Source organism: Mugil cephalus, chromosome 16 (genome assembly GCF_022458985.1).
Source record: "Mugil cephalus isolate CIBA_MC_2020 chromosome 16, CIBA_Mcephalus_1.1, whole genome shotgun sequence".
In the NCBI taxonomy this organism is placed as follows: domain Eukaryota; kingdom Metazoa; phylum Chordata; class Actinopteri; order Mugiliformes; family Mugilidae; genus Mugil; species Mugil cephalus.
The window spans coordinates 10311607-10368577 of NC_061785.1; the positions used below are offsets into that span (position 1 = coordinate 10311607).

The window sequence follows — 56971 nt, forward strand, 5'->3', positions numbered from 1 at the left end:
TTTTTTCACTTGTTTTAAGCAGGCAGGGCGGAGTGAATAGAATACAATCTGATGACTCCGGTTGTCTGTAAATGTTTTCAGTCATCCAGGTCATGGTAATCCAAGAGGCTCTTAAACTACGCAAACAAGACCAATCGGACTCACATAAAAGGCGTTTAAAAAAAAAAGGCAACTGGACTTTTGCCTTTCTGTCTTGATGTGACCGGATGTTTAACATTAATTCAGTGTCTCTAATTTGAGCCGATAGATAAATATTTAAAGTGAGGTAACAGTAGTGATTCAGCCAATGAAAGTCATGCAGTGTTTATCCAAGTGTATTATTATAAACTGGGTGTCTGTAGCAACATTTCAGCAATAAAATCCTAATTGAGGTTATTCAATCAATCAATCAATCAATCAATCAAATGTTATTTATACCGCACCGCTCAAAATGCCATTCAAACTGCTTGTATTTTTGAATTTGCAAAGTGTTATACAGTTTGATTGGCAAAAATATATATATATATATAAAAAAAGTGGAACAAACAGCAAAAACAACTACAAAAAGGACATTGAAAATGCACATTGTAAGAAGTATAAGTTAAATAAAAATGATGTAATGAAATATAGAAATAATAAAATATCAATAAATTAAAAAAAATAATAAAAATATAAAATTGATAAAATATAAAAAACATGGTGAGATATAAGAACATTAAAAACTAAGTAAAATGCAGGATAAAAACACAACATAGCAATAAAAAAATAAGTAAAAAATAAGTAAATAAATAAGTAAATACAAATGGGAGAAAATAAAGCTGTAAAATAGAATAAAATAACTATAAGGCTATGACATAAAAACCAGATTGTGTTTTTAGCCTACATTTAAGTGTCAGTGTTTCTAACTCCTCCCGGATGAGGCTGTTTCACAGTTTCCGAGCGAGCAGCATTCAAGCAACACCACCAAATGTTTTTGTTCTACTCTGTGGAACAATTAAAAAGAGAGGAGCTTTTCTGGTTCATACAATAAAAACATAGCTGGTGCAAGTCCATGGGATGCGTTAAAAACTAATAAAAGAACTTAAAAACTTACAGGCAGCCAATGTAAGGATTTTAAAATAGGCGTAACGTGTGCTCAATTGTATTCTTGAGGGGACCAGAAAGGAGACTATTACAGTAGTCCAGCCTGCTAGTTGTACAAAATACTAAAAGTCACTGGAACATGGCCGACAGGTTTAGAGATTTCTGCCAAAGAAAACTGAACACTCTTCAGTTTTCATTGCTGCTCCTTTGCAATGAAATCATATAACTGGCAAAATACAAGTTGACTATCATTATGAAGACGTCATGGACAAGGTGTTTTGTCCGTGAGGTGTTTAAGTACAAGAAAGCTGCAGGGAGTAATCGGACAAGAAAGGGCAGCCACAGTGAGCTGTTAGATGAAGAGCTGCAACTCCAACTTCTGACTCCTCTCACTGAATCAGATTACATGGACAAATTGATGGATTAGCCCGTGAATTCTTTATTCGTATTCCTTAAACCACATTTGCTGTTCCCAGCAGTAACTACAGGTGTGTGAAAAGTTCACGTTTTAATCCCGTGTGGAGCATTTACTTCACTCCCTTGACGCTGAGCTCAAAGTCACGGCTTTATTATTCTACTGCCGACAAGTGCATCCAGAGATTAATTTGGAGAAGTGTTCTCCCGAGTTGCAGCGCAACGTAGCCCGCCATATGTGCAATTAACCTTTCTGTACCCACACCAGCTTGCCTTTAAACCTGATTACTGGCCTACAGAGATGAACGGGGGCCGCGCAACCTCCCAACACTGACAGGACCTCCCTCCCCACCCTGCCAGCCTCTCTCTCTCTCTCTCTCTCTCTCTCGCGTCATCCTGCTGCCTCACCGAGGAAGGAATGCGACAGAAAACGCAACACGCCACACACAACAAAGCGCTCTGTGGCACATTTTTACGTTCGACAGCTTCGCCATGAAACAAACCGTGCAGCGAGGTAGTTTAGTCTGGAACACATCACCTCCGCGTAGCCTCAAATTAAAACTGCCTTTGTTTTGAGGAGTAACCGCCGGCGTCATAAATTTAAAATTGGGTTTTTTGAGGCAGTGTAATTCCCCTGAAAACCAGGAAACGTACATTAATCATCACCATGCGCTACCCGCTCACAGAAAGACAAAAAAACGCCTCATTACGGTGGATGCGTGCTGACATTTTGGGACTGTTCGGAGAAACGAAGCCCACTTCAGAAGAGCATTAATCTGATTAAGAGGGAAATTTATTTGGGTTTCCGTGCTCGATAGAAACCCTTTCCTGTTCAGCGCGCGGCCTGCCAGTGGAGCAGAAGAGCCTCGACGAATGGCCGACAGCTGTGTATATAGAACCAGTACATTTCTTTTCACACAGAGGAAAAAACAAAAACGGCCCAGTTAAACACTGAGTCACCGCTCACACAATATATACATAAGCGCAAGTAAAGTATGAAATTTGGGTTCCAAATGGGGGCTTTTCTATGTAACAGTTGCAGTCTATATATATATATTTATTAATTATCAGGATGCTGTTAAGGAGGTATATCTTAAGGCTTTTTAAGCTCCTACTAATGTCGCTAATTGAGCTATTAAGTGGGTATTGCCATTTCAATTTTAGCTCAAAATGAGACAGCTTTAGGAGACGAGCGTTTCGGAGCCAAGGCGCTCGGGCTCGTGTGGAAATCTGGGACGCCGATCGCAACTCAGACATGGAACATGCCATAAATTACATCCATACAATTTCCAAGCGTAAAACATTTTTACTCACTGCATCTGTTTCTAACCATGTTTGCCCCACGGAGCATTATTCTCCTTTTGACAATATTTCAAGAGCCAGTGTAAAGAATTTTAGCAACTTATCCAATTTATTTGCCATTAAAATAGACTCAAAATCTAGGGGAAAAAAAAAAAAGAGAGAGAGAGAGCAGAATTTTATCACCGTGGATTTCAGGTCGAGAAACGCAAAGCCATAATATTGGCAGTAAAGATGTCTCCTCTAAACTGACAGCTCCCAAACCTCAGTTCATAAACCTGTCTAGAGATTATGTGCATGGCTGAGACGCGCAGTCTAACTACTTGGCCGGCTCCGCAATGGAAACTGTTTCTGCATAACTATATTCTCACTGTTGATGGTGCATTTGAGAGGGAGCTAACGCACAAGTCTAGGTATGATTTATACATTTCTGCGTGACAACAATCGGGCGCAGACAATTCAGCCGCTCCCCCGTCCGGCTTCGCCTTGGCCCACGCCTGCTTTCCCATGACATTCCTTGAGAATTTATCCAATATGCAAACGCAAAACGCGCGAAATATATTGAAAAGGGCAATAAAGTGTTTGTGTTTGTACTCCCTTCAAAACCTAAAACCCCAACTCCGCATCCAAGATTCCAAAACGGCTGCGTCAGTGTAACCATAGTGCTGCAATTTGGATAAACGGCGAAGATGAAAGCCGAATTACGTTTTTACATGCCTTCTAGACTGCTTGCACATTTTTCTAAAGGCACCAATGTCTGGGTGTGTAATTACACACTAAATGCCTTTTTTTTTTTTTAAAGGAAGTATGTGTCGCTGCACAAACATTAAGCTTGACTCAAAATGGGCACGTTGCACAAGGCGCGGCGCACATTTAGAGTCCCTGCTCAGACGCCACTGACGACAACGAGCCATTAGCATTAGGCTAATCAATGGCGTCTATCAAGGGGATTTTGGTTTAATGACACAATGTGCGACCCCCCCCCTTCCTCGCTGCAGATTTAATGTGTTTGTGATTTTCCCGTCTGAAGCTGTCTCACTTGAAACCAGGGAAAGTCACCAAGTTCCTCCTGTGCCATGTTTAAGTAAAATTTAAGGGTAAAAAAATAAATATATAATTATTAATATATGTACATAAAGCTACTTCAAACCAGCTGCAACATCAAAAAGTTATTAATGCAGTATTTAAAAAACTTTTTATGAACATATTTTACTTAAATTTTATGTTAATTTTGTTAATTAATATACAACTTCATCTCACATGAGTACTTTTATACTGCAGTATTTAAAGTTTTACTCATATACTGAGTTTAATGTAAAGTTTTTGGTTGTAATTGGGTTAAAAAAACAAAGCATTGAAACTAAATTTTCTATTTAACTAAAAGATCTGAGGGCGAAACTAAATTTGGCCATTTGACAAAAAAAAAAAAAAGAAGAAAAAAGTAAGTCTACGGACGTCAGGAAGAAAAATAAATCACCACTCGCGTTTTCGTCTTTCCCATTAATCACGTCTGACCCCCGAGGTTTATCTTGTGACCTCTGGCTCTCGACCGGCAGTTTGGAGACGAGCTACGCGGCCAGAATGGCCCTTTAATATCAGCGTAAATATGTGAAACGAATAACTGGTGAACTCAGAGCAATAAGCGCGCGACATTCACAGTCGGAGAGCATCGGCGTTTTACCAGAAAGGCAGGGATGTGACGCCATGTGACCTCTGTGAGGGAATGCCGGGTGTCATCACGGTCGGTTTGAGGGGGGATGAACGTCTCACCCAGTGTCAGGGAGACAGAGAAAAGACACTGGGTGTGATTTGTTAAATGCGGGACACCCCCCCCCCCTCCTGCATTGTTTCGACAACACGAGGGGACATCTGGCGCCGGCGGTGCGGCCCAGTGTCGAGGTCTCCATCCTCTTTCTCGGGCAGTGAGCTGTGCAGCATTGAAGCACTGGCCGCACATTCACATGCTAATGCCCCCGAAAAAGGCAGGAGCAGATGTGAAACATTTGGTTCTGTTCTTGTTCACTTGTAAAGACATAATGCGGCCCCGTTATCATTATTTCACTTTTTTTTGTTCTTCTATGTGTCATAAAAAAAGGGAGTTCATGGCGGAGGCCACCTTCTTTGGTGGGCTCATTTGAGCTGCGTGTCGGTAGCCCACTCAGGGGGCAGAGAAAGCGAGTGAGCGCTCGGAGGGTCTGAGGAATGATTTAGCGTCTCAAATGATGCCCCTGCAGTACATTTTGGAGATTATGCACTAAATAAACATTATTCCTGGGGGCACGACAGCAGCCTCGACGTGAGTTCGGTTTCCTGTGTGAGTTAAACGTTCGGTTTTTGTTATAAATGATGAATTAAATTATGTAATGGTTAATGTAGTTCGTGTGTTGCTGTGGATTCTGGCATGTCTTCTGTACTGCTGTACGTTTTGGGGCAAAGGTCTTGACTGATATTGATTAAATAAATAATAAATAAATATGTATGTTCAAAAATTGCAGATGTTTTATGCATTTAGAGGTGTCCTGCCATGTTTCTTTCTACATTACTTTTACGTTTTTTTTTTTTTTTCCATTTCTAATGAAGCTGCCCTCTAATTTGGCTGAGACGCGTCGTTGTGCCCGCCCACCGGGGGCTATCATTGGCTCCTGTCTGCTCTTCGCCTCATCTCATTGGCCGGAGAGGCGCCTGTCAAGAAGCCTGACGCGCGAGACAAGTTTACAACTCTACTGCACACGTGCGGCCGGTGGAGGCGTCGGAGCAAAGGAGAAGAGCGGCGGAGGCTTCATCATCACCTGCGCGCGTGAATGTTTGTCCACTGTCCACAAACACTTGTGAATGCTTGGTCATTTTTCGGGTCCCTCTTCACCTGTCCGCCGCAGGTAGCAGCCTACTCTTACCTGTCATTTGGCATTTTAGGAGGAGAGAAGGGTGTTATCCACAGAACACTGTGGATGGAGACAGTTTATTAATGGAAAGAGGACTCAATGATGTGGCTCCTGGACCGACCACCCAGGGTCCGGTATGGCTTTTAGCCGCCTCAGTAAACTGGACCCCCCGTCCCGAGGCATCTCCAGGAGAGCGGTGGTCATGCCGTGCTGCCTCCTCGCCTCCCTCTTCCTCCTGCACCTCCTCACCGACCGCTGCACCTCCACCTCCCCGGTGAAAACCTCCTCCAGTCGAGCTGCGGGGCTTTTCCGGGACTTGAGCTCGCTGAGGACCAAGAGGCTGGTGTACGAGTGGTCGGAGCCTCCCGCGGGCTACGGCGCCTCCAGGCGAGCCTCGCGGGCGCTCGCGGACGAGCCCTCGGCTTCGGAGGAGCCCGAGGAGTCGCTCGCGCTGCCCCCTCCGGATCTAGGAGTCGCCTCCAGGAAAGTGTCGCCCAGGTTTGCAGGTAAACTCAGCCCGCTCGGGGAGGGGAGCAAGAAGCTGCCCCAGGCTCTCATCATCGGGGTGAAGAAAGGAGGGACCCGGGCGCTGCTGGAGTTCCTCCGGGTTCACCCGGACATCAGAGCCGTGGGAGCGGAGCCGCACTTCTTCGACCGCAACTATGACAACGGGCTGGAGTGGTACAGGTAATCAATTCATTGCATAATAAAAGAAAGGAAAAAAATAGAATAAACACTCTCTAAAACAGCGTAAAAAATTCACATAGATCATATCAAGCTGATGTAAGTTACTGTAAAGACAGGATATTAAAAAAGCAAGAATTAATGTCCCCCCTTAAAACCTTATGTGTTTTCAGTCATTAAATTGTCACCATGATAGATTGTGTTTTTCCAACTTTTTTTTTTTTTTTCTTTTTTCAAATCCCGTTTCCAACTACTTCATCACTGATAAAGCTTTGTCCGCATAACCCAGAAATCTTTAGTTAACATCTCAGCTTTTATAGAGGTAGCCTAACTGCTGCCCGGATAAGTGCTGCGGACAGCCTGTTGATTTATTAAAGCTACAACATTAGGCCTGCTTTCATTAGATGCTATCAGGCTGCTCACTTTGTTGCACATTTTGGGGTTGACTGCCTTTAAGTTGCTCCGATCAGGGCCCGGAGTGGAATCAGCTTGATTGGGCTGGGAAATAAGACAAAGATAAATGTTAAGTATTTAAAATAAATAAATAAATAAATAAATAAATAAATAAAACAAGCTGCAATTTGCTTCTTCTGCTATAGTGGAGTTTATGCACAATTTTCTTAAAATCCGCTTTGTTTGTTTCACAGTTAAGTGTGTTAACTTTGCGATGTGTTCTTGAAAGTGCTTTCTGAGTAAATGCAACCTGCCTTATCTTTTTTTTTTTTTTTTTTAGCTTTTTAAAAAACTTTCATTGCACATGTTTTGACCCATTTGTTCGGTCGAATTGAGACCTTCATCACACATGCGGTTACAAATTGAATTGTTTTAGCATGCAAATGTATTCCAGCTTCACTGTCGTGCATTAATTGCCCCATAATGACTCCTATAATGTATAGTTCATGTTAAAGCGGTGTCAGACAGTTCGTAACTTAACTGTATGATGATTTATTGAATTAAACACAAACGTGTTTCTGTTAATTCAGCCTAGCCCGCTGACCGAAATGAAGATAAGATGAGATAATACTTTACTGATTCAAATGCTGATCAAGCCAAATCAAGCTGTTAAAATAATAGAAACACGTGTGCGTACACCGGAGTTTAATTAAACAGCGTCACAAATAACTAACAGCGAAGTTATTTTAAGCAAACGCCAAACCCCAAAACTTCAGAAAGCTTAAATTGATCGCAGGACTGTGCACCTCATGAATGAAGTTGACTTAACCCAGACTTAACTGTTAAATGTGCTGAGTATATAAATATAAAGCACAAAACACTAACAACAACGAAACCAAGAAAAGTCTTCTGAAGATAAACTGATAAATTGCTTCAGTGTCAATTTTTGTGGAACCGAGATTAAATGTGCGTTTTTTTTTTATTATTATTATTTTTTTATAAACTTTAAAAGTAAACAAAAAAAATACAAGTCCCCTTCGTTCTTTAATTGCAATTTTCTTTTCAATCTGAGTTTGGGAATCCATTTCAGTCCGAGCCTGAGAAAAGTGAAACACTGAACAAACTCTGATCCCGCATGAACACACGCACACACACACACACACACACACACACACACACACACACACACACACACACACACACACACGCTCCTCCACCGTCTCCATTCCTTGCTGCGGGAGTATGCCGTGTTTTCCTCGCTCAAGTCGGACTTGTGATTGATTTCATCTGTCACGGCGAGTGTGTGTTGGGTGTTCACATTTGCGCAGGCCCGCGGGGAATAATGGCTCTTCCTCTCAGTGGTTCTCTGTCTAATGGGGCATTGCCAACATTGCAGCTCTGTTATTAAGAAGGATTAGGGCCATAATGAAAGGTTACCTGAGTGTCTCGGGAGGTATAATTCACCTTTTGATTGAGTTAACACTACACGCAGTGCCCTCTCCTCTCCCCACCCCCCCCTCTTCTCTAAAAGCCCGGAGACAAAACTTTTACTCTCGCTCACCAACAGCTCCCTCCAGACTCCTTCCACCCTCCCCACCTTCCTCACCCCAAACACTCTGGCTTTCTCCCATCTCCCACTCACACACCTCCCTCTTTGTGCCTCTCTGAGAGTGAACATTCTCTTTTTGCCATCACTCTTTCACACCCTTCTGTTTACCTATTCATCCATTGTGGGGTTTTATATCCATGAGGGTCCCATCTATCCCGAGGAGTTGCCAAGATTCTCTGGAATTTGGACCGTGCCTCCAAGGACGGACCTCAGTGCCGGTTTTTTCGCCTTAAAGCCGTCCATTTGAAACAGAAGGGCCCTTGAATTGAGAAGAGGAATAAATAACTGTTACGGCCCACTGTGCGGGAGTTCATCTTGTCAGCGCTGCCCCTGCAACAACGTCCGAGAGTCTTCCTGTTGTTTGGGATTTTTTCGGGAAGCGTTTGATCGAGTTGCGTTCATTTTGAAGCCGTTGGTGTGACGGCGAACGGACGGGGGACGTGAGAAGCGCTCGTCAGAACCGCGAAATCAACCGTATTGCGGCGCTCGGGTCGCTCCGGAAAGTTGCCACAGTCTCTGCCCTTAAGAGATCAGAGCACCCTAACCCTAACCCTTATGAGACGGTACGTCAAGGTGTAGGAACAAACTAAAATACTAAGAAGCAGATCTGCGCACAAACGTAAACAATAATAAAAAAATATATTGGTCTTTATATATATCAAAAAAAAAAAAAAAAAAAAAAGACGGACAACAAAAACACCAGATTTCCTGTGACTAACAGCTGTGTCCAATTTAAATTATGTGATTCCTTTCATTAGCAACACTTAAAAAAAAAAAAACAGAGGCTTCCGTTTCGGGAGACTTTTTGTTTATTGTCAAGGACGTTGTGTGTTTTCAACACTCGTCTTTGTCCCCGGTGGAATGTGTGGAACATGCTTTCACCACATCTAATGGGACACGGAAACATCTCCGAGCTCCTTTTCCAACTTTCCCAGAATTATACTCGTCTAGCTCGTTTATGTGAATTTACACAAACATCCTTAAAAAGGTCCATATAACACCCAAAGTTACACTACGATCTTATAGTGTCATCTTTAAGTTTTTGTTTTTCAAAATGTATTTTCTAAAAACTAGTGAAAATAGTTGTGCAGAATTCACCATCTTGCAGGTATGTAGTTGGTTTTCCCTCAACAAAAGCGAAATAAAACACACTTTCGGATAATTCAATTTCCCGCTTTTCCCCCGCTTTGTGTCCGAAGTTGCGCGTCCGACGTCCCGCTTGTGTACCGGTGGTAAATCTGAGGCCTTTTGTCACACAGGAAACCAACACCGGGCCCATTTGCGCAGTCAGTCAGTGTTACATTTCACTACACATTACTTTGTATAACCACGCACAACCTGTTAGGCTTTTGTTGTGGAAATGGACACTCGGAGCGAACAAGGAGGTCAAGCACGAGCACTGTGAAGTAAGGCAGAGGTTGCGCTACGGAGTAGTCACTATTATGTTTTTGGCCGACTTAGGTTACCGAACACCCAGGCTTTCACCTGTCTAGACCACGCTGTTTGATGCCGTTCCTGTTTGATGTCCACTGAGCGGATTAAGCTTCACCAGATCCCTTAATGGGTTAATTGCCCTTCACGAAAATACGTGTGTCCCGTCAAACACGAGCGCGATGCACCGCCGGCTCCGCCACGCATGCATTGTAATTTTAAAAAAATAATAAAATGGTATTTGAAATGTACATAATCTTTCCTTTAGGCGAACGTACATTCACAGGTACATGGCGCCTTGTGTGGAGTTTCTCTTCACTATTTTTCCTCATGCATATTAAAGTCCTCCACTTAAAATCACGAGAACGCAAATGAAACCGTAGAAAAGCTGTAATACTGCATTAAATTAAATTAAATTGGGGGTTTCCCTGGCCTCATTTGAAAGAAAACTCTGTCATGGTAATAAAAAAGAGGTTTTAATAATAAAAGCAGTGACCCTGTGGGGACTCGTATTAGAACCCGGTCGGTCGTCTGTTGCAGCGTGATGATAATTTTAGATTTTAGCTGACTTTTTCGAATACGGTTTAAGACTCTGCGAGTGGCAATCATACGTGCCATGTCTGTGTTTAAATTCCACGAATGCCAGTTTTTTTTTTTTTTTCCTCCCCCTACATTAGGCCACTCAGTTTGGCTTCTTGTCACAACGCCATTAAAAACAAAAAGTAAATAAAGTCGCATTTGTCTAGTGCCGTTGATGAAAAGCTGGCAAATTCCAAGTGTTTTTTTTTTTTTTTTTTTTTTTATTTGAAACCCGGCCGACTTCCAAGTTTCTCATGCGTTGGCCGTGTTTACAGTGCCTGTCAGTTAATTGGGTGGCAGAGTTTAAACTCTGGTCTTGTTTGCGTCTGCCTGATATTTTCCTCGTCATCCCGAGTGCGGAGAGATCTGGAGGACCGGTGGAAAGAATGACACGCAGCTCCAAAACGGGTGAGGTTTTTATGTTAGCGGTGAAGACCTGTTGAGTTGAAGAGAAGAGAGAGGGTTCGAAGAGATTATATACCTCTACACCACGAGTTCCTGTAATTTAACGTATCGGAAATGGTACAAAAAAAAAAATGCACAAGTTCTGACACGCGTGTTTGTTCATCGCGAGGCTGCTTCAGGTAGTCGCCCACCGGCTACAGCGAGAAGCCAGACCTAACAAAGACACGAGTGTGTGCGTGTCTCTTTGCACTTTGTGACCGTATTTACTGTTCGCAACGTGCGTTCTTTTAGCACTTGGTCCCTGCCCTCGCACGTAACCCGGCCTAGATACAGGAAGGAGTTTTAAATAGAGCGATTGAGTTGAGAATAGTTGCGGTCCACGCCGCTCCGCTTCTTTTACACCACTCGAAAAATGCCTCACTTGCCTGTGCAGATTTACTGCAGATAGCCCTATCGGCCAAAAACACAGGACGCACGCTGGGCTCTTTGAACAACCGTTGCAAATGTACCTCTACGGTCTCTTTATGGAGGCTTTGAGAGGGGCAATTTGTTGTATAATTCCTCCAAGGCACAGTCAAGATTTTAAACACATATTTTCCCATAATTGATCCCTGGTTTGATTTATCCTTGTTTTGACAGTGCATTGGAAAATACTAAGCAGTAGTGAAATATTCTCATAGGTTCCCAGAAATGGCTCTGGATGATCGTTTTCTAATTTAGTTTGACACGTTTTGCAGAAATGACACTAATTTTAGTAGAGCGGTAGTTTTTTTATGCAGAAATCCCTAGTATATAATACTTAAAAGGTTTACATTGGAGTTGGCGGCGTAACTCCAAAAAACCTAATGTGTACCTAGCTCCTCAAGAGAAGGCTGCGATTTCAGCTTAAAACGTCTGCTGAAATATATTTACCGTATAGAATAACACCTCCGGTTTTAAATTGGCACACTTTTACTTCTGCCACCACTGCTGTAACGCGGAGGCAGGTTTGCGAAAGGCAGGTGGAGCGCAGTGGACGGGCGGAGGTCACAGTTCTGGTCGTGTAGGGCGCGCACACCGCGGCTGTAACGTGATCCCCGGAGACCTCCTGAGCATGAGCTCCGGGCCGCCTTCGGATTGTGAAAGTGATTATCGTTGGGGTGTAATTGTAAAACCGGGACGCTCACCTCCTGCCCGAGGCACGCAACTCACAAACGACAGTCAGCCCCCCCCCCCTCTCGCCAACTCCTTGACCTGCGCCACCCCCGCCGACATCTTTGCGTGCCCTCAGCAGCTGACCCCAGGAGGCCCCGTGCAGGGGGAGGTAGATGGAAGCAAGGGAAATATCCAAAGTACTGCCTGTCAGCAGCTGCCCTGCGGCATCCGGGGAATCTGCCCTCGGACGGGCGGGCGAGGACAGGCAGCAGGTGCAGGGTGCAGCGCAGACACCACCTGGATCTCCACCAGGCGCTCGCACCTGATGCGTTCACCTGACACGCCTAAAAATAAGAACCGTTTGTCGTGTTCTTGAGTCCCGGCGAGAAGAAAGAAAGCTCCGGTGGTTGCTCCGGTGCAAATATTTGAGGTGTCAGGGATCGGCCGCCTCCTGGAGCTTTGATGAGCATGTGCGGAAAAGGGAGCGTGATTGATCGCGGTCAGGAGGGGTCGTCCCGCGGGGGCCACGCCGCGCGACGTGCCACCCTCGGAGTTCGCCACGCCAACAGATGGTACTGTAACATTGGGATCGAGTTACATTGTTTCAAGGATTCTGTTGTTTATTCACTTTTGGGGTTTATGTGTACACTAGTCGGCAACCTGTTTGACCCCGTTCTCTCCATTCAGCTCAGCAGCTGTCGGCCTTTTTTTACGAGGTATTAGACCGTATATTATGAGACATTTATTCTAGGATTCAGAATTCACTAGAGCCTCTTGAGGTCACTATTCTTCTTCATAAAAAACAAAAGAAAATGTGATGCCCCATAACTGCTCCTATCGCATTAATGCCGAAGTTGAGACGTTTGACCTTTTAAAAGAATCCGTTTCACGTCTCAAGCTCAGTGTTCTATTTTCAACCGATACACCTACAGCCCTTCACTAGTTTAACGCTTTTCAAGCATCACCCATGAATGTCAGTGATGTTTATTTTCCTCCATGGAAACCTGCCAGTTAATGTTTCCCAACATCACAGCGGCTTTTGCCTCCGGGCGCTTCATGAACTGTATGACTGAAATGAAAAGAAAGAAAGAAAAAAAAATCATGTTTGCAATTTTCTTCCTGTACAATATTTCAGTTTTTTTTTTTTCACCCTCTTGGCAGTTCAAGGTTGATGGAAGTTAAGTGTTATCCTTGCTCAAACAAAGAGAAAGTGTAACCCTATCATTTTGGCACAGGCTAGTCGAGCGGCTTCAGACTAGACTGTTCCTTCGTAGAGGCGAACCAAACAAACCGCAAAACAACCTCCAGAATTCATGCATATTAAGACTTTGGGGAGGATTTGCCAGAGTGCCTTTGGATTTCATCAGCGCGCGGCCAAGCCCGCGTTATTTGGGACACAGAAGGGTTCGGTAAATGATGCATGGACGGAGCGTGTATATGTAACAGCCCTCAGTGGTGCGGATTGGCAAGGTAAACCAACGCCTCGGCGTGATGGATCTCTCTTTCCCATCTCGCGAGCTACAGCTTTATCACAGGACGGGGAGCCTTCCATTTTTTTTTCCACGACAGAGAGAAAGACAGAAAAGGGAGAAGGCGAGGGAAAGGCCATTGCCGTGGAAAGCCTGGGAACCGATAAAAAGGAGGAAGCCCTTTCCTCTTGGGTCCACCATTTTCTGCTCCAGTGTTTTCTTTAAAATACCTTCGCTGCATATTATTCTATCCTGACGTACGCGTCAGCGTGGTATACGGAGTCCATGTAAAATCAGAAAATAGTTCACTGTATCCTGATCGAGGAAGTTGGGTGTTCAAGGGTCTTTTTTTTTGTAAAACTTGCCGGCTTATGTGGAACTGTTTCCCGTTCTGCCTCCATGCTTAAAGGCACGGACTCGGTCACACTTGCCATGTGTGCTATCTGCAGCCGCCTGTGTGGTCGATAGGATGGCACCAAACAACCTCTCCCTCTTCCTCCATCGGGGGCACGGCCGGTGCCAGTCGCCTTGGCAGAGTCCGCTCCGCAGACACGGACAGAGCCCACGCCAGACGGCACCTCAGGCAGGCACAACCTCAGTTTGACTGCCCGGCCTCTGTCTCCATGCAAAACACCGAATAACACACGTAGCTGAGCTCGGGGCGCCTGTTTATGCGCGGTTCTCGGGGTCCGTCTGAAATAAGGGATTGGCATTTTTTTGGCAACGTGGACCAACACATAATTTTTATTCGGGGTTAGGGTTAGTTATTTTCTAGCTTTCAACACTTCTGCATCCAGCCTGTTCTGTGTATTCGAGCTAGATGCCGAACACAGAGTGGCACGGTGGCGACGAGTGAAATAAAACATGCTGAAGATTAGGGTTTGGCAGCAGTACAGACCCCTGACCAGAAATCCTGCACGATTTTTTAAAATAGCTAATAATGGAGGTGGTGAATGGAGAGAGGATGACAGAGTGGCATTTAATCTGCTTTGAGAGCTATTTTATTCAAACAGAAGCGCCGCAGATCTGTTGCATGTGCGGTTTTGAAAAGCTACCTGGTTCCTCAAGGAGAAATCCAGCTGTTCAAACAAACGCTTTACTTGAAGTCCATTGTGTTTTCGGCTGTGAAAGGTTGCAGGGCACAAAGGATCCATTCATTGTGTTATATAGCAGCATTTCTCTTTACAAATCATCAAATAAAATATTCAGAAAAATGCTCTATGAACTCAAGCTCGGGGTTGGTTTACCGCCTATTTCTCTTGGATTTTTCAAACAAGACTACTTTTAATTGTTTGCAACGTGTTATTCATTTGGGGGAAAAAGGCGGCGCACGGCTTTTACCAACCACCCCCAAATATCTGGCAGCTTTATTAAGGGGAGGAATGCGTCGGAAAATGAGTTTGCCACCCTCGACTCGACTGTTGATAGATGGAGGGCAACGGCACAACCTGCGTCTTTTTACATAAAGATGGAAGACGGTGATAAAGGGCCTGTGTACTGTACAGCCGGTGACTGATGCGCCCACGGGGGAGTGCAGAGAAGCCACGCACAATTCAATTAATCTTAACCTGAACACTGGTAATTGCTACTGTAACTGACTGTACATTAGACAGGAGGGAGACTGCTGTCAAAGGAACATGTCCAGCTAATAGGGGCGGGAAGGAACATCCTGAAGCGCTCTGGAGTTCCACAATAGGGCGTTTTCTTTCCATTATCACCCTTTTCTCCTGAAGGTTTGCATGTTAATGAGGGGAACGGGAACCAGGTGAACCACGACGAGGAAAACACCGACAGGGGAGACGCTCTTCACTCCACCTATTTGCTCGCCTCGTTGAGATATCTTTAAATATCTCAGCTTAGCACGTACTGTGACGCTGAGAGGCTGACACCGCTGGCCTGGCTCAGGTTCCCATCAAACAGGCAGCTGTTTGCATCTGCGTTTTGATGTTTTGTTGTAAAAAAACAGAGATGGGGAGGCCGAGCCCTCGTGAAAAAACGGTGTCCGCTCCGCTCCTCTTCACAGGCCTGAGCAGCGTCTCATCCGCCGTTTCACATTAGCTCCGTTTTCTCACCGCCATCGTCGCCCACGTTTTAATTTGTAGAAGGAGGCGGCACACGCATTTGTGAATGTGTTTCAGTGGATGCAAAATTAGGATACACATCTTGCGTGCACGGTGAGTCATCAGCATTTTTGCATCGTTACATTGGGAACAACACACTTGAAAATACCATTAAGCAAACGTACAAAAACGTCATTGTGTGTACTTTAGCAGACGTATATCTGAATACAGATTTAACTGTATTAAATGGAGTTATTTGCTTGGTGTCATCCTCTAGTTTTCGGTCTCATTGCTAAGCTAAGCTAACTGACCACTTATCAGCCACAACATTAAAACCACTGACTGGAGGATTAAATAACACTGACCTTTATTGTCTTGTGACAATGCAACGTTATGTTGGGAAACCTTTGGTCCTGGCATTTATGTGGATGTTGCTTAGACACGTACCACCCACCTAGACCAGACCAGGCACACCCGCCCCATAGTAATGACGCTCCCTGATGGCAGCAGCCATCCCCAGCAGGATGCAGCCTGACACAGACAGAGAAACCTTTTAGGAACAACTCAGAAAAGATGTTGACCCGGTCTCCAAATTCGCTTGATCCCAAACTGATCAATGGGATGATCCACAGCAGCCACAAAGGAGACCTACACAATATTAAGAAGGTGGTCATAATGTTATGTCTGATCAGGGTTTTTACTGGGGAAGCGTAAGACTGATGTGTATTATCCTAATTTGAATACAAATACAAAACACGGAAATAATTATTTCCAAAAATATTAAACTTTTATAAGGCTGAATCTTCCAACTATAAAGGTGTGTGGTTTGCGAGGTAAAAGCTACTTTTCCACAATCTCAGCTCCCCGTATTGCCGCCGTGCTCTGCTTTTCATCAGACAGACATGGCTGCGGACTTTTATTGGCTTCAGTGATCAGAGCAGCTCATTGTTTTTCTTTTCTTTTGTGTCCAGCCCCCATTGAACCCGGCGACAAATGCCTTTGGATTGTCAGAAGTCTTTTGAAGACGCCCTGACATATTGATCCCATTGTTCCCCCTCGTGAGAGCACAACAGTGGTTAGAAGGTGTCGGACCGCAGAGAGAGCAAGACAAGACTTCTTTATGGGCCGGTTTTATATATCCGCTGGAAACCGGACACCTTGAGAACTGCCGATAAATCAAGTTTACAGTAAAATCTATTTTTCTTACCCTCCAATATCCTGTTATTTTGCAACATATATTTCTTCTCATGAGCTCGCGTCTTCTCTGAACATCGTTATCCCGCCACTAATTTCAAGCTCCAGCTCCACTACCAACCATTTTTTATAAACTGACCTGGCCGTATCGAAAGCTCATGTTTCATTTCTGCGTTATTGCCGTCACCGTTATTTACGCAGCTGGCTAGTTGTGGGTCAGCCACGGTCAGTTTGGACTAAGGGTGTAACAACATTTTGGAGCCTGTGGGACTTGACATGAGCCCAAGTCATTTTAACCGTCAAACATGCGGCGGGGCCGGGGCTCATTATATCATTATGCTGTCAGGGCGATTGTTTATTCTGACATCTTCGTCTCGCACAGACACATCCTCCCATGCAGCCGGTTATTTTAGAGCAGCCACCGGCATAGACAGATGTACAAGATACAGCGTTCAAAGTCCTCTCTAATAAGACGGTGCGGCAGTTCTGCATCCACTGCTGCTCCCACCGCTGTCTCCTCACACAGGCTTCCATCAATTATTAATCCAGCCAATTAGCAGGACTGCATTATTCACCAGGAAGCTGTGATCACATCCATTTACAGCTCTTGTCTTTCCTCTTTGTGGCCGTCCCACATGACGCAACCCACAATCCTGCGTATTGGTGTGTAGGGCGTCACAACAATTTACTTTTTTGCTATTACAAACTAAAACTTTAATCACACTTTAATCGGTCCATTGAGATAAAGAAACGCCACTTTAATGTGACTATTTGTGTCATGATTGCAGATAATTTTGTCAATAAAAAGCAATAGTACACTTAATTAACAAATTATTGAGGAAAGTCGAGGAACGGACATGTTTTAACGCAGTCTTATTGAACAATAACATGGCGTATGCTCCAAATTAATATAATAGCATGACCAGCTGCCAGAATTTAATGAAAAATAAACCCAATGCAGCAGATTGACTTGTTGCACTAGTCAACGGTGTCATATTTTATAGCAGATATCCGGGTTCACTGCATTTAACAGTAAGTTGAACAGGAAATGGCCACAAAAAGCAGGAAGACACACCACAAAAACAAGCAGACCAGCATGCAGACGTTTATAAAAAGTTAAGTATCTGTCAGGTTATAAGACTGGATAGGATATATTTAGGTTTAATACCGATATACGATATATATCCCAATATTGTTTCCGCAAAGTGAAAAGTCAAAGTCAGATGTTATTTAAATGAACACTTGAAAAACATAAATACAGTAAATAAATACGTTTCTTGAGTTGGTTAAAGATTAATACGTAGCTGTAACGATAATGAAAAAATAAAAAATACTGTATAACAGGAGGAGCTTTTTTGAACTTCTAAAGATCCATGTAAGGGTCACATTTAAATAAAGGTATCTTAGAAAAATAGCCCATAAAATAAAATAGGCCAATGTTTCATCAACAAACGCTGGATAATAATACAGCTTTTTTAATCTTGTAACGCAACGTGCGTGTTACTTGTGGTGCAGCGCAAAACTATATTGATATAAATGATATGGTCTCATCACGTATCGCGTTTAAAATTATATCAATATATGACTTTATACCGATATACCGCCCAGCCCTAGGTATGAGTGAAGTTTTAATGTACTATTGTGTAAATTTTTGTGAAAATAAATGTTTTACTCCTTGTGTCGCTGTACACTAAACCCACATAGCCCACATGATAAATTAGAATAAAAAAAAAAAAGAAGTAAAAAAAATGAAATAAATAAAGCAGGCTGAATGAGCCTCTGAGTGCTGTGTCAACAACAGTGTTTGGTGAATGGCTTATTTATGAAGATTAATACAGGATGTGTAATTACGTTGTTGAAGAAGCTATCAGTACAAATGTGCTAAACATGTGAGTGTCAAGAACATTTTAAAGATGAACCTCAGAATGAAAGATTTTAAATTAATGTCGATAAATGAACGTTTATCCACTTCAAAAGACTCTAAACAATAACTGCGGATGCATATTAATACTCATTGTCATAATGATTACGTAGTAATGGAGATAAAGAAAAAAAAATCTGTCATTGTCTCAGTATCTAGGTCTGAACAGGAAGTAATATTTTTACTTTCCATCCACATTTTCCCACAGCTCTGTGACCAGAGCGGCAGCACTGATTGCTTGTCACTGGGATTTATGGAGCCTCAAATCGCTGAACAAAATCACTTCCTGTTTTTCCTGTGTTTACCGGACGCACTAGCGGGCGGCCGCACATTTGATAAAAAGTGATTTATTTTCATTTGCTTATCTGCTTAATTGGTGTCCCCATGGCCTCCCTGACTGCCATGATTCCGCTATACAAACAATTTAGAGAAGTTTGATTAACACAAATGAGAGTTCAGGGGACCCACCGGCTCACATGTTGCTCTCTACACATTCAGAGTCATGCTTTTCCTCACATGCGGGAGTCATTAATAACCGCTCCTTATTGCATTAAACAGTAGCCAAATCGATTTGGATTATTAATCCATTAATCACAATGAAGTGATGTTACATTTACAAGGGGGAAAAAAAATCCATTCAGTCATCATACTGTAATTTGACATATGTTTCACACCTTGCTGCGTTTTAGTTCACCCGAATGAGCCCGTATGCGGCTCGCTTAAAATCTTCCAACGAGACTCTCATTACGGCCATTGAGACGCAACCGTATTGATTTTGTTGTTTAGGATTCACTGAAAGCATTGATTTATGGCCCTTCTGAGGCAAACGGCGTAATTAGGCTCACGTTGCGAAGGGTTCACGCCGCCATCGCCTCGGCTGCACCGGTCTTCATTGATGATTTCGTCCTTTGTTCGCCCCACCGTGCTACGTTGGCACTAATGGCGAGGCGCAGCACACACCGGCGTATGCGCCGGAATGCTCGTACGTACACACACACGCATGCACGGGCTGTCGCGGGCACGTCCTTTCCCGACGCGCCGCTTATTACATCACATCATTTTCCACCCAGCCCAGCAGCAGTGAATATTCCTTTTCCTGTTTTTGCTTCTATGTTTTTTTTTTTCTTCTTCTTTTTCTCGTTTCCAACTGGCTTTAAAACGGGGTCGGCTCTCGCAAGGCGTAAATCCAGCAGGAGGGATTTCCCCCCCCCTCGCCCGGCGAGCTTTTTACTTCTGGCAGCCGAGTGCCAGACTGCGATTCTAGCTCTCCCCGGTGAACACTTGTGTGCACACCAAAAATAAAAAAAAAAAAAAAAAAAGATCTTTAGAAGGAATCTTTCGAGTCTCTGGGTGAAAGTATAAACACGAACACGGCTCTAGACGGCGCGGCTGGCATATGTTTGCACTCAACATATATTTCCAGACAAATACGCCGTAAATTCACACCCTTTCACGTGCGCGTATTTGAAGACTTTTTGGAGCGCTCGTAAAGTACAGTGAACCCTCAAAGTTACTTGGAACAAATTTTAATTATTATTCCAACATTTATTCTATTTAGATTTACAACTGCATTATAGGCCTGTAATGTAAATGCAAATGTGATTGAAAGTGGCTCATAATAACCTCCGTTCAGCTGTCACGAATACGAATGGCATTAATACGCGTTTCGTTTTGCTTTGCTTCTTTTCTACGCGGACGCGTTCTCTTGAATGATCGCGCACACCCAGCCCCTCCTCGTTATTGTCTTTACACCCTGTTTATTTATTTCCTAATTGCGATTTGGACAGACCGTATTTACTCATGCCGCAGCCTCTATCTGTATGTGAGGCACATCCGTCATTCAAGGCTGGCGGAGTTTGACTCAATAACAGCGCAAATATCCAGCCATTATCTCTCCGCGGAGTACTCTCTCAATGTTAATGTGTTTTTAGGACGATTACATCAGTGTGAAATATTGAAAAATAACCCTCTGATTGATAGCATGAATCATCAAGCCCGTGTCCCCTCCCCCTTGAACACCTCATTTACCATCTCCATGGGAACGTAGCCGGGGAACTGCCTAAATGCAATCACCTGCTCACATGAGCTGGAGTTATTGCGCTGGCTTTTGTAATCAGGTGGGTCCTGGCAAATAAAAAAAAAAACAACAACAACAACAAAAAAAAACAGGAACATTCGTTATTGGACTGATACAGGAGAACAGCTGCATGGGCCATGGCTCTGTGATGCCGTACATAAATACACCGCAAACAGGCTCGTAAAGGAACGAGGTGCAACATCTCTCACGGAGATAACTGTTAATCTATAGCTGTTCAAGTGTGAGAGACTCTCACTCAGTCTTGTAGCCGTGCTGCAAGGCTTAACCATTTCAAAGCCCGAGATAAAGTATAAAAATGATGTGTAAGTTTTCAAAAATAACCGATTTATACATATGCCGAGTTTCCTCCCCGTCCCCATCATTCATGATTATGGTTGAGCAATATGGTTGAAATCCTCGGTGGAGTATTAGCATAAATCAAAAGCGATATTTGGGAGTGCTTCGAGACTAAATACATCTAGTTTAAAAATGCTGTTAGATTCTGGCTGTGTCTCATAATACCATCTCTGGTATTGGAAAGGCCTCTCAAAGTGCCCGAAATGTTGGATTAGCTGTCGCCACACAATGTATCGATCTGATTTCATGTTTATGCAGTGTAAAACAATTCTGTTTGAAATCAGTTCTTCTTTGCCACTCAGTAGTAGAGGCTACACGGTGCAGTTTGCTCCGTAGGCTACTTGCTGCAAATATCGCACCTCTCAAATTTCGATAAAACAATTTTATGCTCTCATGAGGTGGTTTTCTAGACGTATCGAATTCATTAATACACAGGATAAGATGTTGCAATCCTTTGTGCCATGATCCGAGGCAAAACACATTTAGAAGCCCAGTCCAACTGAAAAACCGACCAGCGGGCTAACAACCAGCTACCAACTAGCAACCAACAAGAAGCCACCAGCTAACTAGCCTAGCCAACAGCAGTAGGTAAGACTCACGAAGATGACTGTGACCAGTTCATTCAAAGTCCATTTCCTCAAAGTGAAGTCTTGCATGACGAGAATTTAAGAGATTTACAGCTCATTCGCAAAACACCTTTCAGTGGAAAAACGTACAAAGAGCAACTGAATTTATTGAAATTTCAGAAATATCACTTTTATTTAGCGAAAAACTGTAATGGAATTGCAGCTACTGATAGCATGACCTATCAAAATTTACCATTTGGCAATATTTAACATTGACACATCCCACTGGTAAAATGGTGCAGTATGCAGAGCTGTAGTACCTAGGTGTGGCAGCCATTGTTGACAATGAAAAGTCTTAGAAAGAATATGAAGACGACATATCCCGCGAAAGACTTTTTAATCGATTAATCTACTCTTGTTTGACTTACCACTAAATAAGAACTTCTGACATTATATAATTTTACTGGAGATCTGTAAATGGAGAAGCCATTTTAAACGGATGCCTAAAGCAAACTACTCTTTGAGTTTTATGGGTCTATATATGCAAAAAAACAACCTGCTCACAACTTGCAAGTGCAGCAGCAGAAGTTGCCATGCTAGCCTTTAGCATCCGCTTACTCTGGGTCTCTGTTCAGGTGGTGGCACATAGCAGCTGTAAAGCTGTGGTATGCTGTTTAATTTTTATAAAGCTTATTGATGGTTTGTTCAAAGAATTACCACACCTTTAAGGATTTAAGCATACCTGGCAGTGTGATGTCCTTAATCGATGCTACTGTGGAGAACAGCGAAATAGAAACCACTTGGATCTCGCAAACAAAACCCAACGTCACTCAAACCGAAAAAGGCCCCTCTTTTGCGTCAGTGCTTTTGTGTCACTTTTGTCGCATTCTCAAAATCTCTTTCCATTTCCAGCGGAGCCTTCATTTTAGCCGGGAGAAAGAGGAAATCTCCACCGCACTAAACGCATTGTCCTAACCCCGACAATGAGGTTCTGCCCTGTAATTACATTCTATTTCCAAAACCATCCGTCTTTGCTCGCGGAGAGCTGACAGGCTAAAACATTAGCACGTTGTCAGCGGCTCCTCAGACGCAGCGGTTCTCCGTTACACTTCATATTATCTCACACCCTCAACCCCGGCTTCACCAGATGGGGTTACCTCTGTGCAGTCTGTCGAGAGAAAGGAGGTGTTTTCCCCGTCGCGAAGCCAGTTTCGGCTCAGGCATGGTGGGGCCTCCTGGTTTCTCACTGGGGGTCTTGTGAATTCTGGGTCACAGCCCAGCCCCAGGCAACTGCTGGCTCCGCTTTAGCCATTCTGTGTCGTTTTAGCTCCTGTGGCATTCCGCGGTGGGTGATTTTTCACCTTTTCTTCCAGCGACAACCTGTTCTCCATCCTGCCATGCCGCGCTGGCGCCGCTCCCAATCGCCATGAGTTTGTGGAACCGTCGCTGATAGCCCAGCGCCCTCAAACACCTCGGCATCACCTGTTCTTTATGCATGGCACTGCTGCCTCGACAGAAAGCTGTGTGAAGTTCCATTTCCCCCAGGCTATTTATTTAATGGATAATGCAAGGGACGCAAAATGGAAATCACGCATTCGACCATGTCTTTAACCCCGGCTCCTCCCTCAAACCGCATTCATTCTCACCCACGGTGACCATAAATCATTATGGTAACTTGTTATTACCAAACTCATTATTTATTCTCCAGGATATTTAAGGAGAAGCAAAAAAAAAAAATCCAATATTTAAAGCTCCTCGGGAACATAATCTCCATCTGCCTGTCTTTCTGGCTGTACCCGGCAGAGATTGCGCGAGCATATTTGTAATGAGTTTACGTCAAAAGGAGCGATAAGGGGGAGCATTCATACATGCTAATCTGTGCCCCTCTCCGCTTCTTCTGCGGTGGCAGGACGGCGCAGAGGGCGCAGGCTTCACTGGTGTGCTGCTGCCGCCGTGGCTTGGCACGCGGACGAGGAAAAGCGACGTGATGTGCCAGGCGCTTTGTATTCTGAGCCTGGGAGTAGAAGGATGGAGGCAGGGAGAAGGAGAGAGGAGGGAGAAAATGAAATGGGAAAAGGAGACAGAGAGAAAGAGAGCTCAGAGACAGTGTAATCACTTCTGCGCTCCCCGATGCTGCCGTCCGCCCGACACTCGACTCTTATCCCGAGCTTTCACTGCGCTCCCCTCTCTAATATCTCACACCGTCTTTCTCTCTTTCACCCCTTTTTCTCCCCGGTTCTCAGTCTAAACAGAAACTTGAGACCACATGTTTTCAGATGTCTTGCCTGTGTGCGGGGCTGTTTTTCTATCTCGTTAACTTTATGTTCAGCCCTGAGCCGGTGTGTTCCGAGAACTAGCTTCAACGTAGCTGTCAAATATTTGGATTTCATTATGTTAAAACTATCAAATTTCATATGGAAACATTATGTGTTACTGCCTGTTGCCCTCTTCTGCCTGCAGGTCCTGAGACGAAGCACTGTAAGAAAGAGGAAACCTCTCAGCCATGAGGTAGTCCGCAATGTCTGAGAGGAAAATACAGTGATGTTCTGAGACAATCTGCCAGCAATGTAGCTGCAGCTCTGTTGGCTGAGATGCCACCTGACTAATTTTGGCTCCTCTATAGAGTATGCATATATTTTGAACAGAACAATGACTCCTTTTCAGAAGTTGTTCTATTTTAAAAAATCCCAGGCGGCTTACAGTCAGAGCTCCTCAGAAGCACGCCAACCAGACAAACGCTAGGGTTTTCAACCTGTCAAGATCTTACTTTAATTATGCGCGTGGTACAGTACAGCGGTGCGGTGAATTGATATGCTTACCTGTGCCGTGGGCTGTGAGATTAAAACAGACATTCTGGAGATGCAGGTTAGGAGGATGCGCATGACATCATCTCCACAAATTCTTCATCTTGTAGAAATACACATGCTCGCCCATCATTCTTCCACCTCAAAGTTAAATCTGTAGCATTGACATTAGCGCATTGATCTTACTAGCAAGCACTGATCCTGTATGCAAGGACTGCTGATTTTATAGATAATTGCATTGACCACAGTCCAGTCGTTTCCTCACAGGGAGGCGTTATATGATCTGAGGTACGAACGACCTCCTCAACCTGTCCGTGGAGCAGGACAGAGACAGAATCAGCCTGTCACTGAACGAGCGTCTCTGCCTGACTGTAGTGTCGTGTAGAGGGTGGTGGACATTCGTCACGTGGCATGACGGATGGAGCGGAGTTTGTTCAAGGTCCTTGCATCTGCCACCGATATCAGGGTCTCCATCTCTGCACGCCTTCTGTATCACTTTGTCCAACCTCAGGGTGTCCTTCTTCTCAGCACACCACAGCGTAGAAGAACTGGCAACGATCGTCAACATGTCCAATAGCTTCTGGCAGATCTTAAACAACCTTAGCCTCCTGAGGAAATAGGGACGGCTCTGAACTTTTTTGTATACTGAGTCTATGTTAGCCAACCAGTCCAGTTTGTCATCGAGCTGCAAGTCCAGGTACTTATAGGTCTGAACCACCTCTACATACTCCCTGTTGATGGTTACAGTCTGTAGGTGGGGCCCGGACCTCTAGAAATAATCCACTACCATCTCCTTGGTTTTAGCTCACCAGATTCTTGTACTTCTGCAGATGACATGACTCTGTGTTGTGGTTGAAATCCAAGGTGTACAGGATGAATAGTACAAGGGAGAGCACAGCCCCCTGTGGTGCTCCAGTGCTGCTGATGAAAGTCTTTGGTGTGCAGTTCCCCAATCTGACATACCGAGGTCTCCCAGTGAGACAGTCCACGCCCATCTCTGTTGGATTTTTCCCTCAACTATGGTGACTTTCCACAGATATCAGCTGTCGTAAGATGCAATAAATAGCATTTTGGATGGAAAAACACCAGCCTAAGGCTAGTGGGAACTGCTAGTATATTCATTTGTGGTAAAAATAGTCAAAATACAGTTTAAGTAACTCTTGCAAGAAAGTAAAAATATAAATTAGTGGAGAACATTTTTTATTCGGCTAGCAAAAGTTCTTTGCAGACGATGCAATTGTTGTTCTTGCATATTATGTAATATATTACATTTCTGTGTGTAAGGAGTCAGACATGAAAGCAAAACCTTCTTTTTTGTTATCGGTAACTATAGGCACTTTCAAACCAAACAACTTTAGCCAGCAGGGACACTGGACGCATGCAATAATTGGCCGGTGGTTGACACTTAATTTCTGCACAACATTAAATATGGAGGCTCAATACATCCTGCACATCACTGTTGGTCCTTTTCTGTTTTGTGCCATTCTTAAGGCCAGCTGTTTTTGGCAAAACTTTGGTTTTTCCATTTTCTATTCTTCATTCATGTGTTCAACTAATCGAGCTACACTTACGCCACTCATGGTTCTTATTGAACTGGGTAAATACCAACACTGAAGTACGAGGTTCAAACAGAGTTCTCAGAACTACAATTTGCTCTCGGCCTCACGCAAAAATAGTGTTACTTCTTCCAGTAAAGTAAAGAAAAGGGAGCCATGAAACAGTGCCTGCAGTCTGAAAGCACCTTATATCCTCCCTTTTATGTGCTAGATGTTAGTCGATCGTTCTGGTGAAACACAAGCCAAACCAAGATGCTATGTCTCAAGCTTAATGGGAAACAGATGCAGAAAGAAACTAATAAAAGTAACTTGATTGTTCATTTGCCAGAGTTCAAAATAAGCTGCAACTCCTCAGTGTCCCAACTGTCTTGAGAAGTTTACTTTAGGATAGGTTAACGGAGCAACGCTTGATAAGGATGTACTCTGCACTGACAAAAAGACTGATACTGGTTTTAATTAATATGATAACACACAATTGATATAAGTCGACGTTCACAAGAATTTGATGACCAACTCATGTTTTTGAGACGTCGTCTTGAGTATGTTTCCAGACACTTAGAGCTGTAATGAAACCATCGTCTTTGATATTAGAAGGATGCGGTTTCATAAGCTGCATTTTGGAAAACTTAATAAGATCATGAAGGAAATGTGGCAGAACACGTGAAAATGTCCTCAGGGAGCTTTTTAGTTGATGCAAGAGCCAAAACTATCTTGTGCTTTGGGACCCCAGTAAAAAGAGAAAATGGTTTGTCAGCCTTCAAGCATGCTAGCCCAGTGTAGCAATGTTTTTACCTATGGAAAGAGGAACAGATTTTGCCTTTTGGAAGCCCAACATAGATACAGACACTTGTATTGGTTATCAGAGTTTAGCCATTATATATTTGAATCACAAGCTTAATATTTCAGTTCCTTCATCCTTAGATGGAAGAGTAGCGGCAGTGGAGACGATTTCTGCGCCTGAAGAAATGTGGCTCATAACGGATATCTGTTTAGTGACAGTCTATGTGGCATATTCAGCAGCCTGAAATCATATTGAATGTTTCAGCAGCTTGAAAATCACCATGGCAATGGTCCCAAAGACAAAAGCCCTCGTCTTTTGTCATGGGTAATTATCACAAAGTAGGCCCCTCAAAGCCCTCCATTTGGCTGTGAACAAATTCACATTTAATTTTGCTCTCATGCATTTGACACAGGGTTTTTTTTTTTTTTTTTTGTATTCAAATCAGACTTAAATGTTGAATTTAAATACCCACTGAAATGGATTCCATTTGATGCAAGTAGCTCTCTAATTTTTCTTCCTACTTCAGATTATTCCAGCACTTGAAACCATAGAGGAAGATTAAGGGTTGGTGGGGGGCTGGGAGGGGGCTACAGAAAGACCACTCGAAATTTCCAAACGAAGCCACATTCAGTGTATGTAAGTGAACATTCGAATACACACAATACCTTGGAAATGAGCTTTGGCATTAAACCCAGGTTTTGGTGTCTTATCTCCATTAAGCTGCTGAGTCCCTAAAAACTGACTTGGCAGAATAAAAAATTGCAGTAAAAAAAAAAAAAAAAAAAAAAAAAAAGCCGATCCCACTAAAGTGTCATTATGTCCAAGCTCCCGAGCTCCATGTATCTCTGACCACGTGGGTTTGGAGAAATATGAAAAAAATAATGCTAGCAATGGCTGAGAAGCTCGTATTAGATACAATACAGAGCTATATTTAACAGACACGAATCACTAAAAACAAAATTAAGCCTCATCTCTGCTGGCTGTTCTCACTTTGCGTGGGTTTTTTTTTTTTTTTTTTTTTACCGTCTCCGGGTAATAATCAGAATTGGTTCCGCATCTCAGCTAATTCGGACGCAGGCTTTTGCTCGGCTTACTCCAGGCCTTGTTTTACGCTTGCCTATGAAATGCTTCTCAAGCGATCGCATGTCAACGTAAGTGCACCTATTCACATAAAAAAAAAATAAATAAAAATGGTGTAAATGCACCGTAGCGGTATTGTGGATGGATTAGAACACACCAGCTCAAACCACACAGGGAGGTAGAAAATGAAGCAGTGTGTCCAGGCTGCATGTACCCAAGAACCTTATATCTTTCATTTTACCGTTCACCAGCAGTACAATTATAATGTTGTTGCCAGTTGGTGTTGCAACTTCACTTAGTTCTGCAGAACGTCACAATAAATCCCGGACTTTAAGGTCAGTTTATTTTTCTGTTCCATTTTTTAAAGCTAAGAGCTCTTGTCTACATGCGTTTGTCCAGCCAACGCACACATACTGTATGTCACTCAGCGGTCCTCTTGTGCTTGGAAAGTATCTAGACTGAAGAAGGAGCTAAACAGAAACCTTAAACAAAAAACAAAAAAAAAACACACAAATTCAATCTTTGTCAGTTCTTGAAGCGAAAACACGCAGATGTAAGAACTGTGTTTAAGAGTCTGGACCTGGCTGATCTCTGCCAGGCTTCTGATAGCGCCCCGCAACCTCCTCGCCTCCCTCCGTCGCTGAATAATTCACAAGGAAGTTGCCATAAAGATAAAGCATATTTTTCCTCTTCCCCTTACACAACCACCCGTCGGACACTCTGAGCCAAGAGGAGAAAAAAAAAAAAAAAAAGGATTCTGTTAAAAATACTGCTGACAAATTTATAAGGGCATACTGCAAAAGCTAACTCTATAAATGTTTTACGAAATCACATAGCAGTTGTTGTATGGAAAGAAAAAAAAAACCCAGCGGTAAGGCAAGTGTCCAGCAGGGAGATTTATTTATTAAGATTTTTTTGAAGTGAATAGAAGTTTAAACTGCAGCACAAGATACAATATTACTCCTATAAAGTCCATTTATAATCACGTTTCTTTTCTTTCCAGACATTATTTATGAGCTGTGCAATACTGAAGCATGTATGGAAAAAATGCAGATATCTTCCAATTGTAGCCAGACATTATAATTGAGATGAATTAAGTTGGGAACAGGTCAGCACTATTGTTTTTCCCTCCATCTCGCCCTGAGGGAGGACAGAAAGTCTTATCCTCCGCAGCTTCTCGCCCGTATCTGTCTTTTAACAACAGTCACGAGTTATTAATGGTTATTTTAAATGTGACCCATAGTCTTTATTCTCAACAATCTTTCCATTTTCAGACTCATTTCCTGCTCTTCTCCCAAACACGGAGCCCCATCCTTATCCTTTTGCTCTTATCTCAAACATAACTAATCATCAATTTGGCAGCGAATTTCCTGTTATTTAAAGCTGCCATTTTCGAAGTTTTTCACCCACGGTGACATCTGTTATCTCCTCCGTCCCCAGTGTCATGCAGAGTTTCTTTCCTTCCCTCCTTTCTCTTTATCAAGCTATTCTGAATTCCCGGAGGAAAACAGTTGACCGCGTCCACCCATTTTGTTTTCCACGAATAGACGGATCTCTTATCTTGAAATTGTCTCTCAGAATTGCTTCCTACCGCCGACAGTTCCCATGTACTGCTTCAGTTTCACTCTTTATTTCCAAGAGAGCCCCCCCAACCCCCGCCCCCCCCATGAAAAAAAGCTCTTTTATTCAAAGTGTACATTTGTGCAGACTTGCTTTTTCTTCAATAACAAAAGGATCTGTATTCTTAACAAAGCCTGAGTCCAGTTACACTTTCAGCTGGATCCAAAGTAACAAAATATGAAAGGATTTCGATCAAGAGCTTCAGCGTGAAGAAAAGAAAACACAGAACAAAGCCCAGGTTTGCATCGAACCCAAGATGATTCTCAGATGTTAGGTCTCTTTTGACCCATTTTCTTCTTAGGCCACGAATGTATAAGGTAGGAAAATAGTTGGAAAATGGTGCAGTCTGAAGGTTTTAGTTGAAACAGGAAATACTACTCCAATGGGCACCGATGGGAGCTAAGAGCATGGAAACTTCCATTGATTTAAGTGATTGACATAACTCAAAATGCAGCTGTAATAAGAAACTATCTGTAGTAATTCTGGTTAGTGAGGTTGGAGTAAAACTTAAGGAGGGAGGAGGATTTAAAACTGCAAAGTGTGCGTATTATTTCACGTAGGGGGAAAAAAATGCAAGTTGGGTTGATCATTCCACCGATCTCCGATCTTCTGCACCGATCTCCTTTCCGACTGAGTAATTTTACTGAGTAAAATTCAGGCCGATAACGATACTTTGTGCAAATACACTTAATGTGTCTGGTAAATAATAAAATAAAAGCACTAGAGTTCAAACCGACTTCATAAAGAATAAAACACATCAGAATCTTTTAAACTCAAAAGTACTGTATATTGAGGTAGTGGCCTCATTTACTATACAGCTGAGCTAATACAGCAAAAGAAGATCCAAACATAATCACACAAAATATGTGGAAATGCTGTTTCTGACACTAAAATAAGTAGAATAATAAGACCCTTAACATAAATTGTTGTTTAATTATCAAAAACTACTATAAAAATGAAAACTTGCATCTTAGTCCTGACGCTGTTCTCTCCTCTTCTGTCCTCCTCATCATAAAAGCCTCGTATTCTGTGTTGTGGTTTAACCTGAGGTGTTTCACAAGGTTTGTTGTGTTGCCACAACTCAATAATTAAGTTACTTTCCACTGTCTTCCTGTTAAAGATGTACATTACCTCGAATGACAGAAGTATCAACAGTATCGATATTTTGATTTGAGAAATGACTTTTGAACATAATGACCTGGTATCGGAGGTATCGACATTTCAGTATCGATCTGCACATAGTATGAACAGTTATTACTTTTAATTCGGGGACAGAACATATCAGCCAGCTGTGATCTTTGTGACGTGTTCAGGTGCATGTTTTTCCTCCAGATATTTGGCCTTTATTGCAGGTGTTTCTTTGACGGTGGTTTGGTGTTTTTCGTACTATTGGGACTGAGACCGTCAGGGTCATGAAACAGAAGCCTCACTGAGACTTAGACGTTGTCTCTCTCACCATTCAGTCTCAGCCAATGAATCCCTCTACAATGCGTCCCTCACTACAAATGTAACGCTAAGAAAGAGAAGCGAGTTAACCCTAAGAAGAACCCTAACCCTTCTCTGAGTAACACGGTTAACACACCAGCCTCCCGCCTCATTCACGTTTCCTGCTGGATTCCTTTATGTGTGGCGGCGCAGCCGGCGGCCGCAGCAGACCGGGCAGGTAAAAGGCCCGCGTTGTCGCACAAGGTTGACAGAGCAGTAAAGCTCCTCAGCTCAGAGGAGCCGGCTTTCCCCTCACCGCACAACAGCCATTACTCTAAATCACCTCGCCCCCCCCGCTTCTCCTTCCCACTCCTCCGCCTTTCTCCCTGACCTCCGCTAGCATCCACTGACCTGGAAAATATCTGGCGAGTCCGAGCCACCGAGAGCGGGGCTGGCCCTCGCCTCGCCTCGCCTGCAAACAGCAGAAATATTGAGCCAATTACAAGATTATTATCTGGTGGTGGTGGCAGGGGAACACTGTGGGAGTGTATTTATGCCTGCCAGGGCTCGCTGCTGGAAGAGGAAAAATGAATCAAAGGCTTGTGCGTATGTGTGTGTTGGGATGGGGGGGGCGTACTCACGCCCACTTGCCTCTACGTCTTTACAGCTCCCGTCAATTGACAAGACTTTGGCTCCGACCCAAACCCCTTTTCTGAAAGGTCATGGATAACACCAGGAAACAGCCCATTTGGAGCTGATCATTTGTTAGTTTTTTTTGCTCTTAGCTGATTCATGTGTCATGCTGTCATACTGCGCGCACACCTGATTTGCAGTAAATAAGACTTTATGGCGCATTCAGACTTTTTTTTTTAATATAACAATCAGACGTGAGTCACAGGCTGTATATGAGGGCAGAGTTTGCAAGTGAAATTTGTTCGGCGGGGAAACGAACGCAGCGATGCGTCAGGCCCTTTATTCCAGAGTGGTTACTTTATAGACAAGCTCACAAAGGACGCATTGAGTGATGTACTGCCTGTTACTGTGTACGTTGGATTTGGTTTTTTAATGGGGGAATCGAGCAGCCTGAAAGAGTTTTGGCATCCTCCTTCCAGCTAGTTAGTTCCATATGAGAGAAATGACGTACGCGTACGGCGTGTGTCAGTTCTGTCATGTACACAAACTGTTTGTTCTGTGCCTCCGAGCCATCTTTAATATTTGTTTCTGGTTTCTCCTCGGGACTTAAATGCACGCCACAGCGGCAAATTTGATTTAAGTGGAAGCCGGGGTTTTTTTTTTGTTTCTTGTTTCGTTGCGGGTCTGCGTCTCGTTTCACGAGCGGCTCGCGTTGCCTGTTTCATGCATCAGCGTGCTCGGGGAGTCGTATTTTAGCAGCGCGATGAAGACATCAAAGCGGAATCCGGGACTGCAGTAAATCTCCAGCACTTGGACGTTTTGTCATCTGTTACATCACCTACCGCTGCCAGTAAAGTTTCATTAGAAAGCGCTGCATGCTGTCTAATATACAATGGAAAGAAATACCCAAGCGTAGTTCAGCTACTGCGAAGCCAAGTTTTCCCTGCTCCTTTCGCCGAGCAAAACCTGAAAGTTGAACTCTTAGTAAATTTTTAAATTTGCTCCGGTCACATCCGGTCGCAGATGTTGGGCACGAATCTGAGATGAATCACTGAAATCTTCCCAAAAGGGAGGGGCACCGTCTCGCAAACAATGTCTGACTCTCTGACCAAATTGTCTGCAGTGAGTTGCTGTTTTATTTAAATTTCTGTGAAGAACATCGTAAAACTAGTGCAATGCTAAATCGGTGAACTATCATTTGTCTAAGGGACTGGATCCGTCTCACATGACTGCACTCCACCGTCGCACCTGAACCCTTTAGCTCCCGATAACTATAAAATTTACATCAGCCTGAATGCGTGAGTGCGCTACGTCTTCCATGCTTCCAAACACGGCTTTTGTCTCTTATGTTGTCTTCATCCCTCTGTACCACATGCCTCCTCACCCCCACCGAGTGCCCTCTCGCGCCACCACACCACCGCTGCGAGTGCATCGGCCGCAGAACAGACTCGACGCACGCCATCAAATATGGATGCTTCCTTTGCTACGGGCTCATTTCTATTTCATAACACAATAATGTTCTCTTTTGCGTCGTGAAGTTGCGGCGCTGCAACTCTTGTTTCTGAAGTCTGGTTGATCCAGAATAAGCTTCAGGAAGACCCTGAGCCAGACTACCATGATGCCGCCGTCTGGGATTCCCCGATCAATCAATAATTAGTCTCGGTGTTCCTCATCATGGATTTTTTTTTCAGCTCAGTGGCCATTGTAATCCCAGGTGACATTGATTTTGTTTTAAAGCACCGATAGACTGGCTCACTCTAACTCTCGGCGCGATGGGGCAGAGCTAATGCGAGAGGAAAGGAGCCTTGTCCGTGTTCGCCTTTACACGGCTGCAGGAGAGTTCGCAGACACCGAGAGGACGACTCCGGAGGTCAGGTGACGGTCAGCGTTGCGAGCCGACGGCGAGGCATCGGTGCACCTGCGCTGACGCTTCGGCTCTTATCGACCGCTTCCTGCCCGGTCCCGCCTTGTGCTGACCTCGCGATCCGTTCTGGAGAAGATGCACTCTGCCACACGCGCTGGATGTGTTTTGACATTGGCCCCGGAGGCATCGACGAGATCGGTTTCACTTCATACAGTGAGCTCAGCAAGCAGGGCGGAACGAACGTAAGGGAAACGGGTCTAGACGTGCTTGCGCAAACATTTGCATACAAGTGACCGACGGCTGTAGGGATTATCTGTCGGAAAGCAAACTAAAAATTACCATTTGCATCGTGTTTCATCATTAAACCGTAATATATTCCTGAACTATATCGTTATTTTTGGTGCATCAGTTTAAAAAAAAAAATCCAAAACATTAAATTTTGAGGCAGTGATTTGTGCAGTGCGGTTCTGTTCTATTAAAAGATCCAAAAACCATTTTGAGGGTAATTACAAACATTCACAGTGTCTGAAAATGATCACTTCCATTAGTGCACTTCCATGTTGCACAATGAGTACACTATGTCGAACTTCAACTAAGTATGTTTCACGCCAAACACTCTCATTTCTGGTGAGAGAAAAATGATGAAATTTTGTGACCCGATGAGCTATCGAGCTATTGCTAGCCACTACATTTTGCAGTATAATTACAGATTGTTAATGAACACAGTCAAGATACTGATGGCTTCTATCCAGCAACAGTGACCGGCTACCGTAATAATTGTAGTGTGTGCTCAACTTTTTTTCCCTCATTCACAAAACGCTAAAATTGGGGTCACTTTTGGATGACCTGTCCTCTGGCTATAGCTGTCCCTGAAATGGGGACTGTCCCCAGAAATCGGGGACGTCTGATTACCCTAAAAAAACAAATACACAAAAAAACAAATAGCACGCCACCTTTTTGCATGTTATTTTGTTTCCTGTTTAGAAGCGCTACATTGAAAAAGGTTTTGGTCTGAAACAGTGTCTCGCGGCGCAACGTTCCAAACGCTGTGTAATCAAATACAGAAAAATAATACCAGTTTTAGGTATGAACTTGTATGCCACGCAGCCCTAGTATTTTTGTAATTGGTGAAAAATAAAAGCTCAGACGCTTGAAATTGCAACAGCCGCAGCTTAATTGGTCATCGAGAAAAAACTGTTCCTGGTCCCTGCTGCGTAGCCAAGATACAAACTCAGAGGGGAAAAAAAAAAGTGTCTCGTGTTTCACTCTGAATTTTTTGGGCATTATAAGTACACTACACCAGTACTCAGAGGGTAATGTATCTTACCATACATGTCACTGTGAATGCATTTAAACACTCCAAGTCAAAGTATGTAACAGAATACAATTCGAGACCTTGTTGGTGGAAAGCCCGAAGTGAAATCATCGCATTCATCACAACAGCTAGTGTCTTTTAGCAAATGCACTCTGTTTGTTGTAAAGTTCAGCCTGAACAAACATCTCAGTGTATTCTGTCTCATTCCACGCTGGGTGTGTTAAACGGAGCATGATTGTCTACCAGCCTCACAGCAAGCAAGGAAAACAGCGGCCGTCCCAGCAGAAGAGGACACGTACTGGGGAGGAGACGCTGCACTTTGATCATGTACGCTAGCGCTCGCCCGTGCGCGGTCTGTCAACAGACCGAAGTGTTTAGCGGTCTTCAGAAATTTCAGAGGACGCCGCTCCTTTAGGGTCTCAGTTGTCGTGTCACAGGTGGCAAACTTTGTCCACCCTGGGAGCAACCCGGGCCACTTAGCCAGTGCCAGCGCTCGCTTCAAGTAGCAGCAGCAGCAGCCAGGCGGATGAATAATTGACGCTTGCATTCTGTACTTTGGTGAATTTTAAAGCCGTATTCTGCAGAGACTCTAAATGGTAGAGGGAGGGCGTGTTAAAAATTCATGGGCTGCTTTTACCCGCCTCTGCTTAAGGTCACTGTCCTGGATGCAGCTGGGCAGAAGCAAAGCAGAGAAGAGTGTTGGCATGAAAGGAAAAAAAAAAAAAGGACTGAGAAAATTGAACCAAATATTATAATCTCTGGGATTGCTCTCGTTGAACTTGTCTTTACTGTAAATATCTAACACTTTCTTCGGGGGATTGAATTTCACAGAGTTGAATGTATTTAGAGTATTGGTCCACAACTGGTGTAGTGGAACACCTACGCAGCAATTCAAAACATGCTTCAAATAAATGTCGAACAAGTGCCGCATGCGAGGGGGGAAATATTCACCGCGTCGAATGGGAGAACATAATATCTTTTTTTGCTGATGTTCTTATGTCAGGCCTCGCAAGCCGAGGAACACAAGAAGGCAATCATGCCGAGAGAACCTCGGGTATCAATATTTTATAACTGGCACTACCACGGTATAGGTATGAAGATTGACATTCTTGATTTACACCGTGCGAGTGACAAATATCCCCCTTTTCAAATGTGCCCAGGGGAGAGACCCTCTTGATTCCATAACCACACCGTGTCTCTTTACATCCCGAAGGCGCGCCTGAATGTGCCGCTGTGCCAGAACTGCCAATCAACATTTGAGCACACATGCTAGAAATCAAGTAAATAAACTACTGCAAACAAAACTGTCTCCAGTGTTATTCTTGATTGATTGGATTCAACATTTTTGATGACATAGCCAGAGTTTGTCCAGTCCCAGTGTTTATTGTAGTAAGAGCAGTTGTATAACTGTGACAGTTGCTCGGTGTGTTTCAGTCAAAAGTGCAGGTCAAATAAATATCTCACTTCCTTCTTTTCCTCCTCCTGCTGTTTTTCCTGTTCTCAGGGAGCTGATGCCTAAGACCCTGGAGGGCCAGATCACCATGGAGAAAACCCCCAGCTACTTCGTGACCAGGGAGGCTCCGGCGCGAATCTCCGCCATGTCCCGGGACACCAAGTTAATCGTGGTAGTGAGGGACCCCGTCACCAGAGCCATCTCGGACTACACTCAGACGCTGTCCAAGAAGCCAGACATTCCCTCTTTTGAGAGCCTCACGTTCAAAAACAGGACTACGGGGCTCATCGACACGTCATGGAGCGCCATCCAGATCGGCATCTACGCCAAACACCTGGACAACTGGCTGCAGTACTTCCCCATGGACCAGATCCTGTTCGTGAGCGGCGAACGCTTGATCAGCGACCCGGCTGGAGAGCTGGGCCGCGTCCAGGACTTCTTGGGGCTCAAGAGGATCATCACGGACAAACACTTTTACTTCAACCAGACCAAGGGATTCCCGTGCCTCAAGAAGGCGGAAGGCAGCAGCAAGCCCCACTGCCTGGGTAAAACCAAAGGACGGACCCATCCGAACATTGACCCCGAGGTGGTGCAGAGGCTACGGGACTTCTACAGGCCCTTCAACATGAAGTTCTACCAGATGACAGGGAGATTTTTTGGCTGGGATGATTGATTGTGTCTTTGTCTTTGAATACTGAGCACTGTCAGAAATATTGCAATACCGAGTCTTAGGGACAAAATTGATCAAATGCATTATGGAGGAAAAAAAGATATTTTGGCAAAAAAGTTTAAATCAGTCATAGTTTAAAATCAGCAATGCAGAAGTGGCACTTTAGCTCGATTTCGCTCTTCCTGATTGCCACAGACAATGTCATCCAGGATTCAGAGAACCAGAGTTACATCCATAACCAGCCATATCCTTCAGTGCTGCAGCTACTGTCTCTAATCAGTTTCTACATCTTTGCCAACACTGTGCTCCTGGAACAGCAGCCCTGAAATATCAGCACAGACACTGCAGCTTTGGAACTATCTTGCCATTTAAAACTAAAGGCTCATTTACTTGTGGATTATTAGCTTCATTAACATTCAGTAAACTTATTAGACCCGCACTATTGCTTTAATCTATCTAATTTAACCCACCCAGTTTAATATTTTTTTATATGTGCTCTCTAAGTACTGTTGTTTTCTTATATTTAAAAATTAAAGCTTAATTAACTTATTTATTTTGATTGATAGGTTTTTGTTTAAATTTAAACTTGGTTCTTAAACTGCTACAGATAATATTCTATGATCGTGAAGCTTTATGTAAATATACGAAGTATATTACATATGACTCTTTTGCCAAAATATCTTACAGTTTTTCCTCATAAAGAAATTATTTAAATCTCCTTATTCTCATGAAAGTCAGTAGTTTATTCGTGTAACGTTGTGACTTTTTACTCAAACGGCCAACAGTGTTCCCATAGATTTCCCACTCTGTCATATTTTACAGTTCCGACCACCTCATCCTCAGCGCTAACCCTAAGCAATATACAGCCGTTACGGGAGAGAAAAATCTGTCCTGTGCGGCGCTCCAGATATGCAATATTTCTTACTTTTTACTTTATCAGAGATGCCTCTAAGCCACGCTCATAGACATGTTTTCTTCATAAAAAAAAAAAAACGTTGAAGGATTTGTGTCGTTGTCTTCCTGCACTATCTAAAGAAACTATTTTTTTTTTCCAGTTTGAAATTCCTTGACTGTGAAACAGAAATTATTGTACGCAGGGCTTCTTTAGGAGGATGGCCTAAATCAAAGTAGGGATTTTGATAAAAACAAGCAATTTAATGCCATATTCTAAAACATAAAGTTTCATTTAAAACTTAACTTTTATTTTAGCAAAAATAATAATTTGAAAAGATTAAATGTATGTATTTTTTAAATGTATTTATTCAAAACGTACACAAACAGAAACTCCTCAGCGATTACTTGCTTTACTATCATGCCACCCATGATGCCTTTTGTTTGTTTTATTCTTTACATTTTTAACATTGTCCTCAATTTAATTTCAGGCCATTCATTTCAATGAGTATACACTGACGAGTGTGTGTGTGTGTGTTGCTGTGGGAGCATTTGTCTCCGCTTAGCTTTCGGTTTCAGAGCTGTGCGTTTGCTATTTCAAGGGTCGTTCCCCCACCTTCAGTTAATGAAGCTACAGGCAAAGACAGCGCTCACTGTTATTTAAGCAACATTGATTCTGGCTGAGGGAAAAGACCTCCAGAAGGCCTTCCCCAAACTGTGACTCAAATTTCCTTGACATGCCTCCTCCCGAATTGAATCCACTTGATGTCACTGGCCTTCCTTTGCCCGGAGGCGATGTGTGCGCGGAGGTCTGTTTTAAACCCAGGGAGCATGGCCGAGTTTGTGTTCCTCATTCCTGCCTGCTCGTATTATGAGCCACTTTCTGAAAGCAGATGTGTCTCGGAAGATACACAATCAGCAGAGATTTATTTTGCGGGGGCATCAGGAAAGAACCTAATATAGATTTTTGTGAGTTATGTAACCAATCTAACTGTTCTGACTGTTGCTTTCTTAACGTTGCTGGGTTTTTAAGGCACTCTTTGAATAAAAGGTGTTATATATAGACATGTTTCATTCTACTTTTCATGGCAGTGATTCAACCATGTAACGGGATATCATATCCATGACATTAAGGACAAAACACAAGTCATTACAGTGCTGCTCACGCATTTTTTAAATTTGAGCTTCCTGCAGAATCGTAACAGTCCTCGGTTGCCCTTTCCCCCTATCTCCTCTGTCACACCTTCACAGCTTATCTCTGTCCAGCCTCCAGGGGAAAATGTCAAAGGAGGGATTGAGGATTTTACAAGGTGCTTGAAGTCCCAAAACCTTGTTTTGGGACCTGCTGGCTCCTTAGCATCTTGACATTCGACATCTTCAGAACCCGGGTACTAGTTGTTTGGAGGACATTTCCAAGGGTCAGCTAGTGTCCATATAACAAACAAATAAAATATCCTTATATTTTGCTATGAACTTGGTTCATTTTACTTGTAGTGGCAGAGTCCAGGGCTAAAAGTCCAATTAACCAGGTTCCAGGTACCTGCCAAGATGGTGAAGGCCCAAAGCCACCACACTGAGCTTCAAAATCTTCAAGAAGGCAATGAAAAGAAGGTTCTTCCATTTTTTTGTGCAGTGGTTAACGTTAACTTTCACTCGACATTCAGATCTTCCAGTCTGTGCATGGCCAGGATCTAGGACTGTATCCATTTAAGTTTTATTCAAACAACATGGAGGGCTGACGAACAAACAAAACCGACGCATTTCACTCTTCCTGCCAAAAACAATATCGTCCAGAATTCAGAGAACCGTAGTTACATCCATAACTTTGCCATATTCTTCGACACTGGTGCGGCAGGCCTGAAATATCACCACAAACGCTGAGGTTTTAAAACTCTCTTGCCAATACAAACTAGAGACTGATTGGTGGTCGTATCCGTGGCCAGAATGTAGGATTGCATGGTCCGGTTAGTTGTCCACTCGAGTTTTATCCAAACAATATGGAGGACTGACAAGAAAACAAAGGCAGTATTCTCTATTCCACTTCTAACAAGACGCAGATGGACCATTTTATTTATGTCACAGTGCGGTCAAAGGCATGTTTCAAGTCAGCTTCAACTTTTGTAACTTTTACACTATCTCACAAAAATCATGAACAGGCGTAAAGAATCTCATGCGACGGAGACAAACCAGGGCTGACCATCTGTGTACGCTGTCGGCACTCTTTTAAGAAATGATTCATAAATAGATATACGGTAAACCCTTGTCCGGCCGAAGGGCCTCTAAAGAACCGAAGCCGCTGAAGTGCTAAGTACCGCGTTCAGCCTGACAAATGACCAGCTCGGGCCTGTGGAGTCACCTGAACCGACGCCGCTGAGCGATCACCTGGCGCTCCTCGTCTGCATTATCTCCGCTGCTTCCCGATGATGGCTTTAAAGCAAAACCGAAAGCTGGGAACATGCGCCCGTCGCTCTACTGCGGAGTAGCCGTGGACTTAATGTAATAATGTATAAACAGTACATCAATCACAGTATATATATCTTGTGCCTGATTGGACTGTGTCTCTTCTCTTTTCCATCTCTGCCTTTCCTCAACCTCCTTCGCTACACCTGCTCGTTTCTCTTCGCGTCCCCTCTTCCTCCCGCAGTCCGCTGATTGATTTGAAAAATTTGCCCTGACAGGCACTTAGCAGATGAACCATGATGAGAGGAGGAAAACCCGTTGAAAGTCTACAAATGTCTGGAGCGTACTCATGAGGAATGTCGGCGCGCTGAAACGATGTTGTGACTTTAAAGGCCCGCGCGGAGTCGTGGGAGCCGGGGGGGGAGGGAAGCGGAGGCCGGTGTCCATTTGTTGACTTCTTCAATTTGCTTGTTATTCCTTCCTGAGTGGGTCAGCGGGGGCCTCTTCGGTGACAGTTCCTCGCGGTAATAAACAGAGACAGGTTTCGTCTTAAGTCCCCGAAGGGCAGCTCGCTATGAAAGGGAGAATGGAAGGGCAACATCTGCGGCGGAGCGGCGCACAGACCACCCCTGTCAGAGTGGATTCGGCTCAATATCAATGGCACGATTCCTGGGGAGAACTTGGGAGCCCGTGTATTGAAAAACAGCTGACCGCATGTGGTGGGATTTTTGTCGGGGCGGGGCGAGCCGCCGCAGAAAGACAGGCATTTCTGGTAGCCTCGCGAAATGTCTTTGATCTGCTTTTTTCTGTCCTCCTACAGCCTCCCCCTTATGTTGCTTTTGCTCATTCCGTCGTTACGGCGTCATCCCTCCTCACGAAGGAGCACCTGCGTGGAGTCACCTGCGCGTAATTAGCTCGCGACGGCCCCGCTTTAACTCTAAGCCGCCAAAACCCCCCGCTCATCCAGAGCCCCTCTCTCCATGCACGCAACGCCAAAGCCCCGTTTTGCGCATAGGAGCGCGGCAAAACATGGTTGATAACGAGATCCTGAGCATGTGTGCGCCCCTGGGCGTTGTGTGGTCCGCGTCAAACGATGAAGCAAAAAGGATCAGCGAGATCGCTTTGAAGAGGAAGGCAGCGGCGAGGGCTCATGCGAGGAATCGTTTGTGCGTCTTCCCCGATCACGCACGCTTGCGTACGCAGATGTGGCTTCAAACTGCGTGTACGAAACAGCTCGCGCACACATGCATTGACCCTCTGATTTCCAGCAACCTACTTCTTCTGCCCCACAGAGGGACACGGAGGGGATCAGACCTCTGTTTTCTCTGGTTCCCAGAAGAGAAGCCCTTAATCCCCAGCCTAGTCTGAGCAAACATCCCCAGCAGGCACGCTCCGCACACAGCCTTGATCAAAACAGCCAATGGAGCGACCGAGTCATCTCTTCAGTTTCAACTTTGCTCCATCTATCACGGTATCTGTATCTTAAAGAGGGATCTTCAAACCTCAGAGATGAATTTTGAGTCTTTTCTGGTGCGCCGTGGTCAGATGAAGCCGAGATAGCTGCTTTCTCCGGGAGGGCAATCACATATATACCGTGTGACAACAAAGCATTTCTCCGGAGATGGAAAGCGTTTAGAGACACTCATTCTGCGTCCAGATTGCGGATCGTCCGCGCTGTGGCAGAAAAGAGACACCGCGGCGTGCAAAAGAAACAAATGTTTCTGTGCTGCAACGACGCCCCCGTGAAAGTGACCGATTGTTTGTCCGTGATGAAAGGGCGCTGCACCGGCGGTTTGCACGCCAGTAATAAAGCCAGGCGCTGCTCTTTGAACTGTCACTTCCACATACCCAGCAGAGTACAGTAGACAACACACAAAATTAGCAATTTGGATCGTCTGGGAGCGAGACTCTTTCCAGACTTGTGTGTGTTTTGACTTTTCACGCATCCCCTCCTTAAGAGAGCACTCTTCAAAGGAGCTGCAGCGTTTCAGAGGGTGATAATTGATCTTGACACATGATTAAAGACGTTGTTCAGGGAGCAGCTCAGATTTTCCGTTCTTCTGGAAGAAAAGCAGGGTGACAGGAGTCTAAACAAAACGGCCAGATTTTCTGAAGGGTAGAGCCCTAATGCCTTCAAGAGGGGGAGAAGATTGGCCTCTTCAAGTCAAAGGCTCAGTCGGCCATGCTACTCAGCGCTGGAACCTTTTAGCAACACAACTGCAGAATGGATTGCATGGTCGTTGTAAGTAAGTATGTAGCTTTCATCCCCATCTATCTTGTACTTGTTTATTTATGTGGTCATTTCATCTAGATAGCTAGCTAGCTAGTCTTAGCTCCTCTGGTTTTCCCATTTGCATGGTGAATACAGTTTGCAGTCACACCTCCCATATGGAGACTTTTAGGCGGTTCAGACTTCTGTCAATTTTTGACGGTGTAGCTATGGCGACAGTGCAGAGCCTAGCCTAAGTGTAGCCTGATGTGCATCTCCGCAGTAATGTAACTACGTGGCATGTTAGTAGCGCGTTTCCACAATCTCTGCAATTTTTGAATTGATTGTTTTGGATCAATAAAGATGGAACGCATCAGGGAAAGGTTAGGTAACTGAATAGGTTTGAAGATACAAACATTTGTATTACTTGTTTTACAAATTTTGCCGAAACTTTCGCACAAGTATAAATAGCTTACGTTGACTACATGCATAAACTACGGCATCTATGTCCTGCAGTACTCTAAAAGAGCCTTTACTTCCTCTCACACAGTTCCAGAACATACCTACTTACCTACAAGGCAACAGCGCATTCGGTGTGTCCAGGCCTTTAAAGGCCGGAAGTGACAAAAACTCTTAACCCGGCGCTGTATAGAAATCAACCTCATAAAAACTCTAAAACTCATTAGAGGGTATGCACTGACATCACTTCCACCTGAGGCCACGCCCCCGAGTAAAAATGTGGATGATCAGATCAAATTAAAGACACTTTCTCGACTCGACTCGACAATGATCCATACGAACTAATATGGATTCCGAAAAGTGGATTAGCCTCAATTTTAGTTTGTTTAAGTTAGTTTTAGGTCACTTCAGATGACAAATACAGCTAAATAAAAGATGCTAACGCCAAGAGGTTTACTGAGAGGTAATGTTAGCCATACAATACTGTAGCGTCAGACCAGAGGTTGAAAGGATGACGAGGAGCGATCACAAATATTTCATTTATTGTTTTATTTATCGTTGGAACTGAAATAGTTACTGTCGGCCGTAAGTATGCCAGGTTTCTGTGTTGAATTCCAGTTGTTTACTTCTCTTTCCTTTGGCTGTCAGTACAATTTAAAGCTATTAAAGCCTATTATTCAAACTAATGCTGCTAATCTCCATGTTCAACTCTCACTTATGGAGACCTCGCTGGCTGTGACATCACGTGCATACCCTCTGTACCTGGAAGTGTTTGTGGTTTCATGGAGCTCTACATATGCAGTGACTTTATGGAGGCGTGTTGTGGCAGGGGTTAGCTAAAAGCTACTGTAAAAGTCTTTAATCACAACTTTTTCAGCCGTGTGGCCGTCAATCCGTCAGGCACAATCTCTCGTCCAAGCTCCCGTTGCCATCGCTCACGCAGAAGACAAATGAGGCATTTAAATTACTGATGCTGTCATTCTTCTTGGTAGTACAGTCACCAGATGTTGATTTACACACCAACGCGAAATGAAATTAAAATTTCTGAAAGCATTTCATGCACCCAAGAACTATACTGAGGTCTTTCTCATTTAACAATTACCTACTTCCTTTCATTCTTCACTTTTATCTTTGTGTCACATCGATTGGCTGCTTGGGCTCTTACACCGTCTTCTTGCTCCGTTTATCATTTAGACATAGCAACAAGAAGAAACATAGGCGGAGACAGAGGGTACGGGGGGCAAAGTTGGACACGGAGCTGGAGTTTTTTTTTTTTTTTTTTTTTTTAGAGGGGAATTAGCCTACGTGGCCTGAAACAAATAGCTCTAAATAAATCATCCCTCACTTATTCCCATTCAGTGCACAGCCTCTGTTTGCCTTATGAATAAATGAGAACCCCGCTCCTGTTTACCTCTCACTCATTACAGACACTGGTCCGTCACCCTCGGAGGTCCTCACACACAAACGCACACGTTACTGCATTATTGCTGAACATCACACATCCTCTTACACCTCCCCCCTTTTTCATGAACTTTTATGAGCTAAGAAGATGTAAAAACTCTCCGCCGTCGTCCAAATGTCGTATTAACTCATTTTTATTTTGGTATTATTTGACGCACAAAAAAAAGAGAAGAAAAAAAAAACACATCCAACGCACGCAGAGAGCACACGCCGCGGCAAAAAAAGGGGGCTTGTTAATAATTGAAGCTGTCAGAGTGCCACAGTGCTGAGTGAAGGGACAGCATGCAAACACCACAGAAGAAAAAGTCAGGGTTCCACTGAGTAATTATTTATCACCCGAGGCTAAAGCCGCGGAGACAATGTGTTGCTGGAGGGGGCCAGCATGATGAAATAGGCTGGAGGAGGTGAGGCTTATGAGGTGTCGCCGACTGATTCAATATTACCTTTCAGAGTGTGCGTTTCGGCGGGGCGGGTCACCGGGGTTGATGTAAAGATAGAGAGCGGGGCGGCGGGGAAACCGGAGCCGCTGGTCTGAACGGCCGCGAATGAGGCGAATTTGTCTCTCCGGTAGAACTAAATTAGGTCCAGCCAGTCGCCATTTGGGAGTCGGACTGTTAACAGCGAGCGCCCTGTGGCACGTAACGCTGCGTGTGTTTATTCAGCGTCCCTCCCCATTCTGACACTCAACTTGTAGATTTTCTACACTCCCTCATTTAGCCTTTTATTTAAGCTTAGTCTCGCTGTGATAAATGAGGGCGCCGTGAGAGGTTCATTGTGGAAAGTATGCATGAGCTCACAGATATGACCGGTGCGGCGGTTTGTTACTCTTTGCCGTATAGGTTCGGGGTGATGGATCTGTTTCTGGGATGCCTTAGTAATCAGCGAGGTTGCGCGGAGGATCATTTACACACGCTGTCAAGTATTTCGCCACACACTGACTGCTGCGAGGTACGTTTGAGCGTGATGTATCGCCGCACATAATGCCGCCTGGCCTTTAAAAAACAGTCATAAACCTTGTGGACATTTTCTAAACGCGGCGCTCTTTTCTCAGCAGGCTTTCGCGGTCGTGCTGGTGCACGGTATTTAACCTTTATTCAACGAGGAAAACCTCAAGGAGATGAAAAACATCTTTATTTAAAGCCCGTCCCGGACACAACATTGAGTTTCTGACAAGAGCCAAGCATGCAGGACTAGAATTAACGCCTTGTAAAATGGAAATCACCTTGCGTGCACGAATCTGAAGACCTGGGACTGGGGCCTAGTAGTGGTGGTAGCGTGGGTTTGGCTGAGCCTTACGGCGAACAACTGGTTGCTGGACGGGATCCACTGAGGGCTGCTGACTTCAGTGCTGAGAAGGTTTACACTGACTGTTAGTTTTTAGACGTCGAGGAGCATCGTTTCCTGTGAAAGTGGAGCCAATTGCTGACACATTTCACGATGCCTCAACGTTCGCTGTGTAACTGTGAAAAACAAGAAACCACAGTGAAGTCATTTATGGATTGAATAACTAATATTACCGTCACCCTTGAAATGTACACCTCTGATTCACCGGGAGAGGAGGAAACGGGCCGTGTGAGAGAATCGGCATTCGTAGCAGCATTAGCATTAGCTGCTAATGGTGTCAGGTAAGAGCAACAGTCGTTTTCAGTGGAAACGGACAACTGTTGGTCAACGTGACGGATGTGTTGGAGGCGATCCAAGTAAAAGTTGAGACGGTTTCAAGTTTGTCGTTGATGTGAAGTGTACAGATTTGGGTTAAAATAGAGTTTAGATATGGAGTGTTTCAGTGATTAGTCTCCAAATAAGGCTAAAAATTAAAACAGAAGTGAGGTGGAATGTATAAAAAAGTATGTACAAACTGTACAAGCACTCCATTTTTTTTCTCTCCATTGAATGTATGCAGTTTAATGTCGCACTTTACTCTGAAATGAAAGCAATGAAAGCATAGATCAAATAATCATGGAATCAATATATAACCCAAAATATATTCTAAATTTTCGACTCATCAAAGTAACCGTCTTTGGCTGATTCAACACGTGAACACACTTGTGACATTCTTTCTTTCTGAAATCAAATATTTTTGAGAGTTTTTCCTAATTTTGTAACAGAAGTTTCCAGAAATGTGTGGCATTTTTGGGTGATTTGCTTTTACTCCTCTGTCCACTTCATCACAAACCAGCTTAACCATGAGGTTAAAGTCTAGACGTGTTCAAGCTTTCCATCTTGTTTTTATCCTGAGATAGTTCTGATATTCCTTGGACTAAAGTTTTGAGTCATTATGTTGCTGAAGGACGAAGCCCTGATCAACTTTACCAGAGGATACTGTGTACTATATACAAATATACACAATATATATGCTAAGTCTAGAGACTATCTATCAGCCCTGAATTATCTACCCTTTCAGCGCTGATGATGCTGATCTTAAAGTACCGTTATTAGGTCTTAGTAAAAACAGAGAAAGCACATACCTAGTATTTTCTGTTTTTAACACCCAACCCCAAATTGACCAGAAATATTACCACCCCTCCACCCAAGGTCTCTCTCAGACGAAAAAAGTATGTAAAATAATAATGAAAAGAGAAATATAAATACACCTACACTCACATATGACCATGTGTCCCATGCCCCAAGAGTTTAAAGTTAATTTTCCAAAAGGTCTTTAAAAAAAGGCGATTGGACTTGGAGTTTTGAGGAGTAGTGAAACATCTACACATCAAGCTGTAGACGAAACGTCTTCTCAAAACTCTACAAGTCCATAAAAGTTGATAAAAAAAACACGACCTGGATGACTGAGAACCTTCACAGACATACAGTTCATTTTCAATGGAAGCCTGAAATATGAAGCGGCAAACTGACCCCAACCCAAAGCTTGATGTGACAGGAGTGACAAACTACCCATCAGCTGATCTGGCATCAACTTTCGTCAACGCTCCAATGACGCAGTCGACCCCATCAACCAATCGCATGCGTCCGTTTTCGCTCCCTTCCGTGTGACTGGACATTACCGTGAACCTTTGACTACAAAAACAAATCCAGGTGGCTTCTGATGGTTTGGGGTAGTCAGCAGGATCAAGAGGTGCCAGCGTGACATGATGTCTGGTCGGTAGCCCGCTGCCAACACAGGACATTAACATTGCCCGGCGGCTTGGTGGCATGGTCCGTTCATGCCCAAATGACTTGCAGGTAGGTGACAACAAGCAGCTGCCAGCTTTATGTGTAGCACATGAAACCACCCCGAGGCCAACAGCAGAATGAAACAGAAAGACAAAAAAAAATCACAAACAAAAGATTGCTCAAACCTAAAAACCGTCTTTGAACTCCATACCACAATTTCTACTGCAGTTTACATTCCCTAAATAGAACAGTGTGTGCACGACTTTGCCGTAGCACGTAGCAGGAAGGGGACACTGCCGGCATTTGCATACCTGCGCAGATATGCGGCATAGACTGTGTCAGGTAAGCGATCCAGGTGGATGGCAGCAGAGGGGCTCGGGTGTAGCGTTTCAGGCAGCAGCTGGCGAGCGAAGCCTGGCCGAGGTCACCCTCAGGGACCCGGCCCCCTCGTCACCTACCAACCCCCCCCCCCAAGCTCGGCTCCACACTCCGCTCCCTGTCATCGTCACCCGATCTCATCTCTGCGCGCATGGGAACGGCAGCTCGGCCTGCATGACAATGGGGCTCTTTTAATTATCGGAGACAGTGTCCTCGCTCAAGTGATGACAGCTAAAATGTATTCGCCCCGGTCATGAGACGAGCAGCTCAGGCATTCAGGCATGCAGCTTCAGAGGCACGGCGGTAATTGATCGCGTTGTAGGACCGCGGAGGCGCAACAATGGCCGTAGGTGCGCGCCGTTACTTTTAGCCAAGATTAGCACGCTGTCAGAGCCTCGTGTAGTCGTGGAGCCGTTTCCAAATAAGTGCAGACAAAACGCATCCTCGCATGTGAAAAGACACTCTGGGAAAAATCCAATAACGTGTAAGTGGAAAGTATTGTGGATCATTGGGTTAAGGACATCCTGCTTCACATACAGACAAGCGATTGACCACAACAGGCCCTGCTTCCTTTTCCAGTTTACCCCACTCAATTTTATTTGCTGTTACTTCTTTAACAATGCAAAACAATACAACAACAACAAACAATGCAAAACCGCAATGATCTGTCGCAGTGTATTCATGAGATATAGTCGTACCCTTAGTTTTGATCTGCTCTTAACAGAGCTAATTATAAAGTAAATATCCTGGCAGTGTCCTTCATTTTTCGACTGTTTTTTCTTATGCTCAAACTTAGATGTGGAAATATCTGCAGATTTGCTCTTTCATCAACTAGTCTTTTTCGGAAATGAAGCAATCCAAACAATCAACATAAAGCCAGTCAAAGTAACTTAAAGAACAGAAGTCATTCAGGCCCACAAAGGGACGCAGGATCTGTCGTCTCCCCCCGACTTCAAAATCAAAAGCAAACACACAAGTACACAAGCTCTAGCTGTGGTGGCAGGAAGAAGGAGATGAAGATGAGAGCCAAGGTTCCTCCCCCTATTTATTAGCTCACTCTGATTAACCTGGATCAGCTTCATCTGAGGGACAAACACAAGACACTGTTGCAACCTTTCTTAAAAAAAAATTAAAAAAATCTAAAAATGTTGTTCGTCTTTCTGTTTTGTTACAATTTAGTCCTCAGTCTAACTTTATTAAGACAGTGAAATTCTTTTATTTTCTTTTAAAATGTTGATTTTTTTGAAAGTTGTTTATTGTAACAGCACCATGTTTAAATCCTACCTCTGAGTTTAATAACCCTAAAGGCAAAAAAGTTGGCGAAAATAATCCTCATCTGCAGAGATTCGTTTGAATCCATTGCTTTTGCTTAAAAATGTTCAAGAAAAAACAGTGTTAACATCAGTTTCAAGCCTCTTGTGTGTGTGTGTGTGTGTGTGTGTGTTATTGTTCTTCTTTAACCCCGTCAGCCGACTCCTCCAACCTCGTATTACAAATTAAGGCATGTACCCCAAAACGGTGCAAGCGCTGTCATATAAAATGACACCGGAACATACGGAGAGAAACAAGGTTAATTCGTTTGGCCTCATTTCCTCCGCTGACAATTTTTTCACATTAAGATAACAACATAAAAACAGGACGACACGGGAGCATGAAAGAATACGGAGCGTGTTATTATTACAGTTACATAAGGTCATGGCTCGTGCGGTCGAGGCTTGCGTCGGTGGAATGAGAGGTCCAGGAAGGACTCCGTATGTGGGACAAATTAAACGGGCTTTATGCTCCGGGTTTTAACGCACGGCCTCTTCAGCTCACCACGGAAATTGAGTTTGTGACCGAAAAAATGCACTTTCCTCTTAACCCCCTGACCGGCCGTCACAGACGCACAAACTTTCTCTTTGAAGGCTAAACGGGCAGAAACGAGGGAGGATTGGCTGTTCTGGGGAGTTATGGAAGCCCTGATCCTATTACCCGCCCCCCTGAAAAATGTGTCTGCAGGCCCCAGGAGCTTTTAACCTTTCGCTGCTCTGCGCTTTGATTCATGGGGGGGTGGGGGGTGGGGGGGGGGTGGTGCTCTCATGTGAGAGTTGCTGTTTTGTCAGTGTAGCGCTGGCTGCCGGAGGATGTGGAGCCAGAGGATTGTTTTTGGCCCGGGAGGAGAGTCTGAGGGATTCCCTGTGTCCGGAGAGAAGGAGTGAATCAGGAACTCCTGTCATCATTTTTTTTTTGCAGATGCAAAACATGGTCGCTCATCACAATTAGCTTTGACAGAATCCGCCAGAGCTAAAGCCACATACCCTTATCAGTTATGACCACCTTCTGAGGAGGTCCTGTGGTCCTGTGGTATCGGTAAGATAATGTTGTTAGTGGGGGCCTTTGGGTGCCATGGGTTGAGAGGATTGTGTGGGTGGGGGTGCCTGGTCTGGTGTAGGTGGGTGGCACATGTCAACATCCACACGAATGCCAGGTCTAAAAGTTTCCCAGCAGAATAATGAATTGTCAGAAGATGGTCAATGTCATTTACTTCTCCTGTCAGTGGTCATAATGTTATGGCTGATAGGTGTGTGTTATGCTGCCACACAGACAACGAGAGACAAAGAGTTTGAGGACGGAAACAAGCCTCGGACTCGGGCGAGACTGGGTTTGAAACGAAGGTGTACGTGCAGACGCCAGCTGGGTCGAGAACATGTTTATTTGATAAGATTCCTGAACGGTTCATTTCACTCAAGACTTTCGGAGAGCGCGAGTTTGTTTCCAAACAAAGACGTCGTCTCGTCTGCCGCCCCCTCCCCCCCCTCCCCCCCGGGCGGGGCAGAGACGGGGACGGCGTCGCGGGAAAACGAGGCGCATTCGTCACTGGGTTTGTTTGAGCGTGTCGGCTGCAAAGCTTTTCGGTAAACACTCCAAATCCCGAGGAAGTGAAGGCAGCGGCTTAATTGGATCATTTTAATACGGGCGCGGAAAACTATGATTATCTATTGAGGTAGTCTTTTTTTTTTTTGGTGTGTGTGATACCTGCGAACCTCTTCATTTCTGATTCAATTATACTATTTAGTAAACAGAGCACGTCTTCTTTATTAACCTCAGTTAAATCCACAAAGCAAGATGATTTAATACCGAGAATGGTAGAAAATTAGAACTCTGCTTTGTTGCTCACCAACGAAGAAGAGTTTCGCTGCCCCCTGCCACATCTACTTGTGTGGCAGTTCATAACTCTCCGTGCACCTCGGCTAACGTGTTGTTTCAAATACCAGAGAGAAGCTCTGAAAACAGGCATTAAAGTAGCCTAAATCCCCCAAGTAGCTGCGTGCTTAGCGTGGTCTCTGAAAGGTATCCAGCCGTTTATGTGAAACCTAAGCACTTCTTGATCAAAGGCTTTCAGAAGACTGCGAGGTGAATGAGGAGCCTTGTAGAATTCTCGCATGATTACTTTTTTTTTTTTTTCAGTCAGCACAAGAGGCAGAGAGAGCGTGAGTGTGTGTGTGTGTGTGTGTTTAGCGTCTCTAAAGACGGGAATCTTTCACCGGGGGAGAGCGGATTAACACATCAAATCCGGCCCCTTCAATCAATACAGGGGTAATGGAGCGATAGAAAAAAATACCTGCACACCGCCTCCTTCCCTGCACGACACATTTAAGCAGATTTGGCACGATGTACACACACACTGTACGTCGATTACACAAGAAGAGTGGACGAAGTTCTTTTTTTTTTTTTGTCTTCAGGAAGGAGAGCAGAGGTAGGTAATGTTTAATGACAGTGAAGGCATGGGCGAACTCACACAGTGAGGGGGAGATTTTACCAGAAACGAGGCTGACAACGCCGCGACAGAAGCCGCAACTCACTGAAGTTTGTGTTTGCGCAAACTTGACCTCTGACCTCTTCCCGTGGGCTCGTGACCCCTCTCGCTGACCCATCAACAAACCAATTTGTCAGCGTTGACCTTTCAGGCTCCGGCCTCAGCAGACAGCGCTCTCCTCGCAAAATACAGAGCTTAGTAAAATGAGGGGGGAAAAGAGGAGCCGCGCCGAAGCCATAAATATTAATGCCGCTTTTGTTTTATACCGGCTTTGGTGCCGAAAGCTAATGTGGTGTTCGACATTAAGCTTGTGCTGCCCTCAGCACTTCCAGCGGCGCGCGCTGTCTTCGCGCCGCGTCGTAAGCACTGACTAGTGCGCTGTGTGTTTTATTTGAAACACTTTCTGCAACAGCACAGGTCATATTGTTTTCATTAAAATGATAATAGGGAGGATAATGTATGCTGGCATCCCGGGGTTTAAGAGCCGAAACTAGAGACGTTTTGCAGTCAGCAGAGTCCATATCCAAGACGGACAAAATCTGGAGACAGATCAGTGAGACGGCGACAGCTGTGGCCCTTGTTACTGACGTAGAGATCTGCTGTATATAGATGTTGATTTTAATTGTAAATTTTACAACACATTTGATGTGACTTTAGGAAATGGATAATCACTGCATTACTGCATTTCCAATACAAATGTACTAGCTAACTGCATTTAATAGTTACAGGCTTGCAACATTTGTAAGAATATTTTAAAAAAATCTTAATTACTATTTCTTTTTTTTAAATGTTATGTTTTTACTGTTATTAGGAGGCACTGCAGAGCATATTAAAAGATGCACAGTGCATAATCAGGTGTACACTTCCTGCCAGCAAAGACATCCACAGTGAAAGCTGTCTACATAGAACACGTAGGCACCAGAACAGCACAACAAGTGTTCACCCTCCCAACCTCCAGTAGGCGCTGCAAGTGCCTGAACTTCAGAACCAGCGGCTTTTATGGCATTTACAGCATTATTAAACATGTTTACAGCCTGGTACAAAAAATGGTTTTGGTCTCAATAGTGAATTTCACAATTCATGACAACTGTACGGGGGTTGATTTTTTTTCTAATTAATTTGTTAGTTTTTTTATGAAGGTTTAAAATTCTTTGAGTGGTTTGAGTGACAGGTGGTAGCCTGAGCTAACAGGTAGCGGAGAGTTTGATGGGTGGATCTCAATGTCCAACATGACCCCCCACGTCCGTATTTGGAGTATCCGCGTGTGGGTGGAGTAAAGCTCATCCAAGATGGCGACCACAGGCTCCGCCCACTTTGGGCTTCATTTTGGAGGTTCAGAATCCAATGGGTGATGTCACGATGGGTTTGTCCATAGTATACACAGCCTCACCACTGAACTCTGACCCCCACTATGCAGCTGAACCCCTCCAGAACTTCCATCCTCCTACTTCACTGCCTCTCATGTAGCCTTTAACCATAGTTTGTACGTATCCTGTCGTAAATGCATAAATGTCTCAGTGCAATATCTGAACATATCCTGCTGTCTTTTGTCATCATGATTTAGGGATTACTTTAAAACCGGCTTCTTAATGATTTGTTTACATACATAATGAATGCTTCCAAACACAAAAAAGAGAAGAAACTTTTAACACGAGCTGTGTTAAACTAAATCAATAAATGCCCAAAACTGAAACTTGTGGCAGCATAACAGAAAAGTGCAAACTAGAAACACTATTAGCGTAAAGTAAAAGGACATAAGGATTTTGTAACACGTCTTACAATAGTGATCATGAATTTCAAATGAAGATTTAACACATGATAAAGTGCAATAAAGTCTGACATGTGCAAGATGCTGAAAAAGGAACAGACAAGAATGAGGGAAGAGATCAAATTTGCATTCGGCGTTGAGGAGGGAGCTGAACGTATGATTGACGTGTGTAGCTAACAGCTGACCGTGGATCCGGCGGTGCAGCCGCAATCCACCTTATCTGGCCCCAGCATGAGGCCGGCTGTGGAAACACTCTGCCCCACAGTTTTTCCGTGTCTCCTATGACATGACACATTAGCAGAACCCTCTCTACGAATCTGTGTCATGCATGAAAGCAAGAAAAAGAAACGTAAGAAGTTAATGGCGTTCGTGGAGATTGATGATTATATGCTCCTTTTTCTGACCCTCCTCTTTGTCATTTCCGTTCCTAAACTACTTGTCTTTCCATTTCCCACTTTCTTTCTCCCACTTTCTTGTCCCTTGCTACCAGAGCGGTGCCAATATAATCACAAATAAAAAACATTAATCTAGATCCAATCACCGTTTCCTGATGTCACACACCGCAGAGGTTAAGCGGGGCATCGTTTGTGGGCGGAAAAGTCTATGACAGGTGTTGAGGGAACCAGGAAAGTGCACATCACGCTGCAGTCAGCTCACTAAGCTGATGACTTCCTGGTCAAGTTGGACACGGTGGCACAAAGCGGCCCAGCGGTGTTAGCCCTTATCAAGAGCGCGCCTCCATGCAGACGCACATACACGCAGATATATGCAATTTTCAGTGTGCTAGCGCGATGCCCGGTGCCTCCTTGGCATGCGTCACGTGCGTTCAACAACAGATGGAGAGCGCCTGCATTAACGCTGATGGTACTGCGATTCTCTGAGGGCTCGTTCCACCCGTTCTCTCATTTCAAGCACTATGAATAAAAGCAGCGTTTCAAAATTGTCAAAGCTGCAGAGGGGACTGTGTGAAAATGTGATAAATGAGACAAAACCAGCGCGCTAAGCGCCAGGGCACAAAGGAGGATCTGGAAGGTAGAGAGACAGACCTCCCCGCGTTTGACTCTTCACAGATTGTTTTTTTTTGTGGGAGGACGTCAGGCATCAAAACGGACAAATATACAGAGTGAAACACGTTATTAAGTTTAGTTGATCCAGGAGAAGCGTACAGGTGGGGAGAGAAGGCTGAACCTTAGTTAAGTGAATGGCCTCTTGTCTCAGATTAACCCTAGTTTCTCAGCAAAATCCTTGACAACCGCCTGTGAGAATAAATTTGCCTTAAGGCGCGACGGCGCTCTGGTTAAGATTTCGCTTGGTTCACGCAGATTCAAGGACTTTCATAATCAGGGTTACAAACTTTTAAGCATGTGTTTAAATTTTCCATAAAATGGTGTGAGTGCTGTTTGATTGCTCCGCCCACACACCGGCGGAGGGACGCTGACTGGATGTCATTATGTGTGTATTATGAGTCATCTACTGAGTCAAATATGTTTCGATTAGAGGAAACAGCAAACTCTGATATGCCATAAGGAATCACCACAAAGTGACTTTTGTTTCATCAGTGTTGCTGTTGTACAGACAGTAGGGGTTGCACAAGCTCAGATTCTTTTTTGTGTTGAATGTGATGAAAGTCAAGTTGAAACCATCTTTTCTTCGCTGAAGATGTCACTAATATAAAGAAATGCTTTGCACCAACGAAATCTATATTCTTGACCTGAATAAATATGCTGTGAACAGACTATTCGCGTCATACTGGGCACTAGTAATGTGTGTGTCGATACTGAAAGTATAGTCTATGTATAGCCTGTATAAAAACAAGCTGTCACTCAGCACCATCAGCAGCGTTTAATACTATTCTACTGCATGTTGTAAGAAAAAGCAGTGTTTCTCTGAAGCCTTTTCCGTGTATAGCTAAAGGGATAATATCTATGACAATGAATTTCACAATTGTTGCTGTGCCTCCTTCTCTCTGTTACCAGGTCTTTTTGTGAAGTTGTTGATCGACTGCTATCAAGAAGATTTGGACTGTTCCTCTGTTACCGTTAGTATCGAATGCCTTTTCAAGATGGCGATTGTCCTTGTATTTCAGGACTCACTTACATATTTTTCTCGGCACAGTTGGAAAGGGCTTCAGTTTTAGTATTTCCACACATTTGTCACCTGTCTTCTTTGAGGCATCCATGTTGTTACTGTCACATGATCAGAGACTAGTTGACCTGACGCTTAAAGCATCATGGCAGAGCAGTGAAGTCGACAAAATGACTAGTCCACTTGTCCGTACAACCCCTAATAGACGTATAGTGCAAAAAATATTACTCATCACTGTGTATAAATTGAAAACAAATTAAATGTTTTGTTGACCCATTCATACACCCCAACCTCCTCTCTGTGCTGTGCAGACTTTGACTCTTTAGAAGAAAACAGAATGAGTCAAATTTGTTAACATACAGCTCTGTTATGATGAGGTATTTGATGTAATAGTTCATATTGGCACTATAGTCTCCTATGAACATTGTATTTTAACGTCAACCACATGCTGTCTTTAATAAAGAAATCGAATACATTTGCGCACTTCAGGCAGAAGACAGAAACAAGACGTTGAGCATAATAGCCAAGGAACCGCCAAACTGCTCAAAAGTTGTCAAAGTGAACATATGGACGCAGAGGTCAGGGGAAGGCAAGAAGAACATTAAGAGGCGTTAAAAGGTGCAATTCTGAATGTGTGGCTGGAAGATGGAGAGCCAGAGCAGGCTGAGAGGCAGGGCCCTGGCAGCGGCGCACAATCCATTTGTTCATGGCACAGGCGTTAATGGTTGAGCAGCTCCGAGCCAAAAAACATAAGGGAGCGCTTTAATCAAAACTTGCATGCATTACCTCCGCAGATCTCTGCAAACGTTTGCACAGGGGCAGGAGGTGAGCAAATGCCAGTCTGGTCCCGCCAGCTCCAGGACGATGGGGTGGAACTCTTAAAAACAACTCGGGCCCCTGTGCGTGGCCCACACGTCGGGGGGAGGGGGGAGGAATGAGGAACGTGTGCAGTATCAGAACGGCAACGGGCAATGGAGGTTTGAACACGGAGGTAGGATTAGGACTGTCAATAGACCACAGTGTGGCTGATCCCGTCAGAGCTGTGGCGGGGGTTAAAGACCAGGAAATCACTCTCACAGCACACACACGCACACATACACGACTTAATGCTGCGCGAGTGCGGGCTCCTACCGACTTTCCTCTGGTGGCTGATGAGGTGTCTTAGCTGATTAATGCCACACAGAACTTTGGAGGTCATTTCCAGGACTTTAATTAGGCCAGGCACTAACTAAATCACACTTACACAATTGAGTTCTCAGTTGAGTATCTTCAATTAGGCTCAGCTGAAGGCCGGGAAACCTGATTACCGTGTTTACTCGAGGAGTAGTCCCAAATTTAAAGGTCAAGGGGGAATAATGGAATATCAGTTACCTACTGTAGATACTGGAAATTCGGACAGAATGAAAAGTTATGCAGGCTCTTTACAGCGGTTATAAGTGCAGCAGTTGTTTGGGGCGACTCACGCTAAGGTCAGGCACACCCAAATCGGATTAACAAGCCGAATTTAAGTAATTTGACAAAGTCCGTGGAGAGGCTGATCCCATTACAACAGTGACCCCTTCCATCCACCTCCTCCTCCTCCGTAAGGCCGACAGGAACTGCTCTTTTATGGTCTCTAATTAATTGCCCATCAAACCTGCCCACCGGCACATCTGTGACAACTTATCTTATTT

The 56971-nt window shown here is 44.1% G+C and overlaps 1 protein-coding gene across 1 annotated transcript; it reads left to right on the forward strand.

The window, feature by feature from the left end:
* The first annotated feature begins 5512 nt into the window (after positions 1 to 5512).
* On the forward strand, positions 5513 to 38691 carry si:ch211-216b21.2 (heparan sulfate glucosamine 3-O-sulfotransferase 3A1). Its single transcript, XM_047610087.1, has 2 exons — positions 5513 to 6344; positions 36119 to 38691. Exons 1-2 carry the CDS (start codon positions 5794 to 5796, stop codon positions 36738 to 36740), a joined length of 1173 nt encoding a protein of 390 aa, XP_047466043.1. The 5' UTR covers positions 5513 to 5793; the 3' UTR covers positions 36741 to 38691.
* Positions 38692 to 56971: the final 18280 nt, after the last annotated feature.

Bases quoted from the DNA above. Each gene is read 5' to 3' on its own strand.
- si:ch211-216b21.2 (XM_047610087.1), top strand. From the start codon at position 5,794: ATGGCTTTTAGCCGCCTCAGTAAACTGGACCCCCCGTCCCGAGGCATC. The intron at 6,345-36,118 runs GTAATCAATTCA...TCCTGTTCTCAG, and splicing joins AACGGGCTGGAGTGGTACAG to GGAGCTGATGCCTAAGACCC.